General features: G+C 48.7%; 1 protein-coding gene across 1 annotated transcript; it reads right to left on the bottom strand.

The window, feature by feature from the left end:
• Positions 1–23551: 23551 nt before the first annotated feature.
• NMUR1 (neuromedin U receptor 1) lies at positions 23552–56657 on the bottom strand. Its single transcript, XM_081190460.1, has 3 exons — positions 56618–56657; positions 37307–38216; positions 23552–26088 (listed from the first exon to the last, which is right to left on the bottom strand). The coding sequence occupies exons 1-3, from the start codon at positions 56630–56632 to the stop codon at positions 25688–25690; spliced, it is 1326 nt and encodes a 441-aa protein (XP_081046586.1). The 5' UTR covers positions 56633–56657; the 3' UTR covers positions 23552–25687.
• Positions 56658–71772: the final 15115 nt, after the last annotated feature.

A 71772-nucleotide genomic window follows, 5' to 3' on the forward strand; every position in this document is an offset into this window, starting at 1 on the left:
CCACGACTGGACCTAATGGTCAGGAGTCCCTTTACCTTTACTTTTACAGTGGGAGAAATAGTCTCTCTAGAAGGGAAACACCTCCAGGATAATGGAGGCTGTGGAGAGAGAGAGAGAGAGACCTTTGGTTTTAGGTCTGTTTACAGTTATTTAAATTCACTAAGATGAGCCTATGCTTTGACAAGCATGTTTCTCATGGAATTATTTGTATGTGTTATTTATTTGTTTCTGTACCAGTTTTGAAGAAAGTTCTGTGAGTAAAGCTTTGAATCATATTTATGGGTCCGGACAATTTTTTATTCCAAGAGGAGTCAGTTTTTATGCATCCTATTGCTTCAGCCTGTGCAATATTAATACGTGCAATGTTCTCTGGCTCTGCTGCCTCCTCAGACTGCATGTCCAGCTTCTTTCTGCTCTGAGGGGGCTTGGACTGGGCCTCTCCCCGCCCCCCAAGCCTTTGAATCCTGGGTGCCACAATCGGGGAGAGTGCTGTTGTGCACAGGGTCCCTCTTGCAGGCTTCCCGTGGGCATCTGGTTGGCTACCGCAAGAACAGAATGCTGGACTTCATAGGTGACGGGCCCAAAGGGGATGGGAGAAGAAGGCCCAAATAAATTTAAGAGCATAAAGAGGGTCTGGATCTTCTCGGAGGCTTGACAATGCTTAAAGAGGTAGTTGCTTTAGGGGAAAGGTGAAAACCTGCCCTTTTCAAGCTATTAAGTTCTCCTCGCTAAGATGTGCTCGCATTAGCAGAGAGCTGTGAGCACCTAGATGCCTCCGTGTGTGCGCTTTATTTTATTTTTCCGTGGCCCTCTGCTTCTTCTGGAAAGCGATTCTCAAGGGGCATTAGCTCTGAGCGTTTCCCGGTAAACTGTCAAGCTTGGAAGCCACGCTTTCAGTTTTGCCCGGAAACTAATGCAATTTCCATCTAGTTAAGAGGAGAAATCGTAATAAGAGAGGGGGGCCCTCTCCCACGGCTGCCAACTTCCCCACTGGTTGCTTCTCACACATCTTTGCAAATGGCTCCTTGAATCTGAGATCAAATGGGGCTGGTAATTATTCTACATGCCTGGAAGGAAGTCTGCAGAATGACAAATTAAGAGAACCAAGGCAGCCCAATAGATTTTGATAAATGCTTCCATAGATTGCCACTGCTGGGACTTATCCTTTATCCTTCCTTACCTTCAGCCTCTGGGAGGCAAGGAGAATAATACTATGCCGGTGGTTCTGCAGCCATTTTGACATTGTTCCTAACGATCCTTGTTTTGACCAATAAAGCTTGACATTAATTAATTTGTTCAAAACAGACTTGCAGATCAGTCCACAGAAACCCCCAACCCCAGAGAGATGGTTTTACCACCTTTTTTCACCCCGCTCTCTTGCAGTTTAGCAGCCCTGATCGCTTGGAGGTGATTTCGCCTCACCCCAGGTGAACAACTGTTTGCAAGCATGATTTCAAGCCTTTGTGTCCCATTTAATTTGGATTTTTGAGTGAGTTTTTGAGCACTGCCTCCTCTGGTCACTTCTTTCCCCTGGATGAGCCCCCTACTCTAACCCCCAAGAGAGAAAGGAAAAGTACACGGGCATCATTTAACCAAGGGTTCTGAGCAAAAGGCGGATGCAGTAGAATTGACCTGAACCTTGAAACGCATGTACAGCTGAAGGAGCAATTTGGAAAAAGCATCCTTCTTCCAACCTCCTGCTTAATGAGTTTTCCAAGGGAGAAAAATGTGTTTGTTTGCAAAGCATTTATATGTCATCTTTTTTCCTCAAACGGGCTTCATGGCTGTGGGAGATTTGAACCCTGGTCTCCTAGGTCCTAGTCTGACACTCTAAGTATACCACCCTGGCTCCAGTGATTGCGCCATAGCTGTCAACTTACAGATTTGAAAATAAGGGACCAGCAGCCTCGGAAATAAGGGATCAGCAGCCAAAATAAGGGATTTTCTGGACACAGGTATGTTCGACATCTGAGCCCCTCCGAGCCAAAGGTAGAAAGCCCAGCCAGCAGCCAAACGAAGCTTCAAGCGGTGGTTCCCACAGCGCAGCAACCCGGCAAAGGGGATGCAGCAAGGGAAACCACCGTCACCTCTCCTCTGGGAAGCGCTGAGCAAAGGCGAGTCCCCAGGCAACGCGGCCGATTTGATCAGCACAATGCATGCAAGCTCCACCCCCCAGTCATTCTTAGACTCCTTATTGGGTGAGCAACGCAGCCAAGCAACACAGCTGGAGCCTCTCTCCTCCCTGGCCGGCAGGGAGGGAGGGAGGGAGAGGAGCTGCTTCGTTTGAAGGATAAGGGAGTGTCCCGCCAAATAAGGGACGGTTGACAGCTATGGATTGAGCCCCCCTCAAAAAAACCTAATGACCAGCGTAAGTCCTCAACCCTGGCTGAGCTGGAGATAAACTAGTGTATCTTTGTGATCCTGATACTAAGTCCCTCATTCTGGCTCAACCAGCCTTAGCCAGCTGAGCCAGTTGGATGTTAAGCCAGTGCAAGTCCTGAAAAGGGTGTTGTTATGTACTGAGCTGAATCCTAGAATAGGGTCCAGAATGCAGCAGTCTGATTGGTCCGCAGGAGCCACCCAATCCAGCTCCAGGTGGAAGTGAATCAGCGACCTGATTGGCCTGCAGGAGCAGCCAATCAGGCTTCTGGAGGAGGTGAATCCGCAACCTGATTGGCTTAAAGGAGCAGCCCGGAATTAGCCAATCATGCGGGGCCCATTGTGTAAATAATGTGTATATAGCTCAACGTTTTGGGTAAAGTTTCATTCATTGCTGCTATGAGCTGAATAAAGAGCATGAAATTCACACTCGACTCCGAGTCGTTCAGAATGGTCACATGATCTGTCAACCCACTCTGAATCAAGCTGGCGAAAAGGATGGTGTCACTCAAACTTTCCCTAAAAGGCTTGTTTTCCCTCGGCCAGGCTCAGGCTAGCTGTACCCTGCTCTGTAGAATTCAAATTGTAATGCAATATAAAAAGGAGAAATTAAAATACAATTAGAAATCATTATGGATATCTAACGCAGACACACCATGGGTGACTTGAGCGAAGCTTACAGGCCACTGGTGTCCTGAATGATATTCTTTTATTTTAAGAATTGTGGGTGCGAAGGATATAAATTTCCTAAAATAAATATGAGCACAAGCCTTGCTCCACAGACAAGTGCCATTTGCCCCCGATTGCAGCCTTTTCCCTTGGGTCAGTACAAGCAAACAGAGTACAAATTCCTTCCTTGGGGTTCATCAGTTCCTTCCTGCACTCCATCATGTTGCATGGAACAAGGGAAAGAAGGCGCAATCTGGAAAACCCACTAGGAAGAGACATAATTCCTCTCCTGGCTACATCCAAGAAGACTGAGGGGAAGAGGTGATTCACTAGTGATGCAATTCCTTTTTTTAAAAAATGGCTTCTTGAACCAAGGCAGAAGCACCGGGCTCTTTTTATATATATATATATTTATTAGGAATTACAACATACCATTTTATCAATAAAACATATCATCATTTTCCCCCTCCTATTTCCCACTCCCCCCAAAAAAACCCATCCTCCCTCCCCCCCCCTAGACTTCCCTCAGCTCCTCTCTCTGGTTTTTCCATACTTATAATTCGCTGCATATTATAAAATTGTAAAAATCCTTAACCTATCTGTCTATGTGTTATTAATAATAAATTTGTGAATGTTTAATCAAAACCTGCCAAGGAGTCCAATTCATTTTGTTGTTTCTTTAAGTACTTTGTAAAAGGTTCCCATTCTTCTTTAAGGTCACAGTTGTCCTTGTCCCGCAATTTGTGTGTCAATTTCACCAGTTCCACATAGTCCATCAGTTTCTCTTGCCACAGTTCTTTAGTCGGGGTTCCTTCATTCTTCCATCCTTGTGCTATTAAGACTCTTGCCGCCGTTGTCGCATACATAAAGATATTCTTAAATTTCCTTGGCAGGTCTTTCCCTACAATCCCTCACAAAAATGCTTCAGGTTTTTTAACAATTGTTAATTGGAACATTTTCTTCAGCTCATTATATATCATTTCCCCAAATTTTCTAATCTTACTGCAATCCCACCACATACGGTAAAAAGTCCCTTCTTTTTCCTTACATTTCCAACACGTATGAACCGGTTTTATACATTCTTCCTATTTGCACTGGTGTTATATACTATCTGTACATCATTTTCATGAGAAGCACTGGGCTCTTTAACCCGCTTCTCCACCTGGCAGGAATGATAATCAGGTTCCCCTTCCCTTGGCCACCTGAGCGGCTCTTTCCACGTAAATGTGTTTTGACCGGTGCACAAGAGGGAGTGACTGTCAGGGACTGGTTGGACGCAGAAGAATGGTGGGAAAAACCAGCCGGGGAACCACCAGGGGAAGAAGGTTCAGACCCCCGACAGTGGTGGTGGGACAACAATGAGGGAGAAGACTCGGAAGAGGAGGTGTCAGAAGCTGAGAAAGAACTGTACCGATTTAATCAGGACATCCCGCTTGGGGGGATGAACTCTCGCCCAAGTCACCTGACTCCCTTGGGATCACAGCCTCGAACAATGCGCCATTTCGGGCGCCGTGCTCTTGCACAGGTCATGAGACTCGTGCAGGAGCGTGGCATTGAAAGATGAGTTTCCCGGTTTCCCTCTGGGACATGTTGGAGGGCATGCGATCTTCTCCCCCCCCAACTCATCTCAACCGGCAGAGAGATGCCATTTTGTGGTTTGCCACAGGTGCCAAGATGTCTTGAGCAGGGCTCTGCACACTGGTGCTGTTAGCAACAGGGAGTATTCCTCAGTTGTTGTTGTTTAGTCGTTTAGTCGTGTCCGACTCTTCATGACCCCCTGGACCAGAGCACGCCAGGCACTCCTGTCTTCCACTGCCTCCCGCAGTTTGGTCAAACTCATGCTGGTAGCTTCGAGAACACTATCCAACCATCTCGTCCTCTGTCGTCCCCTTCTCCTTGAGTCCTCCATCTTTCCCAACATCAGGGTCCTTTCCAGGGAGTCTTCTCTTCTCATGAGGTGGCCAAAGTCTTGGAGCCTCAGCTTCAGGATCTGTCCTTCCAGTGAGCACTCAGGGCTGATTTCCTTCAGAATGGATCGGTTTGATCTTCTTGCAGTCCATGGGACTCTCAAGAGTCTCCTCCAGCACCATAATTCAAAAGCATCCATTCTTCGGCGATCAGCCTTCTTTATGGTCCAGCTCTCACTTCCATACATCACTACTGGGAAAACCATAGCTTTAACTATTCCTCAGTACTCGGAAAATAGGCAACTCTCGTTTCACAGAAACCACTGAAAAGGTACCTGCACATTTTGCTCCATAACTTTCATTCTAGGAGGGCTAGAAACTTACTTTTTAAAAATACTTTTAAAAAATAATGATAATGAGAGCTCAGGGTATGGGGTACCTGTCTGGTGGAGTTGGGTTTATAAACCCCTGGAGGGGGGGGGGAGAGAGGTGACTTTTTAAATTGGCTATTTGCCCTGATTTGTTTGTGGGGAGGCAAGACGATGTTGAATCAAAGCAAATGTTAGCCTACATTTTCTGCTGCATTTCCCCATCACTTTCTCTCCCCCCTCCCACCAAAGTCCAGATTTTTTGTGTTGGGGGAGAGGGGAGGGGGTTTGCTAATCAAGAACTCCAAATCACCTTTAATTGCTCAGCCTGCTCCATTGAAAAAAAGACTCTCCCACTTCCGGTTTGGATCGCCTGCAGTATGGATGCGCAGAGAAGTTGCTGAACAGCTTTTCCGGACTGCATAGGGGGTTCTGAGGGGGCAACGCAAAGGCACTGTGACCCCCGAAACCTCAAGGGGGGCCCCCTTGAGGGAAGCGCAACCGGCAGCGTCGGAGGGACCCGAAACCCCTTTGAGCTTTCTCTATTTTGGGATGACTCAGGAGTGACGGATCGAGAGACGCACTATGGTAAGCCCTGCGAACCCCATGCAGTAATGCCTCGAGCACCAGCTGAAAGTGGCGACAAATCTCCGTAACTTTAAGAACAACCGCCTCTGGGGCTATCTAACAAATGTCAGAATTGAAAATTTGAAGAATGGAGCCCCCCCCTGTCCTGTCTATTGTGTGCCACAATCTTCTCCCAGGGCCAACCGAGAGACCCACCCTCAATTTTGTCTCCATCTGTTGTAAAGCGAGCCCATAAATAATTCCGCTTTTCCTGCAGAGTGCCTGGAAGGAATCATTTTAATGGTGGCTACTTCCAAGCTTGGCCTTCCTTCATCTTTCCAGTGGCAAACTAGCCAGACCGCTTTTTTTTTTGCCTCCAACTAGGAAGAGGCAGCTCTGCTCCCCTTCAGCTCCAATGTTTTTCTTTTGTTTCACATCGCCGGGCTGATTTATTTGAGGATTCTGCAGGGCAAGGAGAAAACGAAGATAAACAAGCTGCTTTGCAAAATAGCGGGGGAAAGAAGAAGAAAGGCTAAAAATAAGAGAGAGAGAGAAATTATTTCTCTTTGGTATAATAATAATAATAATAATAATAATAATAATAATAATAATAATAATATCTTTATTGTCATTGCCCCCTTCGGGGACAACGAAACTACTTGACTGCTCCATAAAAACACTAATTAAACAATACAGTATAATACAGCAAGGGAGATTAGATGACTTTCAAAGTCCGGGCTTCCCATTCAGGGCCGAGATCGCTCTGGAGAAGAAGCTGTTCTTAAGACGGCTCGTTCTTGTCTTCATCGTCCTGTATCTCCGTCCCGACGGCAAGAGCTCGAAGAGACAGTGACCAGGATGCGATGGATCTTTTACTATGTCCAGTGCCTTCCTATGGCACCTTGTGGCATAAATCTGCTCTAAGGTGGAGAGTGGGCAGCCAACAATGCTCTCTGCTGCCTTAACAACCCTGCACAACCCCATCCTGTCCTGGGCAGTACAGCTTCCGTACCACACACATAAGCCGTACCACACGGTGAGGATGGCACACAAACCGAGATGCCTTCTGCTCGTGGTCCTCCTGAAAGGGCTGTGAAACCACTGCTGGCTCTTTCAAGCCCAAACCGTGACTGAGCAGCTGGAGGAGGAGGAGGAAGGGAATGAAAACCACAGGATAGTTTACTGCAAGGGTCTGTTCCTTCACTCAGCAGGCCTCAGGTTAATCTCCTTGCTCCATTCAGTTCCTTCCAGGTCAGGACTTTAATAGTGCAGCTGATGCCACTGAGCCCCCGCCATTGCAGAGGGTTCGACTAGATGATCCTTGGAAGGGACCCCCAGAGTCATCTAGTCCACCCCCCCTGCAATGCAGGAATCTCAGCTAAAACATCCCTGACAGACGGCCATCCAACCTCTGCTTAGAAACCTACGAGGAAGGAGACTCCACAACCTCCTGAGGGAGACCATTCCTCTGTCAAACAGCTCTTACTGTCAGAAAGTTCTTCCTGATGTTTAGCTGAAATCTCTGTCAGCATCGCCCTAGAGCCAGTGCGCCAACTGGACTCTTGCACCTCAACCCCGACTGGGCTAGGCGAGCTGGGTAGCACCGCCAGAGACCTCCTTTCTCACAGGAACAGGTCACAGTGCTGTGGACTCACAGCTTAGAGCTGAGAGCACCGGATTCACTGTCTCAATACTACAGTCGTTGCGCAGCAGAGTTTTGCAGAGTCTTGCAGAGTATAAACCACTCGGAGAGCAGCTCTGTAGAATATCTTCCTTTATTCCGTAACTACAACTATGATACAAAGCTATACAGAGCTGAATATTCTAAGCATAAATCAATGCTACACTGAGAGTCTGCAGCTGCACTTAGCAGCAATCTTATCTCTAGGATCTCTAACACTCTCACTCTCTCCGATACAGTGACTGACTGACTCTCTCTCACACAGAGACTGATATGTTGCTGGGCAGAATAAGTAGATAGGCAGGACACGCCTCCTTCTCTCTGGAGAGTCAGCAGAGACCATCAGGAGATGATCAGGAGATTCTTGGGTATGGGAGGGGTGAAATCTCCTCAATCTCCTTTCTTGTAACTTGAAGCCATTGGTTTGGGCCCTATCCTAGAGCAGAAGACAAGCCTCCTCCCTCCTCCATGGGATAGCCCTTCAGATATTTGAAGATGTCTGTCATATCTCCTCTTTTCCAGGCTAAACATACCCAGCTCCTTCAACCGTTCCTCATCAGGCTTGGTTTCATGACCCTTGATCATTCTGGTTGCCCTCCTCTGCACACCTTCCAGCTTGTCAATATCCAATATAAATTGTGGTGCCCAGAACTGGACACAGGACTCCAGGTGGGGTCTGATCCCCTCTGATCCAAAAAGCATTTCCAGGTGTCGCAGGAAGGCAGATATTGATCTGCTCTTCCACTGACTTGCATGGGAAGTTGTTCCTGCACGTTTGGCAAGAGAAACAGGGGGACGTCCTCTACGACCTGCATACAGAAACCTGCCCCTTTGTACCCCCCTCCACTATTTATTTATTTCACCTGTATCCCACCAATTCCTCCAAGGAGCTCAAGGTGGCGAACATGGTTCTCCCCCTCCTCATTTAATACCCACAACAGCCCTGTGAGGTAGGTTAGGCTGAGAGGCAATGACCGTCCCAAGATCACCCAGCGAGCTTTATATCCAGGTGGGGATTTGAACCCTGATCTCCCAGGTCCTAGTCAAAAAACCTAACCATTACACCACTCTAAACCAGAGAGCAACCCCGCCGTACCTGCTTTCTACGGCTGCAAGTGCTTCGCTATGACTGCCAGCTGTGCTAGACAGCTCTCCCCCTGCCACCCACCCAGGAGATGTTGCTGGATTCTCTCCCATGGCCTTCTGCGCCCAATTACCTGTCTGCCAGCTACCGGCCCTGGATGCACCCAATTTAATGCTAGATTTGTAGCGATACAAAATAACCCGCATTCATCCATTAATCGCCTCTCTCTCAAATTGCTCTCTCTGCCTCAAATGACATTTTACACAGAGTTCTGTGGTTCTTTCCAGTCCATTCTTCTGCTTGCGTCCTTATTTTTTTAAAACTTGAAGGGCAGCAGAGGAAAGGGGCAGGCAAAGGACCCTTTCCCTCTCTGCTCTCTTCCAGTTTCAGATTATCCTCCCCAAGCAGCTTTTTCACCCATAGACACTACAAACCGGCCACATTCACTCCAATCATTTAAAACACTTTGTTGGCATCTGTCTGTCTCGGGAGACAATGGAGTGTGCCTCTGGGGGTGAACTCAAACTGCAGCTGTGGCTGCAGAGACCGGTAACTTGTAATCGCTGCATCCTACGTTGTTTTCCTGCCCCGATCTGGCCACAGTGACCCATGCGACAGTCACCTCCAGGCTTGACTACTGTAATTCGCTCTACGCAGGGCTGCCCTTGAAACTGTCCCACAAACTCCAGCGGGTGCAGAATGCTGCAGCAAGGCTCCTCACGGGGTCCCTACCATGGAAGCATATTCACCCAGTGCTTTACCAGTTGCACTGGCTCCCGGTGGAGTATCGGGTCAGGTTTAAGGTGCCGGTTTTGACCTTTAAAGCCCTTTGTGGCTTAGGGCCCTCGTATTTACGGGACCGCCTCTCCTGGTATGCCCCGCAGAGGAGCTTAAAGTCCATGAATAATCATAGTTTAGAGGTCCCGGGCCCTAAGGAAGTCAGATTATCCTCCCCCAGGGCCAGGGCCTTCTCAGTGGTGGCTCCAACCTGGTGGAATGCTCTGTCCCATGAGACCAGGGCCCTGCAGGATTTAACTTCCTTCCGCAGGGCCTGTAAGACAGAGCTATTCCACCTGGCTTTCAATTTGAACTTAGTCTGATCTTTTATTCCCCTTCCTTCCCTCCCCCTCTCCTTTTTATGAAGATAACCCGCTCTGGGATCCCACAGCTAATTCTCCCCTGGTCTCCTCGCTGGCCCAAATAGGACTAATTTAGCCAGCTAGCCCTGGTGATCGTCTAATGTTTATTGGATGGATTCCCCCCCCCCAAATTGATTTTTGAATTCTGAATTTATTGTTATTCACATTTTATACAGCATGTTATGCTGTTTTTTGTTGCATCAATTAAGTGTTTTAAATTTGTCGTTAGCCGCCCTGAGCCTGGTTTTCTGAACCGGGAAGGGCGGGGTATAAATAAAAAATTATTATTATTAATTATTATTATTAGAAGCACTGACGTGATCTCTTTGGGGCCCAAGCCTGGTCTGTGTGCCTGGAGGTCCTTGGCTGCTTAAACAAGACCCCCCCCTCTCAGTCTTGCCAGTGTGATCCAAAGGAAAGCAGAGCAATGCGTTTGGCACCAACTTGGCTTCAGGCACCATGATACCACTGTAAGCAATCCCAACTTCCCCCAAATAATTCTGGGATCTGTTGTTTGTTAAAGAGGTGCTGAGAGTTGCTAGGAGATCTCCGTTCCCCACACAGAACTACAATTGCCGAAGCAGTTTAGCAGTCCATCCCTTTCCCCAGGGAATTCTAGGAATCACAGCTGATTTTCAGGCTGTGGAATGTGCTTTGCAATCCCTGTGAGCGACGCTCCTCCAAGCGCCAAGCACTGGGCTTGCAAAGCTCCTTCAACTGCACTTTCCAAGCACTCAATAATCAGGTGGCAGTTGGGCACTTGAGAAGCCCTGCCCAGAAGGCTCTGCAAGCACTGCCAGTTATGCATGGCATCAGGTGTACGGCAGGTAGAGTTGCCACCTTTGGTAAGGCAAAATAAAGGACAGGTGGGGGGGGAATTGGGAGGCTAAACATTACTTTAGCTGGTGCAGAAATGACTTCAAAGCACACACGGTTTGCAGTGGTTTATTCAATGAAGCAAACAATCAAAGCACTGTGATTTACAAATGTAAGGAAAATTTGTGTATTACATGCAAAGCCGGGCTTTGTAATGCTATTTGATTTGGCGGAAACAGAGACGAAATATAACATGGTCAACTGGAAGTCGTGAGTCACCATCCCTCCCCACCTAACTCTGCCTGCGATAACTCTCCCTCTCTGCTCTCTTCCTCATGGACTCACACAAACTCTCGCTTTGCTCCTTCCACCGGACGCAGTGTTTTGAGGATGATGGGAGGATGAGCTCGAATGAGTGAAAAAATGTAACCTGTTTGAAGTCCAGAAAAAAAGAGGACGATCACGTTGTCTAGGGATTGGTGGCAACAGCAGCTGGCCATGGCTTGGCTGAAATGGCCTCATGGGCGAAATGTGGAGACCAGGAGAGGCAAATCTGGTTTGTGGGCTGGAGTTTCCTCACCCCTGGCTAAGAGACTTTGACAATTAACTGGCATACAAACCCTGTTTAACAAATACTTCTGGGGCACCCCCCCCCCCGGAATATGAACAGCCAGCCAGTGCCACCACACCGTGACTCCATTTGAACGAGGAACGGCTTAAGATTTTTGCGATGGTTTTTACAGCAAAGAAGACCAAAGGAGAGAAGGGAATAATTAAGGAGAAAGCAAAGCTCAGGGGTAGGCAACCTAACACCCTGGGGCTGGATGTGGCCCGATCGCCTTCTCAATCCAGTCCGTGGACGGTCCAGGAATCTGTGTGTTTTGACATGAGTAGAATGTGTGCTTTTATTTTAAATGCATCTCTGGGTTATTTGTGGGGCATAGGAATTTGTTCATTCCCCCTCAAAAAAAAATATAGTCCAGCCCACCACATGGTCTGATGGACAGTGGACTGGCCCATGGCTGAAAAAGGTTGCTGACCCCTGGCAAAGCTGGACAGAGCCCTTGGGCTCCTGCGTGAACATCTGGAAACTCTCCTGCTGAACAGCAGCCTCTCCACACTGGGGAGAAATTTGCTGAACTCTCTTTATCTGAGAGCTGGACCATCAAGAAGGCTGATCGCCGAAGAATTGATGCTTTTGAATTCTGGTGCTGGAGGAGACTCTTGAGAGTCCCATGGACTGCAAGAAGATCAAACCTCTCCATTCTGAAGGAAATCAGCCCTGAGTGCTCACTGGAAGGACAGATCCTGAAGCTGAGGCTCCAAGACTTTGGCCACCTCCTGAGAAGAGAAGACTCCCTGGAAAAGACCCTGATGTTGGGAAAGATGGAGGGCACAAGGAGAAGGGGACGACAGAGGATGAGATGGTGGGACAGTGTTCTCGAAGCTACCAGCATGAGTTTGACCAAACTGCGGGAGGCAGTGGAAGACAGGAGGGCCTGGCGTGCTCTGGTCCAGGGGGTCACGAAGAGGCGGACACAACTAAACGACTAAACAACAACAACTTTATCTGGAAAAGTAGCTTCAGAAGATGAGGAGCAGCCCTGCCTGTGCCATTCATCCCGGCGATTAGAGATAACAAGCAGCAATGGCCTCTTGGGAGCCCCTGCAGAAGGAGGTAAAGGGACCCCTGACCATTAGGTCCAGTCGTGGCCGACTCTGGGGTTGTGGTGCTCATCTCACTTTATTGGCCAAAGGAGCCGGCGTGCAGCTTCCGGGTCATGTGGCCAGCACGACTAAGCCGCTTCTGGCGAACCAGAGCAGCACACGGAAACGCCGTTTACCTTCCAGCCAGAGCGGTACCTACCGTATTTTTCGCCCCATAAGACGCACTTTTTCCCCTCCAAAAATGAAGGGAAAATCTGGGTGCGTCTTATGGGGCGAATGCAGGCTTTCGCTGAAGCTTGAAGAGCGAGAGGGGTCGGTGCGCACCGACCCCTCTCGCTCTCCAGGCTTCAGGAAGATATCCGCCGCCCAGGCAGCCCTGTGGGAGGTCCCACAGGGTTGCCTAGGCTGCGGATAGCAGCCTGCTTCTCGCAGCGTCGAGCGCCCTGAAGGCAGAGCGCCCGACGCTTCGGGAACAATTCCGCCGCCCAGGCAGCCCTGTGGGAGGTCCCACAGGGTTGCCTAGGCTGCGGATAGCAGCCTGCTTCTCGCAGCGTCGAGCGCCCTGAAGGCAGAGCGCCCGACGCTTCGGGAACCATTCCGCCGCCCAGGCAGCCCTGTGGGAGGTCCCACAGGGTTGCCTAGGCTGCGGATAGCAGCCTGCTTCTCGGAGCGTCGGGCGCCCTGAAGGCAGGGTGCGCAAGGCTTGGGGCGGCAGCGGACTGCTTGCGCGCACCTAGAAGCTTGGGGCGTGCTGAGGTCAGCGCGCCCCAAGCTTCTGCATGCCGGCAAGCAGTCCGCTGCCGCCCCAAGCCTCCCGCACCCGGCAGGAGGTCCCGCCGGGTGCGCAAGGCTTGGGGCGGCAGCGGACTGCTTGCCGGCATGCAGAAGCTTGGGGCGCGCTGACCTCAGCACGCCCCAAGCTTCTGGATTAGCGCAGGGGTCCGCTAGCCCTGGGAGAGGCGCCGGCTCTCCCACGCTAGCGGAGACCTTGCCGGCACGCAGAAGCTTGGGGCGCGCTGAGCTCCGCACGCCCCAAGCTCCTGGTGTAGCGCAGCGCACCTGGGGGGGAAATAAAAATTTTTTCCTTCATTTCCCCCCCTAAAATCTAGGTGCGTCTTATGGGCCGGTGCGTCTTATGGGGCGAAAAATACGGTATTTATCTACTTGTACTTTGACGTGCTGCCAGGTTGGCAGGAGCAGAGACCGAGCAACTGGAGCTCACCCTGTCGCGGGGATTCAAACCGCCGACCTTCTGATCGGAAAGTCCTAGGCTCAGTGGTTTAACCCACAATTGGCGCTGGGATGTCAAGCACAGCTCTCATGACTTCCTCACTGCTTGGTTAAAGCACTGGTGGGCAGATGAGGCCGAAAAGCAGCTCCCAGCTCTCTGTTGCTCACGGCTGTGGAGCGGACAAGCCATCACTTCTGGAGCTGTCTCAAAATACTCCTTCCCAGTAATGAAATGGAACAGAATCCAGAAGGGACTTTGATGTTGCCATTCAGACATCGCAAGCCTGCGAGATCGCCTCACCCCATAGACACCCACTGGGCTGCTTCAATCAGTGGAACTGGCACTCTTACAGGTGCCACACAAACCCTGTTCTGCTTTTGTAAGAAATCACGTCTTTTAGTGTGGCAGCACCTAAACTCCTTGCCTCTTGACAGCAGGCCTTCACCGTACTCTTTTCGGCACCTGCTAAAAACATTTTTGTTTAGAAAAGCCCACCCAGGCATGTAAAATGTTGATGTATGTTTCAATCTGTTGTTAGTTAATTGCTGATTTTATCTTGAATGTTTTAAGGAGTTGTTCTTACTGTTTTTTACTGTTACCTTTATTGTTTTCTTGCTTTGAGGAAAGGGCATCATCTCCCAACTATATAAAATCGTCACACAATTGGCTGCCCTTCCTCTCACTTCATTAAGACTAAAATGGGGGAAAGATTTTGCAGAAGAACTAGAGGAACAAATTTGGAATAAAAACTACCTTTAGGCTCCATCTCAGTTAGAACTCTAGAAAACGCTTTTAAAATAGCACATTGCCCTGCCAGATTATATAGAATTAATCACAGCACTTCCCACCTTTGCTGGCATGAATGCAATTTACGGTACCTGGCTCTCTAGTACGCATGCGGTGGTTTTGCACCAAAGCTATTCCCTTTTGGGGGGAAAGTTTTTTTGAATAATCAAATGATAGGACAATGGCCACAACCAGACCAAAAATTAACCCCACTGTTTTGTGGGGTTTTGTTTTACTGCTCAGATTAAGAATGTAAACAATAAAGCGCTTTTAGGAACTCCACTCCAGATTTGTGTACGGTTTGCTCCTTCGTCTTTTACTCTCCCAAAGATGTCCCACAAGGCAGCGGATACAAAACTGCTTTTGAGTCATATACCCAGTGGTTTTTTTTTCCTGGGGGGATGCAGAGGAACACATGCCCCTAAACATTTTGTTAATTTAAGTCTGGCCTCATTGAGGGTAGCATTTCAATATGAGTAGGAAAATGAGAGTACCCCTAAACTCCCCCCCCCCCAGAAACAAGCACTGCTTATACCTGAATAGATGCTGAATTGAAGGTCCTGCCTTTACCCCACCCCTGAAAAGTCTCGCCAGCAGTTTCCCTGCCCCCTGCTAGTGAGATTTTACTGGGCATTGCCCACATTTCCGTCAGGCACAGCTTCAGAGTCTTAGGGTCTAGTAACTTGCTTCCCTTGCCACCCACACTTTTCAAAACAGAAGCTGAGAAGTTCCGATATCTTCATCCGACATCCAATTCTCATCTTGCACAAAGCAATTACAGAAGAGCGGAAGACACACGCTTCAGTCTCTCTGCGTAACCAGGGGCTATTAGCGAGGACAACGCGGCAAGTTGGTCCCTGGATTATTTCCCTTGTCGGTTATTGAGAACTCGGAATGAAATTTCCAGCTCAACGTGATCTTTATGAAAATGAAGACACCGGCGGCACTTTCCGAATTATTGAAATGCATCTGCGTTTGTTTTTTCTTTCTATTTTTTAAAAAAAATATTATTCCCAGTATGTTTCTGAAGGAAGACTCAAGGAGACTGAAGTGCCCTCCTCACTATTTGTTTCTCCTGAAATCCTGCGCAGTGGTTGTGCTTTCGATGAGACCAGCTCATTAAAACTGATAAGTTGGCGGCATCTGAGTCCAGATAAGGAGACTAATTTCCTGCTGCTGCCCTTTCCGCCTGCCAAGGGACGGTCGGGCTCATTGTGCCCTCTGCCCATTATTGATCTGATGGTGGCTGTGCTGGCAGAAACGCCACCAATTCAGACAGAAACGTTTTTTAATTTGTGGTGGCAGAGGCAGGAGACCTGCATTTTTCACCATCTTCTTTCATAGAATCGTAAAATTGCATACCCTCCGAGTGTCCCGATTTTTCAGCAGCAGTCCTGTAATTACAGGAGCCATCCCGGTTTTTGATTTGATCCCGGAATGTACTGGTTTCTGCAGCCACGGCAGGGGCCGTGATTCTCCAGTAGTTCACCACCGGAGGCATACTCCATTGTCCCTTATATATACCGTATTTTTCCGTGTACAAGACGACCCCTATTTTTTGGGACCGCAACAAAAAATGGGGGGGGGGATTGCCCAGAGTTGTTGAGCTATTTTTTTTTGGGGGGGGGATGGCCCAGAGTTTCTGAGCTTTTGGGCAGGGGGGTCACCACTGCTAATCACTCTACAGCCTGCCCACGAATCGCATGCATTGCCGAGGCCAGCCATCATCAGCACGCTCGCTACAAATCACACACCCAATCGCCGCTGGCTGCTGCCACCAATCGCTCTGCTATCTGTGTATAAGACGACCTGCAATTTTTGCCTATTATTTCTAAGGAAAAAATATTGTCTTATACACGGAAAAATATGTTATATATCTATAAATTTTATTTCTCAATTTTTCCGAAATACTTTGACACAAGTACAAGCCAGTATTTCCCAACAAAAATATGGATTTTGACTTCCCCTCACTCCTTTTGCGGTTTCTTACATTTTTAAAATTTGTAACATTGCATCTCCTTCATTACTCCAATTAATAATTTATCCCTAGTTATCTTCTCACATTAATTTTAACTGTTTGGTTTAAGTTAATCCTGCTAATAAAGTTATATGTGTACAATAACAATTCAAATAGCCACAATCCACACACACACACACACACACACACACACACACACAAGTCTTTTATTGTCTCTTGAGACAGACGGATGCCGACAAAATGGTTGGGAGATCCTGAAAAAGCTGTAGAGGGATGTGTGTTTTAGGGTGGGCAATCCTGAGAGACAGGATTTGCATGGTATGAATGCGGCCCTTAAAGCTGAACCAAAACGTTAGAACTTCTGTTTTGTAGATAAATGGGTTAGAGGGAGTTAGTAGGAGGCTCGTTTAACGACGTAACTTATCTATAGCTTTGCCAATGCAACTGTTAGTTCGTGCCATTATTAAACAAATGCAACTCCCTTTATTCATTTATGCCATTGCTTTGTTCTCCTCAAATTTCACAATGCCACTAAGCTTTGAACATCAATAAACAAACTGATTTGTCTCATGCTGCTTCCAGGCAACCTGTCTGTTGCTCATTTAATCCTCATTGGTTAAGATGAGCATGCATCAAAGCAAGTCTTATTCCACACTTTCCAGGTGTTTTCCTGCTGTTCTCTTTATCCCAAAAAGTATAATAATTTTAATTTTATTATTTGTATCCCACCCATCTGCTTGGCAGCTTCCAACATACTGTATATTAAAACGTAATAAAACATCTCGCATTAATGTTTTTTGGAGAAGCGGATCTATTGTATTTTAAGACTATTGTATTTTAATATTTTTTTGAAAGCCGCTCAGAGTGGCTGGGGAAACCCAGCCAGATGGGCGGGGTATAAATAAATAATAATAATAATAATAATAATAATAATAATAATAATAATAATAATAATTTAATTGTGCAACCCAAATTTGAGCCCAGGGTCACTGCCGAGCAAATTTAACCCCTGATTAAAGGACATACTGTACTTAGCATTGGCTCATTGGCATGGTACAAACTAGTGTAGACTGGAAACTGACACTGGATGATGGGAATTGTAGTCCACACAGAGGACACAACACCAGCTATTCCTGACGCAGAGCGACTGCAGCAGTTCTGTTTTCCTTCTCTGCCTCTATTTACGCAGGGAGTGTTTCTTGATGAGGGAGTAGGAAATAAGTGACCGGGGATCAGTTTCGGGAGTGTTTTGGTGTCTTGTTCATTTTCCCGGGGAAATAAGAACCGTTTATCTCCGGTGAGCATCTCTTTCCTGTCCAAAGCCAATTGCCACATGGCTGTTACAGTAATAGGCCTTGACATTTCAGTGGCATTTTCAAAACACGCTGTCCGAAAGCCATTTTCCACGGTGTGCGGATGAGCAATCTATGAGCTATTAAAGTAGTGAATTCAAGGTATCTGCTGCCTCCTAAGTACCTCTTCTAATATACTGTATTTTTCGCTCTATAGGACGCACCCGGCCATAGGACACACCTTGTTTTAGAGCTCTCCCTCTCTGCTGAAGCCAGGAGAGTCTTGCTCTCCCAGCTTCAGCAAAAGGAACCCGACGCCTGCGGAGCGCAATGGGAACTCGCGCTGCGCTCCGAAGGCTTCAGCGAAAGCTCCGGAGCGTGGAGGCAGCGCTCCCTCTGCGCTTTGGAGGCTTCGCGTTGCTATTGCTGAAGCCAAGGAGCCTGCATTCACTCCATAGGACGCACACACATTTCCCCTTAATTTTTGGAGGGGGAAAAGTGCGTCCTATAGAGCGAAAAATATGGTAGCTCTTCTGCCCACATAACTCTGAGCATCCCTTCAGTTGCTCCAAAAAAGACGTCTGCATATGGTGTTTTCTACGAATGGTTCACAGTTCACCAAGGGGCAGGGGCTAAGGGACTGTCTATAAAATATGGGCAACACAGAAGGCATTGGCCATTAGTTACCATGGAACAAAGTCTGGCACAGGGTGTGTGCGTGTTTATTTAAGAGCCCTTTAAAGTGACAATATCCCTCGCCTTGCCTAGTCTCTGCTGGGCTCTGTTTGCATCTGTATGCAAAGGGGTTTGGCAGACTGGCTTGTAATTATTATTATTATTATTATTATTATTATTATTATTATTATTATTATTATTATTTCTACCCTGCCCATCTGGCTGGGTTTCCCCAGCCACTCTGGGCGGCTTCCAACAGAAGGTTTAAAATGCATTAAAACTTGTAAACGTAGAAACATGAAAATAACTCATGGCTAATAACCAGTATTGCTGCTAGTTAGTTGTATTTATTGATTTGGGTTTTTCTCCCCCTCCCCCAGCTTCTCTAAATGCAACTCATAAAAGATTTTTGTGCTTAAAATACTGCAGTTTTGCGTGTTTCCTCTAATAACTTTGTACTTGACCAGGAGGAAATGCTCAAGCAGGGATACTGACAGAGAATAGAATGTCCCTATTTTCATTGGAGGAATGTTGGACAAGTTTGGTCAAGTTTGCATTTCAGAAAGTATTGATCTGATGTGTAGTGATCTTTTCTATTCTTATTAATTCAAGAGGCTTCTGGAAGCTTCCCTGTGTGAAAGAAACAAGCAGAAGCTCCGAAGGAGTTACCGTATTTTTGGCTCTGTAAGACTCACTTTTCCCTCCTAAAAAGTAAGGGGAAATGTGTGTGCATCTTATGGAGCGAATGCAGACTGCGCAGCTATCCCAGAAGCCAGAACAGCAAGAGGGATTGCTGCTTTCACTGCACAGCGATCCCTCTTGCTGTTCTGGCTTCTGAGATTCAGAATATTTTTTTTCTTGTTTTCCTCCTCCAAAAACTAGGTGCGCCTTGTGGTCTGGTGCATCTTAAAGAGCGAAAAATACGGTATTCCTTCAGAGAAGCTGCGTACATCTGGCTTAAAATGGTTATGTTATCTCTTCTGTCAAGGTCATGCTTGTCGGAAATCAAGCCTTTATCAGGAGAAACTGGCAACTCTCCCAGGCACCCGGCTTGGTCTCCTGTTGACCTCCCTGTCTGCTTTCCCGGCAAGATCCAGGAGAGGTCGCGATAGGCGATCCTTCTCAGTGTGAGAAGAACACATCCCTCTTTCCTGCCCCCCCTGGCAGGGGAAAGAGATAGACAGAAACGTATTTACATGCCTTTATTTCTGTCTTTGCAGCGTTACAGAAAACATGACTGCTTTCTTCAAACTCCAGCAGTCGAGAGTGAACAAACACTTCCTGTCCAGCTCATATTACACTCTGAGCTAATTCCGGTGCCCTCTGCACTGTGAATTGACTGTCCCTCTGTTTCCCACGGAACAGTCCCAACATTCCCATTATGTTTTGCTTTCAAGCTAGCAGTAGCTCGCGGCTGCATTGCTTCAATATCGTAACAATGCTGACTATAAAAGTAAGGCCAGAAGGAGCCTGGATTTTCACTTTCTTTTTCTATCTCTCTTCCTTCTGGTGTGGTGTTCTGTACACAGTATGCTTAGTGTTAAGGTTTACCGGTAATCTTATTATAAGTTATTGTAAGTTTAAGTTAAGTCTGCTGCAACTGGATTTCTTATGGACAGGGCCAATCCTGAATGTACTGGATTTGTGACCATTATGGTTTTCCCAGTAGTGATGCATGGAAGTGAGAGCTGGACCATAAAGAAGGCTGATCGCCGAAGAATTGATGCTTTTGAATTCTGGTGCTGGAGGAGACTCTGGAGAGTCCCATGGACTGCGAGAAGATCAAACCTCTCCATTCTGAAGGAAATCAGCCCTGAGTGCTCACTGGAAGGACAGATCCTGAACCTGAGGCTCCAATACTTTGGCCACCTCATGAGAAGAGAAGACTCCCTGGAAAAGACCCTGATGTTGGGAAAGATGGAGGGCACAAGGAGAAGGGGACGGCAGAGGACGAGATGGTTGGACAGTGTTCTCAAAGCTACCAGCATGAGTCTGACCAAACTGCGGGAGGCAGTGGAAGACAGGAGTGCCTGGCGTGCTCTGGTCCAGGGGGTCACAAAGAGGCGGACACGACTAAACAACAACAACAACAACAACAACAACAACAACAACAACAACAATATGCTCATTTGCCTTCAGTAGCAGCAAAGCTCTGCTGGATGAAATATCAATTGACTCTGGTCTATTTTTTTGGGAATCCCCACGAGGAACCAAGACTGGCCTCCAGGCAACAGACAGAAGTACTTACATGGAGGTTAGATGTCTTCATAGAATCATAGAATTGTACAGTTGGAAGGGACCCCCAGGGTCCTCTAGTCCAACCTCCCGCAGTTGTGTCAGTGTGAGTGACGTTTCACACTTTCCAGTGCATTTTCCTCTAGCTTTCCTTGTTGCAAAGAGTCTGATCTTTTGGGAAAGTTGGCTCGTTATGCACAACCTCCCAAATAACCTGAATTTGCCACTGTTTGATGGAATCATTTTGCCCCATTTCCACTTAATTCTGCTGTACATGTAAATCCAGTCTCAAACACACTTCTGGATAAAACAGTCTTATATATATATTTTTGTGGGCTGATCCCCTCCTTGGTCATTGTTCTTTGTTCTTTCTTTGCTTTCAAAACTATATTCCCACTTACAAATGCTGTTAGTTTTAGGGTTTTTAAGAAGGGGGAAAAAGTTTTAAATATCTATTCTCAACAGTAATAAAGAATCAGGAATAAGTAATACCCCCAGAGACCTCTTTCACTTAGATGTAGAATGATGGGCAGAAATGCTGGTGTTATTTTTATGTATTTAGATGAAACCAGAACATTCCCTGCTGGCAGGGTAATAAGTATTGCAGCAAATCTATTTATTTCTCATTTTTTGACAAAGAAAAGAGGCAGCAATAAAAATTCTGTGGCCTGCAGACTTGCCAGTCAAGTCTTCTCAACGCAGTTATAAAGATAAATGCCAAACACACGTTTTGAAATAAATATTTGCCTGAAGGGAAAAATAAGATTTCTTTGAATGACCCAGCTGGCTTTAGAGAACGCTCTTTAATATTTACAGAATCGCTTGACCCTGAAATCGCTTTGTATTCAACTCTGTTTCTTCCAAATAAAAAAGAAACAGCTGTAGGGTTTTATCCACAAGAAAGTAAGGTTCAGATTCAATTGGCAGAAATAAAGCCTGGTTTTCCAGCAGCTGGACTCTTAGACGACCACAAATTATCAGAGAGGGCTACCGATGAATGCTAGCCAGTTGGAGGCAGCAATCCGTCTGAATACCAGTTGCTGGAAACTGCAGAAGGGGAGAGGGGTCTTGAGTTCGAATCGTGCTTGCATCTGGTCAGCCCCTTTGAGAGCAGGATGCTGGACAAGATGGCCCTTGGCGTGACCAGGGGTGGACTTCGGCAATCTTTCATAACGTGGTATCCTGTAGGAGTGCAAATATCCAGAGTGTGGGGTCAGGTGGGATTACTATGAGGAATTATAAAATATGCATCAAGCCATTGTGTCCACGATGAATGCATTGTGTTGACTGGGTTTGATTTGAAAAGGATCTAGGAGTCTTGGTTGACCACAAACTTGACATGAGCCAACAGTGTGACACGGCAGCTAAAAAAGCCAATGCAATTCTGGGCTGCATCAATAGGAGTATAGCATCTAGATCAAGGGAAGTAATAGTGCCACTGTATTCTGCTCTGGTCAGACCTCACCTGGAGTACTGTGTCCAGTTCTGGGCACCACAATTCAAGAAGGACACTGACAAACTGGAACGTGTCCAGAGGAGGGCAACCAAAATGGTCCAAGGCCTGGAAACGATGCCTTATGAGGAACGGCTAAGGGAGCTGGGCATGTTTAGCCTGGAGAAGAGGAGGTTAAGGGGTGATATGATAGCCATGTTCAAATATATAAAAGGATGTCACATAGAGGAGGGAGAAAGGTTGTTTTCTGCTGCTCCAGAGAACCGGACACGGAGCAATGGATCCAAACTACAAGAAAGAAGATTCCACCTAAACATTAGGAAGAACTTCCTGACGGTAAGAGCTGTTTGACAGTGGAATTTGCTGCCAAGGAGTGTGGTGGAGTCTCCTACTTTGGAGGTCTTTAAGCAGAGGCTTGACAACCATATGTCAGGAGTGCTCTGATGGTGTTTCCTGCTTGGCAGGGGGTTGGACTCGATGGCCCTTGTGGTCTCTTCCAACTCTATGATTCTATGATACATAGACAATAATTTCTGATCAAATCCCACAACCCTCAGCATCTCTGGCCATTTCCTCTACTGCCCAGTTCTCTCGCTTCAAAAGTCACATACACAGCCCAGTTGCTTTGCCATGCATGAGTCCTGGGCCATAAAGATAGTGGGCAAGTTTCTTTGATGTAGCTTTTCTGATATGTTAATCTTAGGGCCAGGAAACAGGTTTCACATAAAGGTGATAATGATCGCTGTCCTCCTGGCCACGCTTCTTATCATGTGTATTGATAGTTTACCAAAAGTATGCATGCCTAACTAGTGCTTGTAGTTTAACTTTTCCCCACCTGGGGTTTGTTGAAATGCTCAGAAGAAATCTGATTGGTTCTTACGAACACTCTGTAAAAATAAAAAAAAATCCTTCCAGTAGCACCTTAAAGACCAACTCTGTAAAAAGATCTGACCTTAAAGATCTGACTCTGTAAAAAGTTCTTTTGTGAATAAAACAACCTGGGACGGAGGGTGGAGGGAGAGACTATTATACGCACCCTTCCCAGAGTCTTGCTGGTTCAAGCCTCTGTGTGTATTCTTATTAATCAGAGTTCACTCCTTCCATTACTTTGAGAACGCCTCAGTATCCCCTGCGAGGCCAAAATTGGGCACTCCCGAATGGATATACTCAATCTAATTTGCACATTTTATTTGAGAATTACTTTTTATTCTGTGTAAGAAGGAATTTTGGTGGATCTGACCATGGTTTTACTGCCTACGTAAAGACTGCTGTTTTGTTTTGTTTTGTTTTCTCCCCTCTTCTTGGGATGTTGCCATGGTCTTTGGCTAGTGAAATAAAAAATGTTTTAACTCGTTTGTGGGAACAACTCAGAGGCCGTGAAAGAAGGAAGGTGAACAACAGAAAGAGAATTAGAGGAACCATTGGAAGTGACTATGAAAAGCAGTAGCAATGTGAGATGATCAGAACCCTCGAAACTTGAAGCATGGGAAGTCCTATTTATAATCTGGCAGAATATTCAGATTATTTGATATGTATATGTATAATTTGGATTGTTTAATGTGATGTGATTGGATTGTTAAAGTGGAAAATTGAATAAAAAGGAATTTAAAAAAAAGAAATAAAAAATGTTAGATTTAAATTTAATTATGGATCTTCTCGATTTTGCACCCCCTCAGCTCAGCGCCCTGCGGGGGAACCTCTCGCATCGCCCTAAATCTCTTACCTTCTTACGATCACAGTGGCCAGCCAAAATAGCTCTGAGAAGCCCACAAGTGGCACCAGAAGACCCCAACTCCAACCTATGACTCCCAGAACCTGGAATTCAGGGACCTCCTGACTGCTAGTAGCCACTGACAGCCTTTATCCTTCCTGGATGTGTCCCAGTCCTCATTCTACTTGGTGGCCATTGCTCCATTCTGGTGGGAGGGAGTTCCACAGTTAAACTATGCATTGTGTGACAAATTTCTTTTGCCTGTCCTGAATTGTCCAACATTCCTTGCCCCTGAGTTCTCATATGGTGAGACAGGGAGAAAAAAATTATCAATATCCATCTTCTCCAAGCAATTCCCCCCCCCCACAATCTTTTCCACCTCAGTCATGCCCCTAGCATCGCATTTGCCTATGATGATTAAAAAAAAAACTGGCTGATAACAAAATACAAAAGATATATGTTGCATTCAGGTCCTTCTTGGGGCCTGGTCTCTTCTGGAGTAATTTGCCATATTTCAAAAAGTGAAAATCAAATGTTGGGCTTTATTTTTATTTTTTTTAGTTTTGTCCAAAGTTGCTCAGTTTTTTTGCTTCTTGCAAAATCTCGAAAAACACACACACACAGTTTTTGAGCTGTTTTTAAGGGAACAACGACAGTGCCGACATGGGTTGCCATACATTTGGATTTCCCCAGAAGTTTAAAGCGATTTCCGCCCGGACTCTGTTTCCGACGGCCAATTGCTGGCTGTGTCTGGGAAACTCCGGACGTATGGCAAACCCGAGTTATGCTTACTTTTTTAAAAACTGAAAAATACTTTCTTTTGGGTTAAGCCACGTGAAACATCGTGAGGGAAAGGCAGGGTGCCGAAGCCTAGAAAAATAAAGAAATAAACGTACAGTTATGCAGATGTAGAGCAGCAGCATGCCAACACGAACGCGTATGAATTTGGAGACGAGGGTTCAAGTCTCTACTCCTCCGTGAAGCTCACTGGGTGATCTTCTGAAAGGGATGAAGGACGGATGCAGCGTCCAGTATCTTGTTTCCTCACCACCCCTCAGACTGGCCTACCTCGCAGGGGTGTTGTGCAGGGGATAAACCAGGAGGGAAGGGGGAGAACCACACATGCTGCCTGTTATGTACTGAAGTTCTCACCCTGGGCCAGCAGGAGGATACTGTAGATCGTTTTCACTCAGGTCCACATATGCAAATAGGGGATTGAAAGTGACATTCAGTGATTGGATAGTTACAGAAAGTGGTTACAGTTGCGTTGTAGTGGAGCTCTATATAAGCAGGCTGGCTGAACCCTTCAGTTCAGTTCTGTTCTGGCCTGTGAATAAACAAGAGCTGTTGAAGAATCGCTGTGTCGTCTGATATGTTCACCCACAACTTAACACTGCCTTTGGAGAAAAAGGTGGGAATATCACTGCAACAAAATAAATAAATAAATAGGTTCAAACCAAGCACATGGCAGCCGCGGGGCCACCACAGTTAGAAAAACAGGGACGATGAGAGGGACATGAACCGCCAAGGGCAAACTCCCCTCCCCTAATCTCTTTTAGATTGAATCCGAAATCGGAAAGGGGAAAGGGTGTTGAAATCCCACAGAACTTTCTAGAACATCCCGCCATGTGTCTCACCGCGCATGGATTTGGGAGCAGCCTCACGCCCCGCCCTATTTGCGGCCGCCATTTTGAAGGCGGCGTCAGAAGCGGCCGTTTTTAAAAGCGCAAGCCGGATTAGGGAACCCAGAAACGAGGGTCCCCTTCGCACTCACATCCACACACCCTTTGTGACGGTGACGATTTGACAACGAGGGGCCGAGAAAGACATTCATGTGCGGCCCCTTACAAAAGAAAGCCCTCTGTTCGTAATGCGGTTGAGTTCCTGAGGGCGAAGCAGCCGGGAATGGACGCGGGTCCAGGCAGGTCCAGGCCCCCATCCCAACGCATTATTTTACACAACGCCGCCAAGTGCTGGCAGTGCCTCACAGCCCAAGCAGAAAGCTCCGTCGTCCTAAGACATGTGCGGCTGGACTCACGGCTTCCTCCTCAGAGGAAAGGGCCCTCGCACTCCTCCGCCTCGTCCCTCTCCGGGTCGGCCTCGTAGTCCTCCAGGTCGGACAGCGGCTGGCCGTCGCCTCCTCCGACGTGCTCGGAGACGGTGCTGCGCATGGTGACGCGAGTGCTGCTGGGCGAGTGCTTGCGCGAGCCCAGCTTCTGGAAGCGCCGGCGGCACATCACGTCCTTGAACATCTCCCGGAAGCGGGTGGACATCAGGTTGTAGAGGATGGGGTTGGCGGCCGAGCTCAGGTAGAAGAAGACGCCCGAGATGATGTGCACGTACTGGAACATCCCCAGCATCCGGTCGGTCCAGTGGGTCACGAAGCTCCAGACCAGGCGGTCAGTGTGGAAGGGAGCCCAGCAGATCCCAAAGACGACCACCAGCGCGACTGAGGGGCAGAGAGAAGAAAGTGAGAGAGGAGAACACCTGCCCTCGCAGTGGCCGACCTGGTGCCTCCTATGGGAAACCCCAAGCGGGATTCGAACACAAGACCTCTCCCCCATGCTTTTCAACATCTACATGCAGCCTCTGGGAGAGATCATCAGGGGGTTTGGGCTGGGTGTTCATCAGTATGCAGATGATACCCAGATCTACCTCTCTTTCAAATCAGAACCAGTGAAGGTGGTGAAGGTCCTGTGTGAGTGTCTGGAGGTGGCTGGAGGATGGATGGCGGCTAACAGATTGAGGTTGAATCCTGACAAGACAGAAGTACTGTTTTTGGGGGACAGGGGGTGGGCAGGTGTGGAGGATTCCCTGGTCCTGAACGGGGTAACTGTGCCCCTGAAGGACCAGGAGTGCAGCCTGGGAGTCATTTTGGACTTACAGCTGTCCATGGAGTTGCAGGTCAATTCTGTGTCCAGGGCAGCTGTTTATCAGCTCCATCTGGTACACAGGATGAGACCCTCCCTGCCCACAGACTGTCTCGCCAGAGTGGTGCATGCTCTGATTATCTCCCGCTTTGACTACTGCAATGCGGTCTACTTGGGGCTGCCTTTGAAGGTGACCCAGAAACTGTAATTAATCCAGAATGCGGCAGCTAGACTGGTGACTGGGAGCGGCCGCCGAGACCACATAACACCGGTCCTGAAAGACCTACATTGGCTCCCAGTCCGTTTCCAATCACAATTCAAAGTGTTGGTGTTGACCTTTAAAGCCCTAAACGGCCTCGGTCCAGTATACCTGAAGGAGCATCTCCACCCCCATCGTTCTGCCTGGACACTGAGGTCCAGTGCTGAGGGCCTTCTGGCAGTTCCCTCGCTACAAGAAGCCAAGTTACAGGGAACCAGACAGAGGGCCTTCTCGGTAGTGGCACCTGCCCTGTGGAACACCCTCCCACCAGATGTCAAAGAGAAAAACAACTACCAGACTTTTAGAAGACGTCTGAAGGCAGCCCTGTTTAGGGAAGCTTTTAATGTTTAATAGTTTATTGTATTTTAGTGTTCTGTTGGAAGCCGCCCAGAGTGGCTGGGGAAACCCAGCCGGATGGGCGGGGTATAAATAATAATAATAATAATAATAATAATAATAATAATAATAATAATAATAATAATAATAATAATAATTATTATTATTATTATTATTATTATTATTATTATTATTATTATTATTTATTAGACTGCTCTTTCCCTGCGGAGCATCACCATCATGGCGGGAATTTGTCTTAATCCTCTTTTAAAGCCGTGGAAATGGCAGTTAGGAACCCAAGGCCTCTTGGTGGTAGTAGCAAAGTATTGGAAAGTTCTGGAAGGAACGTGGTGTAAGAGAGCATGGCAGTTAGCTGTGACAGGAAACCTAACAAATTAAAGCTTATAGATAGGTAGCCGTGTTGGTCTGCCATAGTTAAAATAAAAAAAATTCCTTCCAGTAGCACCTTAAAGACCAACTAAGTTAGTTCTTGGTATGAGCTTTCGTGTGCATGCACACTTCTTCAGATAAACTGGATCTGGCAACTTCTGTTTCAGTGTATCTGAAGAAGTGTGCATGCACACGAAAGCTCATACCAAGAACTAACTTAGTTGGTCTTTAAGGTGCTACTGGAAGGAATTTTTTTAAATTAAAGCTTGTGAGGGGTTTGAAGCGAAAGGGCACATTTACAGCAGATTGGTATACCTTTACTGTGTATTTAGCGAAGGAGAACATGGAACAACCTTCCCTCACACCGGGAAATATTCTGGCGTATATAATTTTAAACTCGAATCTGTTTATTCATTTGGATTGGGCTGGAATCGCGTTGCTCCAAGGGGTGTTCGCCTCCGCTGTGACAGGGGGAAATTTAATGACAAAATCAGAGAGAGGCAGAGAATTCTCTACGATGATCAGCAACCGGGGGGGGGGGGAATGAACAGGAAAAGCTCTCCGCCTCCCCCCCCCAAGCAATGGAGGTGAGGTGAGGTGGGGGAAGAAGGAAAGTATTCTGTTTTAAATCGAGGACTTGGTTTCTCGCCAGCTTTCCTACAGAAAGTCCCCTCCCATGTCGTCCTCCCCACAAATCCCACTGTTTCGCCTATGCTGAAATTAATGTTTAATTTAAACTACGGACCCAGGGCTTTTTTTCAGCCAGAACTCCGTTCCGACCTCACTGGCGGAGGAAGAGGAGTGCGGGGGGAGTGCACCATCCCCGGCAGTGCGATCCCAGTGGGGTGGCATTGCGGCTGCCCCCCCCCACTGGACGCCATGCCCCCTCAGGCAGTGTGGCGCACACCCAGGGTGTGTGCCACACCCCTGTGGGTGGCGCGCGATGCCCCCAGGATGCGCTCCTGCCCCGCCCTCACCTGCTCTCCGCCCCCACCCCATGCCAGAGCATGAAACTCTGCCACTGTCTGAACCTTCTCAGGTAGGTGCCATTGTTGCTTTAAGAGAACAAGGGTGGCATTCATGCTGAGTTCCAGAACCACGCATGCATGCGTTTGTTTTAGCTGAAATATAGTGGTACCTTGGTTCTCAAACGCCTTAATAAATGTGTTTTCCAGCACTTTTTTCAGTTCATTATAAATCCTTTCCCAGAAGTCTTTTACCTTGTCCACCACATGTGGTAAAAGGTTCCTTTTCTCCCCTTACATTTCCAGCATTTATTATCATGAGTATCCAGAGGAGGGCAACCAAAATGGTCAAAGGCCTGGAAACGATGCCTTATGAGGAACGGCTAAGGGAGCTGGGCATGTTTAGCCTGGAGAAGAGGAGGTTAAGGGGTGATATGATAGCCATGTTCAAATATATAAAAGGATGTCACATAGAGGAGGGAGAAAGGTTGTTTTCTGCTGCTCCAGAGAAGCGGACAAGGAGCAATGGATCCAAACTACAAGAAAGAAGATTCCACCTAAACATTAGGAAGAACTTCCTGACAGTAAGAGCTGTTCGACAGTGGAATTTGCTGCCAAGGAGTGTGGTGGAGTCTCCTACTTTGGAGGTCTTTAAGCAGAGGCTTGACAACCATATGTCAGGAGTGCTCTGATGGGGTTTCCTGCTTGGCAGGGGGTTGGACTCGATGATTCTATGATTCTATGATTCTATGATTCTATGACTATGACTATGATACATTTTTGCTAGCTTCACTGGTGTTAAGTACCATCTATACATCATTTTCATCAATTTTTCTCTTAATACACTACATGCTGTAAATTTAATTCCTTTTTTCCACAACTTCTCCCAGTCTTCCATCATAATATTGTGCCAATTCTCAAACACCTTGGTACTCAAAACGCCTTTCTTCTCAAACGCTGAAAACCCGGAAATAAGTGTTCCAGTTTTTGAACATTTTTCGGAAGCCGAACGACCAATGCGGCTGTCAGCTATTGTTTCCAGGGCGCCTGCACCAATCAGAAGCTGCGCCTTGGTTTTCAAACATTTCAGAAGTCAAACGGACCTCCGGAACAGATTACGTTTGGCGCTGTCAGGGGTTCAGGAGCAGAGGCGAGGGCAAGGGAGGAAACAGAGAGCGAGGGGGAGGAATCCGAAGGAAAGATGAGCGATGACGACGACCCGAGATCTCCGAGTCTTTCCAGTGAATCGGAAGATTCACAGAAAGGAGCGCCAGTGGCCAGAGCGAGGGGGGAGATTAAGGGGACACCCCAGGAAAAAGGGACAAAAGGGGGTTCAGAGAGCAGCAGTTGGAAATCGGGGCCAACGTCCCCAACAGAGCGCAGTGGGGAGGAAGGGCGCCAGGTATCGGGATCCGGCGGCTCGCCGCAGGGGGGAGGGCATGAGTCAGGAGTGGCCACACCTCCATCGGGGAGCGAAGGAACGGTCAAGCGGAAAGTGAGAGGTTGGGCGCGCGCGCCAAGTTCAAATGCACAGGAAGGCGGCAGAGTAAGCAGCCCGGAAAGGGAGCCAGGTCCTAAAGCCCGCCGCAAGGAGACAGAAGGGTCCGGAGGGTCAGCGTCAGAAGAGTCCAGGAAGGAAGAGACCACGGGGGGCAGAGGGACCCAGAGAAGGAGGGGAAGGCGGAAAAGGTGGAGTAAGGCGAGGTTATTAAGTTGGTGTACAGGAGGCGGGGACTCAGACGGAGCTTCGCCGGTCTAGCTGATAAGACGTAGGGCTGCATGCGGCTGTTTGAAATTGGAAACTGTAACTCAATAAAGACCTTTATAAAGTGAACGCTGGCTAGCGTGATCCTCTGTGAGCTAGGATCTGGAAGCAGCCCTGACAGTAAGCTCCGTCTCCAAGTTTTGGCACCTAAAGCCTCAGAGAAAGGGGTGAAGACTGGTGCCTACTCGCGAGCTCACGAACGGCAGACAAGATGACTGCCGAACAGCAGATAGCGGATCTGCGAGAAGCAGTGACACAACTGAATGCCGAGATACTCGCATCCAGGAAGAGAGAGGGGGAAGCAGCCGCCCCTACAAGGATCTCCAGATCATGTTGGAAATGCTTACGAAGCAAGGGCAACTGACACCCAAACCGGAGGGAATTGGGTTGGGGAGAAGAGCAGGCGGTCTAGTATCTCACTTCGATGGGAATTTACAACAGTACCCCAACTTCCGAGCAGATGTACAGTGTGCGCTGCAACTGCTGGACAAGGACTTTAGAGATGAGCAAGAGAAGGTGGGGTTTATCCTGTCCCATTTGCATGGAGATGCTAAAGCATGGCTGCGCAATTTGTGGAGAGATAAGGATCCGGCGCTCCGAAGTGCGGATGCCTTCATTAAAGCGATGGATGCGTGCTTTTTATCAAGCATAGACGTGGATCTTGCCCGGAAAGAGATACACGGACTGAAGCAGGGGAGGGCCAGTGTAAGGCAGTATCATGCCCGCTTTTTTGCACTGGTCAGTGCCCTGGAATGGGACAGAGATTCGGCTCCAGTCAGAGACCTTTTTTGGGAAGGCTTGAGCGGCGCGGTTAAAGACGAATTTGCGAGGGGGGAGAGACCCCGGAGCACGCAGGAGGTCGTTCAGAGGGCGCTGACAGTTGGGGTGCGTCTGGAAGAACGTCCGTGGAGCAGGGACGAAGGGCGCGGAGGGCGCGAACCAGCGAGAGGGTTTTCCTTCGTTCCCAGGGAAGCAGCGCGTGCGCAATCTACGCCTCCGCCAGGAGGGGGAGCGGAACCTATGGAGGTTGGAGGTGCCAGGGCTCAGTCAGCTACCAGAGCCCTAGCGCCGGGAGCAGTCAAGGCGAAGCCTCCTAGAGGGAACCGGAAGTGCTACATCTGCGATAGTCCTCAGCACATGGCGAAAGAGTGTCCCCAGAGGATCCACAAACACACTGCAGCCTCTGCAACGGTAACTGCAGCTACTCAGCACAGAGAACCACAGCAGGGAAACGACGGAGTCTGGCTGGAGACAGAGGCACTGGGGCCCAGCCAGACGAGTCAGTGAAGCAGTCCCCAGAGATTTTGCAGCCCACAGACCCCCTCCCGCCCAAACCAGTAGTGCAGCTCACTGCATCGCTCCAGCTACCCAATGAACTCACAATGGACGTGCCAATCACCGTGGACTCTGGCAGCAACGCGGACTTTATAGGGCAAGACTTCGTCGATCAGCACGCTATACAGTTGCTGCCTGCCACGCTGCCCCTGCAGGTCGTCACGGTGGATGGCAGGGAGCTGCTCGGGGGGCAGGTGGTGAAGCAAACGCCGCCAATGGTGATGCGGCTGGGAAATCACAGGGAAATCATCAGTTTTAATGTCACCCAACTGTCGGACACGCCTATTGTATTGGGCATGAGTTGGCTGGACAGGCACAGCCCGACGCTGGCTTGGTACCAGCGGCAGCTGGTCTTCAGCTCTTCCTATTGTGCTGAACACTGCATCCTGCCCCGGCAGGAGGGAGAGGAAGAGGAGTCACAGCTGCAGCTGGGGACGCTGCAGGCGGTCCCCCACAAATACGCAGGATTTTTGGAGGTTTTCTGCGAGAAGGAGGCGGACAAGCTGCCCCCCACAGGCCATATGACTGCAAGATTGACCTCCTGCCAGGGGCGGCGCTGCCAAAAGGGAAACTGTATTCTATGTCTGAGGACGAACTACAGGAACTCAAGGAGTTCATAGGTCATAATTTGGAGCGCGGCTTCATCCGGGAGTCCAGGGCAGTGGGGGGCAGTCCTGTATTCTTTGTAAAGAAGAAAGACACGCCCCAAAAAAGGCTCGTAGTGGACTATCGGACCTTAAACAGCATGACCAAGCCATGGGATTTCCCCATGCCCAGAATCGACGACCTCCTCGCGACGGTGCGCAAAGGACGCGTGTTCACAAAGTTGGACCTGCGCGGGGCGTACAACCTCATTCGCGTGCGGGAAGGCGATGAGTGGAAGACAGCCATGTTCACGCCCCTGGGCACCTACGAATACAGAGTTATGCCGTTTGGACTGCAAAATGGCTCCCACTGTTTTCAAGCTTTCATGCATCACATGTTAGCGGGGCTCCTCTACAAGAAGTGTGTCTGCTTCCTGGATGACATCCTGATATTTTCTGAATCGCAGCAGGCCCACGACAGAGACGTCAAGGAAGTGCTGAGCAGACTACAGCAGCATAGGCTGTACGCCAAGCTGGAGAAGTGCCAGTTCGACGTGTCGGAGGTGGATTTCCTGGGCTACAAGTTGTCAGACAAGGGGCTCGCCATGGACAGCGCCAAGGTTCGCGCCGTGTTGGATTGGAAAAGCCCGCGCAACCGAAAGGAGGTCCAGCGGTTTATCGGCTTTGCGAACTTCTATCGCAAGTTTATCAAGGGATTTGCAATGCAGACGGCGGCCATCACAGACACGCTCAGCTCCAAGAAAAAGAAGTTCATCTGGACGGAGCAGGCGGAGCAGTCCTTTCAGGCACTCAAGCGTCTCTTCGCGTCGGAAGAGCAACTACTACATGTCGACCCCAGCAGACCGCTGAGGGTGGAGACGGACGCCTCAGACAGAGCAGTCGGAGCAGTCCTGTTGCAGCAAGACCCGCAGGGGGCTTGGAGGCCGGGAGCGTTCTACTCCAGGAAGCTCAGCAAGTCGGAACAGAACTACACCATCTGGGACAGGGAATTGCTCGCCATTCATGCAGCATTCAAGGCGTGGAGGCACTTCCTGATCGGCGCCAAGCACACAGTGCAGGTCTGCACGGACCACAAGAATCTAGAGCACTGGCGCACAGCGCAGTTCCTGAACCAGAGGCAGATACATTGGGCAGAGTTCTTTGCGGACTTCGACTTCCGGATAGAGTATGTCCCAGGAGACACCAACGTCATGGCGGATGCCCTATCCCGTAAACCGCAATACCTGGAGGAGGCAAAGCCAGCGACGGCCATGCACATCTTCGCACCGACGGCGTGGGCGTGCGCTTCGGCAACGGTTGACCTGGATGCGGTACGGTGAGCGTTGCAGGATGACTCCTTCGCGCAAGCAAAATTGGCAGAGGTGCACAGGGGCACGGCGGCGACCAACGAGTTCCAGGAGCGCGATGGATTGCTCATCCGTAAAGGGGCCATCTACGTGCCGGGAGACGAACTTCGCGCCAAGGTACTGCAGCAGTTGCACGACGCGCCCACGGCCGGGCACTTTGGCACGGAGAAGACGATGGAATTAGTCGCTAGAGATTTCTGGTGTCCCAGAATGAGAGGGGAAGTCGCAGACTACGTGGCGAGGTGCGACACCTGCCAGAGGGCCAAGCCAGTGCACAGACCGCCGGCGGGACTGCTGGAACCGCTGCAAACCCTGTTCGAACCATGGGAGAGAGTGGCCCTGGACTTTGTCACGGATCTACCCAGCTCGAGGGGCAAGACAGCAGTGCTAGTGGTGGTGGACTTGTTCACCAAGATGGCGCATTTCATTCCGTGTGCGAAGGTGGCCACGGCGGAACAAACCGCCAAACTGTTCATAGATCACGTGTTCAAGGTTCACGGTCTGCCGCGGTCTATACTGTCCGACAGGGGGCGACAGTTCATCTCGAACTTCTGGCAGAAGCTGATGGGCTTCCTGAACGTCAAGATCAACCTGGCGTCGGCGAGACACCCGCAGACCAACGGGCAAGCGGAGCGAGTCAATGCCATTATGCAGCAGTACCTGAGATGTTATGCAAATCAACAGCCCGCAACGTGGGTGGATTACCTGCCACTCGTGGAGTTCGCCTACAACAACACGAAGCACGTGTCCACAGGAGTGACGCCGTTTTTCGCCAACAATGGGAGGCACCCCAGAACCTTCCCGGGACTGGAAAGAATGGGGGAGGGGGAGCCGCAAGCAGCGGACGCATTCGCGTCGGAGTTGCAGGAGGTCCACGATCAGCTCCGGCGGCAGCTGGAGCTAGCTAAACACGCCTACAAGGTGCAGGCGGACAAACACAGGAGGGTTGGCGAAGAGATCCAAGTGGGCGACTGGGTCTGGTTGGCGGCCCACGCAGTGCCGGCCAGATCGTTAGCAAAGAAGAAGCTAGGGCATAAACAACTGGGGCCCTACCGAGTCGAGGCACAGGTCAACCCGGTGGCCTTCCGGCTGACACTTCCGGAGGGATCCAGGATGCATCCGGTGTTCCACCGATCGGTGCTAACTCCCTACAAGGCACCTCACAGATTTCAGGAGCCAGGAACGGCACCCAGTCCGCTTCGGGAGGGGACCGAGCCACGGGGAGTGCCACAGGAGGAGCCCATCAACGAGGTCACAGAGATTTTGGACTCTAGATGGGGGGAAGAGGGAGTGGAATACCTTCTCGCCAGAGAGGGCACCCCAGCCAGTGCCAACAGCTGGGTGCCGGGCTACGCTTTGGACGAACCGCTACTTAAAGACGAGTTTCATGCCCTCTTTCCACACAGGCCCATGCCAGCCGAGTTTTTCGACGACTGGCTTTTCACACCCACGCTTTCGGACAGCACGTTCCAGGGGTTCGACTCGGACGAGGAACCCACACTGAACACACGTTCCCTGGAGGGGTCACCCTCGGGATCTGCCTCAGAACCCTCGTATTGGTGGGATGATCAACCAGAGGAGCAGTGGCGCAGGAAGTGGCTGGAGGGTCCCGGGCGAGCAACGCCCCCAGGAGGGACCGATGAAGAGACGGACATGGACGTGTTCGGGGAGGACCTTGGGTTCGAGCACGGCGGCACAGAGATGGAAGAGGAGGCGACCGTCGGCGACGAGCGCAGGGAGGAAGAACCGGAAGTCTTCAGTTGGATGCCAGCCACGGGAAACGAACTGTATCCGGCATTCGTCCCCATGACAATGGAGCAACCAGCACCCACACCTGAAGGAGGGGAGGGGGGAAGGGGGGGCTTCGAGGGGGGGATGGATGTCAGGGGTTCAGGAGCAGAGGCGAGGGCAAGGGAGGAAACAGAGAGCGAGGGGGAGGAGTCCGAAGGAAAGATGAGCGATGACGACGACCCGAGATCTCCGAGTCTTTCCAGTGAATCGGAAGATTCACAGAAAGGAGCGCCAGTGGCCAGAGCGAGGGGGGAGATTAAGGGGACACCCCAGGAAAAAGGGACAAAAGGGGGTTCAGAGAGCAGCAGTTGGAAATCGGGGCCAACGTCCCCAACAGAGCGCAGTGGGGAGGAAGGGCGCCAGGTATCGGGATCCGGCGGCTCGCCGCAGGGGGGAGGGCATGAGTCGGGAGTGGCCACACCTCCATCGGGGAGCGAAGGAACGGTCAAGCGGAAAGTGAGAGGTTGGGCGCGTGCGCCAAGTTCAAATGCACAGGAAGGCGGCAGAGTAAGCAGCCCGGAAAGGGAGCCAGGTCCTAAAGCCCGCCGCAAGGAGACAGAAGGGTCCGGGGGGTCAGCGTCAGAAGAGTCCAGGAAGGAAGAGACCACGGGGGGCAGAGGGACCCAGAGAAGGAGGGGAAGGCGGAAAAGGTGGAGTAAGGCGAGGTTATTAAGTTGGTGTACAGGAGGCGGGGACTCAGACGGAGCTTCGCCGGTCTAGCTGATAAGACGTAGGGCTGCATGCGGCTGTTTGAAATTGGAAACTGTAACTCAATAAAGACCTTTATAAAGTGAACGCTGGCTAGCGTGATCCTCTGTGAGCTAGGATCTGGAAGCAGCCCTGACAGGCGCTTTTGTTTTTGCCGTTTGTTTTGCTATTTGTTTTTGAGGCTTTTTCGGTTAATTTGTTTTCCTGACTGTGTGGAACCCAGTTTGGCTACTGATTGATTGAGTGACTGCGGAAATGGATAAAAAACAATGACTATCATCAGTGCAGGTAAGGGAAAAAAATTAATTTTAATTTTTTATCATCTACAATACTATCTTATTTATTTTATAGTGCAGGACATTGATTGTTGCTTTCATTTTATGGATCAATGGTCTCGTTAGATAGTAAAATCCATGTTAAATTGCTGTTTTAGGGGTTGTTTTTTAAAGTCTGGAATGGATGAATCTGTTTTGCATTACTTTCTAAGGGAAAGCGCGCCTTGGTTTTGGAATGGAATTCTGGAATGGATTAAGGCTGCATTTTAATGTTTAAATTGTTTTAATGTTGTATTTTAATCTTGTTTTTTAAGTTGTATTTCAATCAACTTGTTTTTATTATTGGTTGTTAGCCGCCCTGAGCGACTGGGGAGGGTGGGGTATAAATAAAATTTATTATTATTATTATTATTATTATTATTATTATTATTATTATTATTATTAGAGAACCATGCTACCGCTGTACAGAGAAGGTACATCACCAGCTTCTGACAGTATGACAGCTAATAATAATAATAATAATAATAATAATAATAATAATAATAATAATTTTAATTTATATCCCGCCCTCCCCAACCGAAGCCGGGCTCAGGGCAGCTAACAACAATAAAATAATACAGTGGTACCTTGGGTTAAGTACTTAATTCGTTCCGGAGGTCCGTTCTTAACCTGAAACTGTTCTTAGCCTGAAGCACCACTTTAGCTAATGGGGCCTCCTGCTGCTGCCGCGCCGCCGGAGCACGATTTCTGTTCTCATCCTGAAGCAAAGTTCTTAACCTGAAGCACTATTTCTGGGTTAGCGGAGTCTGTAACCTGAAGCGTATGTGACCTGAAGCGTATGTAACCCGAGGTACCACTGTATATGCCTTTTCTGACACCACATTCACTGGTGAAAGTAATGAATGGGAACACAACGGCAAAGACTGTAGCCCTAGTTCTGGGAATAAGAAGAAAGCAAGTAACCCCCCCCCCCAATATTTTCCCCACAATCCCACGCAGCTCCTGGGCTCCCCTCAACTCACACAGCATGTTGGTCACCTGCCTCCTGCGGACTTTCTTCTGCTGGAGGCGGATGTTGTGGTAGTCGCAGTTGCTGGCCGACTTGGCCTCCAGAGCCTCCAGCATCTTCTCCTTCCTGAGCTGCAGGCCGATGAGCAGGTACAAGACGCTGATGACGCCCATGGGCACGAAGAAGAAGATGATGGTGGTCACCTGGATGATGAGGTTGTACATCAAGCGGGACTTGACCAGGGTGCAAGTGGCCGAGTCGGGGACCACCCCCCGGGCGGGGACGTGGAGGGTCTGGATGCCGTGCAAGCTGGTGTTGGGGATGGAACAGATGATGGACAGGACCCAGACGGTGATGATGACCCTCTTGGCGTGGTTCTTGGTCACCACGTACTTGGCCTTGAGAGGGTGCACCACGGCGATGTAGCGCTCCACGCTGAGGGCCGTCACGTTGAGGATGGAGGCGAAGCAGACGGCCTCGAAGAGCAGGGTCTTAAAGCAGCAGCCGCCTGCGCCCAGAAGGAAGGGGTAGTTGCTCCACATCTCGTAGATCTCCAGCGGCATGCCCAGGAGGAGGACCAACAGGTCCGAGATGGCCAGGCTGAAGAGGTAATAGTTGGTGGGCGTCCTCATGAATCGGTGCTGGATGATGACCAGGCAGGTCAAGGCGTTGCCCACGGCGCCCACCACGAAAATCAGGAGGTACGTGGTGCAGATGGGGACGAAGAACCCCGACCGGCGAGGCCCCAAGTACTTCAGGCGGAGCTCCTCTATGGTCATGTTCAGGTCTTCGGGGTCAAAGTAAGGGTCTTCTCGACTGCTGTCGTTGCACAGGTCCTTGTAGGCTGCCTTCTCCAACAGCTCCAGGGTGGATAGCTTTAATTCCAAGTGGGAGCAGTTGACAGAGGAATACATGGCCCCGAGCTGGAAAAAGAGAGAGGAGAGGAGTTAAGAAGAGCCTGGCTGCCGGATGAGGCCACAGACCATCTGACCCTGCCTCCTTATGAGGAACAGTTGAGTCTGGTGGCTATGTTTAACCTGCAAAAGAGGAGACAGACAGGAAATAAGGCAGACCCCTTCAAATATCTCAAGGGCTGTCACAGGGAAGATGGAGCATGCTTGTTTTCTCCTGCTCTGGAGGGTAGGACTCGAACCCATAGCTTCAAGTTAGAAGAAAGGAGATCCCAACTGTTATGTATTCAGTGGTCAGTGTTTGCCTGAGCTGGAGTCTGGACTAAGGATTCTGAGCTCCTGTGTTCTGATTCGATACATGATGTCCAATCACAGAACATTTCAGGATTTGGGCCTCCGCCATTGGCCCTTGAACTCTTGAGTCGTGATTCGCAGCTTGGAAGTTTAGATAGCCAATCACGTTGGGAGTGGGAGTGGCCCAGGCTTCCAGGAATGTATATAAGCAGTTGCTTTGCCCCTGCTTCCCAGTTATGTAGTTCAATAAAGGTTCCTGCTGTTATTGCTGTGTCTTGCCTTGTAGGAACCCACCAACTAAACATACGGAAAAAGTTTCTGATGGCAAAAGCTGTTTGACAGTGAAAGAGTCTCCCTCGGAGGTGGATTCTTCTTCCATGGAGGTTTTTAAGCAGAGGTTGGATGATAATTTGCCATGGATGCTTCAGTTGAGATTTCTGCATTGCAGGGGGTTGGACTAGATGACCCTGGGTGTCCCTTCCAACTCTATGATTCTTTACCTGTTCTCACGGTGGCCGGCCGGATGTCTTTGGTATTCCCACAAGCAGGACCTTAAGTGCGACGGCGCATTCTCCACCTGTGATTCCCACTACCATTGGGCCATTGAAAGCCTAATCCACAGATTCATCTAATCCTCTTCTGCAGCTGTCTAAGTTGGCAAACTGCTAGTGAAGCCTCTGCCGGTGGGGATCCTATGGGGCTTAACCGGAATAAAATTTGCAAATGCTTAAGCCGAACAGTTGGAAGCATAATTACAGCAAACAATACAGTCGGCGCTCACAAAGAGATGAATGCGCAAGTAGTTTGTCTGAACATGAGCGACGCCACTGATAAGTCCCTCAGAACCCAAAGGGAAGACAACTAGGCAACGCATGCCTGCAAAAGCAGCCGTCAGCCAGTCCAAAGGACCCTGTAATCCATCACGGTGCTGGACAAAGCTCCTTCTCTGCAAACGGCCCGAGTCCCAGAGCCATGGGATAAACACGCAGCGAGCGGCAAACTTTCTCAGTTGCAGCTTGCACAGGACGCAGCCCTGCAATTGTAACTCAGTTGTATGGAATAATGACGGGTGATAAAGGACGAAGATTCCCCACCCCCTTACTAATCAACCGTGCATTAATTAATTTGCATTATCCAAGATGGTTGTTGTTGTTTAGTCGTTTAGTCGTGTCCGCCTCTTCGTGACCCCATGGACCAGAGCACGCCAGGCACTCCTGTCTTCCACTACCCCCCGCAGTTTGGTCAAACTCATGCTGGTAGCTTCAAGAACACTATCCAACCATCTCGTCCTCTGTCGTCCCCTTCTCCTTGTGCCCTCCATTTTTCCCAACACCAGGGGCTTTTCCAGGGAGTCTTCTTTTCTCATGAGGTGGCCAAAGTATTGGAGCCTCAGGTTCAGGATCTGTCCTTCCAGTGAGCACTCAGGGCTGATTTCCTTCAGAATGGAGAGGTTGGATCTTCTTGCAGTCCATGGGACTCTCAAGAGTCTCCTCCAGCACCATAATTCAAAAGCATCAATTCTTCGGCGATCAGCCTTCTTGATGGTCCTGCTCTCACTTCCATACATCACTACTGGGAAAACCATAGCTTTAACTATACGGACCTTTGTTGGCAAGGTGATGTCTCTGCTTTTTAAGATGCTCTCTAGGTTATACAAGCTGGTTAGAGACCATAAATATTATTCAGCTCTGCTGTAGAACAAGCTCCAGCCCCCATCCTTCTCGTCCTCCACTGAATGATTTTGCCCCTGCAGGGCTAACCCAGAATGTGTGCAGGGGCTGACATGAGCAAGAGCACAGAGCAGGATAAAGCCCCTGCCTTCACAACGTGTTTGGCAGATAGGATGATTCAGTCATCAGCCCTGCTCCTGGCCTCCGCCCCTCCATGCTCCAGGCAGACTGTCTGCCCTTTTTATTAGTAAAATGCCGCACACACATTACTGAATTAAATTTACATTTGTTCCTCTCCTTTCTTTTTCCAAAAGCAGAATCAGTTTTCAGAAACATTGGGAGGTGGGTTAGTGACGTTATTGGGTTTTTGCCAGTCGGAGCTGTACACAGCTGACTTTGGCCACAGATGCACAGAACGTCTTTTCTTCTTCTTCTTCCTGCAAGAGAAGAGTCACATCTAAACAACGCAGTGAGCATAATCAGGCTCACTACTCCGATTGCACCCATCCATTTACACTCTTAGTCCTCGGAGAGCTGCTTGATGGTATACCGACAGACTAATGGTTTATCTAGCTGAGCACAGCCCATGATGACTCGGAGGCATAAGGAATTGAACCCGGGGCTTTGCATTGCAGAGGGTTGGACTAGATGACCCCTGGGAACGCTCCCAACTCTACAATTCTATGATTCTGCATGGAGATCTTGTGCCCCACCCTCCAGGAACATGGGGAGCTGTTGCATGCAGGGAAGGGACTCTGTCATGAAACTAGTCCAAAATACCTGCAGGGCAGCAGGTTCAAGAAGGGAAGGATAAGCAGCAGCAGAGAAACAGAAAAACTGGCTAGTTGTTTCTGTGTGTGTGTGTGTGTGTGCTTGAGGACAGTGTGACGGCCTGGGAATCGGATTCAGAGGCTGAACCTGAGGAATCCCAGCCTGCACAGGAGTCCCTGCCTCCAAGGCCGGCTGAGCAGGGGCTGGGGCTTGAACCTGAAGGGTCCTCACCTGTGCCGGATCCTCAGGAGCAGACACCAGCTGAGTCTGCTCTGGCTCCTGAGGTGATGGAGGACCCATTGCCTGCAGGTGCTCCACTCTCAGCCCCGTCAGGGGAAGCTGAGGTTGCCTCTGGGTCCAGTAACCCTCCAGCCTCTCCTGAGCTGCAGAGGCTCAGGGCAGAGAGGCGGAGGGAACTAAGTTCCCGCAGGAGGAGGGCTCGCCTCCAGGCCAGGAGAGGCGAGTCACCTGTGGACCGTGGCCGCCCTATGCCTCAAAGGAGATAAAAGCCAGCCAGCCCCAGTCCCAGGTTGCGGGACCAACATTGTTGGTAGCCTATTCCTGCCAGCACCCTGTCCTGCTCTTCTGCCAGAGTTCCTGACCACACCCGACTCCTTGCCTTGGACCCCACTTCAGCCTTGACGGACAGCCTTCATACCTCACCATCGACCTCAGACTGGACTCGGACCACGCCGCACAGTAACCCCCCGGGACCAGCACAGACAGGCTTTTATCACCAATTGCATTTCCAGTTGTTGGCATTTGATTTAATCGCTATACCGAAATAGGTGGGCAACCGCTGATATCAGAGATATTTCTCTCTGTCTGTTAAAATGGTGGAGATGGGGGGGGGGTAAAATCCCAAAAAAGAACTTTTTTCCCCTGTATGCCACAACAGCTGCGAGAATATTACTAGCGAAGAGTTGGAAGAAACAAGATTTACCAACTATCGGAGAATGGCAGATGAAGCCGATGGACTACATGGAACTTGCCGAACTGACAGGGAGACTCCAAGACCAGAGAGAAGAGATGGTAGAAGAAGATTGGAAGAAGTTTAAAGAATATTTGAAAAAAATATGTTAATATTTAAATCTTAGAATAGCTTTGGAAGTGGATATAGGCTGTAGGGTTAGAAGTAGAAGATAGTCTATTTTAAAATGGTATTATTTGTAAGTGATAAAATACGAAGATTTTTATGGTAAAAGTAAGCGTGATTAAAAAATGGTTAAAAATTATGATATATGTAAACTGCTAAAGATGAGGTAAAATGAAAATCAGATAGGGGGGACTTGGGGAAGCTCACCTAACAATGTTTAGAAAAAATAAGGATAAGACAATAATTTGTTTTTATTGTTTGTTTTTCTGTTTGTGTTGTTTAGTTGTGTTATAAAATAAATAAAAACTTTTGGGGAAAAATAAAATAAAATGGTGGAGAAGCATGTAAGCTTTCGAGCTGCGCGGACTGCTCGTTGTGTTGAAGCAAACGAAAGCTGCTCGGAAGGTGGCGAGCTCTCCTTCCTTGGAGATTTTAAAACAGAGGTTGGATTCTTCAGTTGTGATTCCCGCATTGCAGGGGGTTGGGCTGGATGACCCTTGGGTCCCATCCAATTCCACGATTCTACGAATGCAGCCGAAGAGCAGCTGAGACAATAGCTTAAGAAAGATCACAACTGGCCTTAGATGCAGTTGATGGGGAGGGAGGGGGAAGCAAACTGAATAGCCCCCCTCAAAAGGCTTAAGAAAGGAGGTACCAGAGGCTCAACTTTAGAAATAAAACCAAGGTATCACACAAGCTGGGATGCAGGTGGGGCTGTGGTGTAAACCACAGAGCCTAGGGCTTGCTGATCAGAAGGTCGGTGGTTCGAATCCCCACGACAGGGTGAGCTCCCGTTGCTCGGTCCCTGCTCCTGCCAACCTGGCAGTTCAAAAGCATGTCAAAGTGCAAGCAGATAAATAGGTACTGCTCCGGAGGGAAGGTAAACGGTGTTTCCGTGCGCTGCTCTGGTTCGCCAGAAGCGGCTTAGTCATGCTGGCCACATGACCCGGAAGCTGTATGCTGGCTCCCTTGGCCAATAAAGCGAGATGAGTGCCGCAACCCCAGAGTTGGCCACGACTGGACCTAATGGTCAGGGGTCCCTTTACCTTTACCTTATCACACAAGCTAAAAATTGACGAGTTGGCCCGTGATGGTGGAAAAGGACATTGTGCTTTCTCTTCTTTATTTCTGCCTTCGGGAGAGTGATGTGTGTACAGTGGTGCCTCGCAAGACGAAAATAATCCGTTCCGCGAGTCACTTCGTCTAGCGGTTTTTTCGTCTTGCGAAGCAACCCTATTAGCGGCCTAGCGGATTAGCGCTATTAGCGGTTTGGCGGTTTAGCGGCTATTAAAGGATTAGCGGATTAGCGGCTAAAAGGCTATTAGCGGCTTAGCGGCTTAGAAAAAGGGCGGGCGGAAAAAAATCAGAACACTCGCAAGACGTTTTCGTCTTGCAAAGCAAGCCCATAGGGAAATTCGTCTTGCGAAGCAGCTCAAAAATGGAAAACCCTTTCATCTAGCGGGTTTTCCGTCTTGCGAGGCACCACTGTATATAGTTATGAGTTTGTGGGTGCCAAACACTAATTAATCCCTAGATCCAGCAAGTGTTAAAATCTATCCAATCAGGCCAAATTAGCTTCTTCTTCAAATATAGTTTTATTAAAACTTTTCAACATACAACAAAAAAACAGAAACAGAACAAGAAATAAGAAAGAAAGAAACCGAAGGAGATAGCAAATAAGCAAAGAGATACGAGTAAGAACAGTAAAGAGACAGAGAAAGATAAGTAAAAGCGACTTTCCGCTATCCATTTGTCAGTTGTGCCTGCAAGAATTCCTCATAATGGAAAGAAGATAGCCATACCTTTTTAGAGAAACACACCGTGCTGAAAATAAATATCACCAAAATCGAGCAGCTACAAAGAAGCTCAAGCTTCCCTGGGGAAGTTTGAAAACTGCCACTTGAATTTTTTAATTAACCTCACTTTGGCATTCGTCCAAACCCAACAGACTGCGGTTACTTGAGAAAAGTCATCTGCAAACTATAGCTTATGAATGAAACTGGCTGCTATCAAGCAAGCCGTAGTTAAGACTAATAGGCAGGGTCTCTTGGTCACACGCCAGCATGACCAAAGGCTGCAAACTAAGAGCAATGCATAGGAGAGCTTTCTCCCACGCCTCAGATTTCTATTCTAAGTGCTGGAGGCTCATCTTTATTGCTGACTTCAACCCAAAGACATTTAATTAGAGTGTTGATAGACAGCATAAGGCAGTGAGAGATTTTACTTTCTTGGGTTCCATGATCACTGCAGATGGTGACAGCAGCCACGAAATTAAAAAAAACACGCCTGCTTCTTGGGAGAAAAGCAATGACAAACCTAGACAGCATCTTAAAAAGTAGAGACATCACCTTGCCAACAAAGGTCCGTATAGTAAAAGCTCTGGTTTTCCCAGTAGTGATGTATGGAAGTGAGAGCTGGACCATCAAGAAGGCTGATCGCCGAAGAATGGATGCTTTTGAATTCTGGTGCTGGAGGAGACTCTTGAGAGTCCCATGGACTGCAAGAAGATCAAACCTCTCCATTCTGAAGGAAATCAGCCCTGAGTGCTCCCTGGAAGGACAGATCCTGAAGCTGAGGCTCCAAGACTTTGGCCACCTCATGAGAAGAGAAGACTCCCTGGAAAAGACCCTGATGTTGGGAAAGATGGAGGGCACAAGGAGAAGGGGACGCCAGAGGACGAGATGGTTGGACAGTGTTCTCCAAGCTACCAGCATGAGTTTGACCAAACTGCGGGAGGCAGTGGAAGACAAGAGTGCCTGGCGTGCTCTGGTCCGTGGGGTCATGAAGAGTCGGACATAACTAAACAACAACAAGACAGCAGGAGGAGGCTGATGCTATTAGTTTTGCCTGCACCAAGCTGGCACCCTGGTTTTGGACTGTGATGGTTGGGGTGGATGGGAACTATAGTCCACATCTGGAGGGCGCCCGGTGGGTGAAGGACGTGACAGCTCACTGAAAGCCCTGGCACTTTTCTTTCAATTTGGCAAGTGATCCTGGCTGCCTTCGTCTGCGTGCCTACCTAGGAGCAAGCCCCGCTGAAAGCAGCCTGGCTTCTCTGCAAGCAATCTCACGCACTCCCTGGCTGGGCAGAATCCAGGGAGACAGCAATAGACAGAGAAGTGTTAAATCATTTTCATGGCAGAGAGTGGACAGGCCAGAGGCCGCGGGGAAGACTGAACAAGCACCTGTCCGACAACTGAGATACCAGACTGGCTTAACTGATGGATTCACGAATGTGCCATTATCTGATTAAACAGGTTAAATGAAAATTCAAAATGGAGATGTAATGAATCGCAGCCGGTTGATTATAATCTCTCCAGAGCCTTGGCAGGTTGTCATTTTTTTCCATACTGACTTCTCAGTGTCTTTCCCCCAGGCGAGAGATATATACATTTGGTGAAAAGGAGAGGTGGGGCTCGCACAATGGGTGGGTTTTCTGTGTCTTTGCCCCAAGGTGAACTGGCACTCTGAAAACATTTCCTGTTTGCATGGTGGGCATTTTTGCGATTTTTGGCATTCTGCACTCTTTTTCTTGCATTGATTGATTGATTGATTGAATCCATTGATTGATTGAGTCCACTGCTATCTCTTTCCTTTGTAGTCATACGCAGTTCTTCATTTTGGAACGGGGAGCAGTATTTCTAAGCAAACATAGCACACCCAAACCTTGCTTCAAAGTATACTTTTAGCCGGGTCTCCGTCATCAGGGAACTGGTTTATTAAAATGTATAACAAAAAAACAGAAACAGAACAAGAAATAAGAAAGAAAATGAAGAAGACAGCAAATAAGCAAAGGGATAAAAATAAGAAAGAGACAGAGAAAGATCAGTTTCTTATCTTCAGGGCTGTCTTTAGCAGATGCGGCGCCGGGGTGCAAATATCTGTCCAGCGCCCCCAAATGACCACGGCTAGTTGGGGGCGGGGGGCGAAGCTGCACACTGCCAGCCATGGGGGGGGGGGTGCAACTCTTCCCCATGCCGCTGCAGGAGAGCAATCCCCGCGGAGGCTTGGGAAGGAAGCTGCGTGCCCACCAGACATATACCGTATTTTTTGCTCTATAAGACTAACTTTTTCCCTCCTAAAAAGTAAGGGGAACTGTGTGTGCGTCTTATGGAGCAAATGCAGGCTGCGCAGCTATCCCAGAAGCCAGAACAGCAAGAGGGATTGCTGCTTTCACTGCGCAGCGATCCCTCTTGCTGTTCTGGCTTCTGAGATTCAGAATATTTTTTTTCTTGTTTTCCTCCTCCAAAAACTAGGTGCGTCTTGTGGTCTGGTGCGTCTTATAGAGCGAAAAACACGGTAGTTGACGGGGCGCAGCTGGCGGGTGTACAGGGAAAGGGGAGGCCGCCGGCAAAGCCATGCAGCTCCCCCAATCGCTGGGGCGCCCCTGAGAGGCCAGCGCCCTGGCGCAACACACCACTAAGCCCTATGGGAAAGACGACTCCGCTTATCTTTCCCGGAAAGATCTAGTCCCGGAACTCAACCCTGTTATTTATGCAGCAGTAAAATGATCTCTGCGGCTGCAGGGCAGACAAAACTTTGCAAGCAGATGTCATGGATGATAGGAGTTGTAGTCAGAAATACCTGGAGGACAGGTGGATTGGGAGAAGGCTGACTTAGTAGTGGAACATTTGCTTTGAATACAGGTGGCAAGTTGTAACCCCAGGTAAGGCTGGAAGGATCTGCAAATTTAATTTCTCTCCATTTCTCAATTTTTCCAGCCTTAAATTCAGTTCTCCAGAGTTTTCATTCTGCAGCAATTTGCAATTTTTGTTTATTTTTAAAAACCTCATGGATATTATTCCGAATTCTCGGAATAGCCGAATTCTCCTCAATAGACACATTTTTGCTTGCAGTCTTAACCAGCGTCCACACTCTTGCCAGCAATTTCTCCCAATACGATGATTCTTGTATGCTGCTTTCATATTGATTTTTTTGGACATTTTCCTCTGCTTACTGTTGATTTATTAATTTTATTATCTGCTGCCCTTCATCCGAGGACCACAGGGTGACATAGAGTATAAAAACACAAAAATACATATCATAATAACATTTTTGTAAATGTTTGCTTGGCTGGAGAACAGTGTTGTAGATTTGGATAATTGTGAACTTGGAGGAGGGTGGGGCTTCAGTTCTCATATTGTTTCAGAACCTGGGAATTTAATAAATTCAACTTAAAATGTGAATTGAATTCAATTCCCCACCCCCACAAAGACCGTTGTCTGAACCCTGGTATTTATATAGCACACTCTCAAACCACCAGGGCAGCGTAAAGCACTTAAGAAGCCCTCAATAACTGCAGTTCTGGTTGGGCAATGACAGTCAAAGCAACAGACCCCCATTTCAGGCAGACATAAGCCTCAAATCATCCTTTTTCTTCAACAGATATCACTGCTTGCAAGTCTTGAGAAGCTGCTCTGCCTGGGAAGGGAAGTTCCCGTGTTTAACTTGCGAAGTAGCATAGGGAAATGTTCCCTGAGACCAAGATGAGGGATTCTATGGAATGCAGATACAGAGAATTGATAAGAATAATGATCTGTTGTGACCTTGATGGAAGTGTAGACGAGCCTTCTTGTGTTTTGGCTCATTCTTCTCCTTTTTTTCTTTTTTTATCTTTTCTTTTCTATCCCCCCCTTCTTTCCTTTTCCTTTTCTTTCCCATAATAGCTTATGTTTTATGCCATGTACTTTGATGTTTTTTGTAGTGTTTTTCTTAGCTTTTTCCATTATTACTATTAAGGATTTTTCTTTTGTAATTTTGGTTGTTTATACTTATCTGTATTTGTTTAAAGCAAAATAAAAGTGTGTGTGTGTGTGTGTGTGTACACTGTGTGTGTGTACACAGTGGCACCTCGGGATGCGAACGGGATCTGCCCTGTTTGCATCCCGAATGGAACGCAAGATGCGACGGCGCGTCTGCGCGTGTCGTGTTTTACCGCTTCCGCGCATGCGCGTGATGTCATTTTGAGTGTCTGCACATGCGCTAGTGGCGAAACTCGGAAGTAACACACTCCATTACTTTCGGGTTGCTGCAGAGCGCAACTTGAATGCGCTCAACCCGAAGCACATTCAACTCGAGGTATGACTGTGTATATATGTATATGTATATGTATGTGTGTGTGTGTGTGTGTGTGTATATATATATATATATATATATATATATATATATATATGTAGCGAAGTAGCAAAGCAAAGGGTTTCTGGGCGTCTGCAGGATGCCTCTCCCAGTAAGCTGTTGCTCTCATTGGTGATGCTGGGAGGGGATTAATACTGGTGTGGGGCAGGCCCCAGAAAGCAGCAAGCTCAAACATTTGCTGGGAGTCCAAGACATGAAACGAGGCGTTTTTAGGAACATAGGAAGCTGAATTTGACTGCCTTATGCAGAATATCAGACCATTGGGCCCATCTAGCTCAATAGTGCCTGCACAGACTGGCAGCAGCTCCCCAGGGTTTCCGGCAGGCGTCTCTCCCAGCCCTGCCCGGAGATGCTGGCAGGGTCTGAACATGGGACCTTCTTCAATCAAAGCACTGCTCTGCCACCAAGCTTTTATGCAAGGGTTATAGGAAGAAGCAGGACAGACCAGACCAGTTCCCTGGGTCTGCCCCTTGTATATGAAGGGGGCCAACTGAGAGTATACAGACATACATATTGGAGCCAGCAGAGGTTTGGGTTTGTTTACAGATTTCTCAGTGCTCCATATCCTCCTTCTGTAAAACATCCCTATTTAAAACAAGTCCTTCAACGCACCTGACAACCTCATCCATCAAAAGCCCAGCAGATTGCTTACCTGTTTCCCCATATCTGGCCAAACCACCCGTCTTCCTCCAATTGACAATTTAGCTTTGATATTAATCACGCTTGTGTACATACCCAAAGCGCAAAGTGAGTTACAGTCTTTCCATCCATCTGAGGAAATCTACCCTGTCAGAGAGCTGACAGATTGTCTCGTGGCAGAGAATTGCTTTCGTTTGCCTGTCCACAAGCATTTATCAAGGCCTGGGTGGGGGGCGGAGGGGGGGGCTATATCTTGGGTACCTAACTGCCTCCCCACCTGCACTGGCTGTGCAAAATTCCAGCCGGTCATCAAGGAAAGTGCAGGGAGAGAGGGAGAGAGAGAGAAAGAGAGAGAGAGAGAGAGAGAGAGAGAGAGAGAGAGAGAGAGAGCGGTCTGTCTTGACCGGCATCTACTGGCTAAAGTCTTCCCAACCAACCTTCCTCTGCAATTGCGGGAGCAGAGATGCCATACTTAAGGGGGAAGAAAAGAAGTTCCAGGTATATTCCTCCTCCTTTTCACGTAAGAACATCAAAAAAGCATGCAGGATCAGGCCCAGGGACCCATCTAGTTCAGCATACTATCCTCACAGTGGCCAACCACATTAAGGTTACCAGATTTTTTTCAAAGAATCCGGGGACACTTTTTTTTTTTTTGAAAAGAGAGAAAAAAAGTTATTTTTTTAAAAGTTATTTTTTAAAAAAATAAGAAGTAATATCTTCTCTTCTGTGGTCTCCTCTGTCACACGGCCTTCCTCTGGGCTCTCTTGGAGCGCTAGCCGCTGTGGAGTAGGCTTGGGTCGGGCCTGGGCTCAGCCACATGTCCTTACCCTCCCGGTGCTCTCCCACCTCTCCTCCTCAGCGGCAGTGGCGCGGCAAGGTTGGGGCTCCCCTCTTTTTCCTTCTTACTCTTTCTCTCTCCTCCTTCTCCTCTCCTCCTTTTCCCTGCATCGGCTCCGGGGTTTTCCTGGCCCCGGAGCGCCACTGGGCAGCCAGCTGAGCGCCGGGCGCTCTCGGTCCTGGCTCAATTTGGGTCATGGGGGGTGTCAGCGGTTCCCCCAGTTGACGCGCCGGGCGTCCCTGGTTCCCCCTCGGCAGTGACAGTGGCAGTCTCAGCAGCCCAGAGCCAGCCTGGTAGCGCAGTTGGCTCTGGCTGGCTTCAGGAGCTGCTCACTGCCATGGTACCCACCATTTTGCCTCGCCGGAAGTCCCCATATGATGTATCTTGTGCCGTTGAACCAATCACGCAACCTTCATTCCCTACTAATAAATCTACACTTTTAAAAAAAGTTTCAAATGCTTTACTTACAAAGTTCTAAAGGTCAGGTTCATACATTTATCTATGCAACAGCAAGTAAACATAGGCAGAAATATTGGGATACAATATAGATTGAAATAGCTCTAAGCATGCGGTTCAAGCTTATAGCGAACAACTTCAGGCACACCTTATCTTGGTGAGTTATAAATCTACACTTAAAATATAAATTCCGGGGATGGATTTTGTCCGGGGACAGATTTGTAAATCTGGGGACCGTCCCTGGGAAACGGGGACGTCTGGTAACCATAAACCAGATGCCCAAATGGGAAACCTTGCAATCAGGATTCGAACACAGGAGCAACTGTCCCCTCCCAGAGGGGAAGGGTTAAAGTCTCACTAACATATAGCTTTTCCTTTTGGGGTTTTGAAACAACACCCACCCACCCAGAAAAAAATAAAAATGGCTCAGATGTTGTTTTGGTTTAAAAGAACCGAATGTCTGGACTGGCTGCCAAAATGTATGCACAAAAGACAGAATCCTGGAGAAGCTGCCAGAACTTTTCAGAGCAAAAGCATCACGGTGGCTTAGCGAGTCAGCTGGAGCTGCAGAAATATTTTACAAGATATAAAATGCTGTACGTAAATAAATGAAATCAAACTGTGCCGCTTGTGCCTTTGCAGGCGCAGAGGAGCCGGGTTGCGAGCTTAGCCGGAGAGCGCCCCGTTTTCCCTGTTGCCGCCTAGAGAGATGATGGGGTGCCCTGGATGTCCCCCCAAAACAGGACCTCCTGACTCCCCACCCAGCCTGGGCTCAACTCAGTGACGGAAGAGGAGAGAGATTTCCTTATTTGCCCCTGTTCCACCAGCCTTTGGCTCCGGGTGCACCCAGTGCTCTGAGTCAGAGCTAGCGTAGCTCAGCACTGCTGACATCAGGTGAGGGGACATGTCTTTGGCCCTCCAGATATTGCTGAACTACAAGTCCCATCAGCTCCAGCCAGCAGAGCCATCGGTCAAGGCCAACGACATTCAGAATCAAGAAATTGTAGAGTTGGAAGGGGCCCCGAGGGTCATCTAGTCCAACCCCCTGATTTGCAGGAATCATAGCTGAGGTATCCCTGACAGGTGGCCACCCAACCTCTGTTTAAAAGCCTCCAGTGAAGGAGAGTCCACCACCTCCAAGGGAATCCTTCCGAGCACAATTCAAAGTGTTGGTGCTGACCTTTCAAGCCCTAAACGGCCTCGGTCCGGTATACCTGAAGGAGCATCTCCACCCCCATCGTTCTGCCCGGACACTGAGGTCCAGCTCTGAGGGTCTTCTGGCAGTTCCCTCCCTGCGAGAAGTGAGGTTACAGGGAACCAGGCAGAGGGACTTCTTGGTGGTGGCGCCTGCCCTGTGGAACACCCTCCCTGTAGATGTCAAGGAAATAAACAACTATTTTACTTTTAAAAGACAACTGAAGGCTTTTAAAACTTTTAGGGAAGTTTTTTATGTTTGATGTTGTGTTGTTTTTAATATTCAGTTGGAAGCCGCCCAGAGTGGCTGTGGAATCCCAGCCACTGGTCAGGGTATAAATTATTATTATTATTATTATTATTATTATTATTATTATTATTATTATTATGTGGTGTCCAGAACTGGACCCTGGGCTCCAGGTGTGGTCTGACCAAGGCAGAAGAGAGCAACACTCTTGCCTCCCTCATTTGAACCCTATACTTCTGTTGATGCTGCCTAGGATCACATTAGCCTTATTTGCTGCTGCATCACACTGTTGACCGTTCTCTCTGCGCTTTCCCTGGAGATGCCAGGCATGGAACTAGTCCTGAGGTTTCTGCATACACAGCCTCTGCCCTGACTCTGAGATGCTAAGACCTTTTGAAGGCAGAAATGGGCAAGTCCAACCTCCCCTGCGGTTCTGCTTCTCTTCCCCATTTTGCAGCAATCTGCTCCTCGCGGAGAGTGTCAGCAAACAGAGCAATGGTTTGGCTTTGCCCTCCTTCACTCCGACAAGCCACCTCTCTCCCGTTACTCTCCCTTTACTTGCAAGCATGCAATTGCTCTAAACTTGCCTCAATTCCAACAGCAGGGGACACAGAGACTCCACAAAACACATTGTTTATTAAAAAGACACACACACACAGAGAGAGAGAGAGAGAGAGAACACAAGTGTTGGAAAGGAGGGGAGAGCAGCAGATAACTTTCTGAGATTTTCTTCGTATTCTAAAATTAAGCGTGGTTTGAAGGCAGGACATTACTACTGGCCTAGGAAAATGGTGATGGGGAGAAATAGTTATGCAGAATCGGCATGGACTTTTTTCAGTTAAAGGGCTCCACAAGCACACACACACACACACACACACACACACACACACACCAAGTTTAAGCAGCAGAGCAGGTGAGACCTCAGCTTCTGAAAAAATAATGACCGATTACAGGCAAAAGGGCACCATAGCCCTACACATGGACATGCATTTTATAGCATACATACATGACCATATTGGAAAAAAGATGCTATGCTAGATGGGCCTGTTAAACAGCCTTGCACATTTTCCTCTCGCTGCTCCCTCTTCCCAAACATTTCGGTTCTTCCTCCTGCTGCTCCGGAGGGCAGGACCAGAACCAGTGGATTCAAATGAGATTCCACTTAAGATCAGGAAGAACTTTCTGGCACAGTGGCGTAGCGTGGGGGGTGCGGGGGGGCCGGCCACACCGGGCGCAACATCTGGGGGTTAGGTTTAGGGGGCGCAAATCCACGGGTTAGGGGGCACAAATCCACGGGTTAGGGGGCGCAAATCCACGGGTTGGGGGCGCAAATTACTTGCCTTGCCCCGGGTGCTGACAACCCACGCTACGCCACTGTTCTGGCAGTAAGAGCTGTTCAGCAGTGGAACAGACTCCCAGAAGAGGCGTTGGGCTCTCCTTCCTTGGAGGTTTCTAAGCAGAGGTCGAGTGGCCGCCTGCCAGGGACTCCTCTAGCTGTGATTTCTGCATTGCAGAGGGTTGGGCTGGATGACCCGTGGGGTCCCTTCCAACTCTGCAATTCTATGATTCTAGGAAAGCAATCTTTCCCCAGCTCTGCCTTCCTCTCCCTGCATCCCGATACAGCCAACGAGATCTGCACATAAGCCTTTGTCCACTTCCCGGGCAAGGAACTAACTGTGCACTGCATTGCTTTCGATGGGCTGTGCATTTTGGATCGCATTTGCATGTCCCTGACCACATTTTCGGCACAACACGTCGCTAATAAATACATTTTTACAGCACGGATTGAGAAATATACGTGGTCCCCCTCCTCTCTTTCCTCTGATGCTCTGTTAAAGCTTACTTAGACAAACCTATTCTGTTAAACCAAACTAAGCCAAGTCTCCCATTATCTGCATAATGCTAAGCCTACCATAAGAACACAAGGATTTCCCTGCTGGGTCAGAGAAGAGATCGCCCTCTTCTCACGGGGGCAAAAAATATGCTTTTGGGAAGCCCCTTTCCCTCCATCGAAAAAGCAGGGCAAGAAAGGCAAGAGCCCAGCAATATCTCCCCCTGCAGGTATCCTGCACCTGAACTGGAGGCTCCATAGAGCCATCATGACAAATATACAGGAAGAGACCCGTTTCCCTCCATGAATTTGCCACATCCCTCTTTCAAACCCCAGCTTTAAGCCCTTTAAAACTCTCACCCCTTTGTCGAGTGTTTTACTCTAAGCGTATTAGATATGAGTGGTCGTTAAATATTCTTATTAAGCAACGGAAAGCTACGGACCGCTTTCTCTCGTACTGTTCCGTTATCAGCGTTGCAACATCACCGGCGGAGCGCTCAGAGCAGGAGTGCAGGACTCCACTTTGCAGAAGCAACAGGAGGTCTGCGAACGCAGCACCCACATTCCAGAGCAAGTGAAATAACACAAAAGACCATTTAAAGGGGGGGGCCACGTTTACCGTAAGACCATTAAGTCCAAATGTCCCTATGTTCACTGCGGAGCATTGCACACACCTAAATCGCATTTTGAGCCCTGTGCTGATTTTCTATGAAAAGGGATGTTGTGTTTGTAGCCCCCCACCCTCCTGCTTGCAAATTATTTCCCCGGCCATTGATCTGTGCCAGCTGCTTCCAACTTACCGAGTATTGAAGGAAAGGGACTCTGCACACGCTCAGGGGCGCTGTCTTCTATTCCCAATTCACACATGTCCCAGCAATCCCCCCTCCCGTATCGGAAGCAGATTCCAATGGCACCATATCAAAGCCTTACCTGTGTGTCCTGTTGCAGGTGGTCAAGAGCTCAGGAGATGTCCAGAGAACACACAAGGGGGGGGGGTTCCTTTCCCCCCAGCCCAGACACACACCCCTGGGATGGGAAACCAGCTCTTCAAGCAGCCCGCACTCTCCCCACAGCTCTGGGGCTGGCATGGGCAGGAGCACTCAGCGCAACTGAAGTGCAATTCCATGCACGCAGACTCAGAAGCGAAGCCAGCTCAGCTTTCACGCGGATTATGTGGGTGGCGGGTGCTCAGGGCTTCCCCCGCCTCCCCGAAGGCGTTTTGTCACGCTGCAGGCGGAGGGGGGGAGTGCCCCACCCAACACCCCTCGCAATGTTGGAGAGGCTGCGCTGGTTGCAAGGGGGGGCGCCTCTAAACATCACCCTCCCAACACTGCCATGCCATCCGGAATCAGGCACCCCAAGGAGATATTTCCAGGGCACGGAGCCGAGTCAGAGGACCGGTGCAACGTAGTGGGGGAGACCCAGGTTCGAATCTCCCCACAGCCACGGAGCTCGCTTTTGTGACCTGGCTCCAGCCTCTCTCCCTGAGCCCTGCCTCGCAAGGTTGTGGGGAAGGTACAGCGGCAAGTCACAAACACCGCCTCTTTGGAGAGAAGGTGCGCTATAAATACCTAGGCAGTGGACTCCCCCTTCCTTGGAGGTTTTTATGCAGAGATTGGGCAGCCATCTGCTAGGGATTTTTCAGTTGTGATCCCTGCATCGAAGGGGGTTGGGCTAGATGACCTCTGGTATCCTTGCTGGTCTCCTTAGTCACTTGGTGCATTTTGGATATAAATTTTCAGGCTTTCTGAACAGCCAAGGCAAAACTGATCTGCGCTCAGGCTGTGAGCCGGCTGTTTGAGAACAAGACAGGCAGAGGCATCGTCGCCTCATCCTTCCTAAGTCCTCTGGTTACAATTCCCTCCATCCCACCAACCATGGCTAAAAGACGAGGCCAAGGCAGAAATTTGCAGGGCATTTTCCTATCTCCATCCGTACGGATAAACGGCAGATTTCGGATGGCTTTCAGAGGGACCCTGTGAGCAGCAGCAGGAAGAGGGGAAATGGCGCAGAAGAACCCTGTACGTTATTTTCAGCCAGATCCACTGAGCCACCCAGCCCAATGCTGTCAACTCTGGCTGGCAGCAGCTCTGAAGAGTTTCAGACGGGGGAGTCTCCTAACCCTACTGGAAGGTGCTGCCTTGGGACTGAACCTGGGACCTTCTGCATGCCGAGCAGGTGTTCTGCTCCTGAGCCACGACCCTTCTGTAGCCCAAAGCCTATTTTAGGAAGCTAGAAAGCTGAGCATCGGGTCCATCTAGATCAATACTGTCTACACGGACTGGCAGCAGCTCCCCAGAGTTTCAAGCAGGCGACGCTCCCTGCCCAATTTATTGCCTTGATTTCAAACCTTTCACTCCAAGGAGCTCAAGGTAGCCTACAAAGCTCTCCCCCTCCTCATTTCATCCCCCACAACAGCCCTGCGAGGTGAGTGAAGCTGAGGTGCAGTGACTAACCAGTGAGTTGGGAATTTGAATTTAATCCAACACTCTCTAACCACTGCACCACACAGCCCTACCTGGAGATGCTGCCAGGGATCGAACATGGGACCTTCTGGATGCAAAGCAGGTGTGCTACCTCTGAGTCCCTGACCACCCTAAGAAGAAATCCGTTTCTGACCATTTGCACCTATTTAGTATTGCAACAATCAGTCTTTTGCTGCCACCAGTGTCCAAAGGCAGCTCCCAGGAATCGACTTTATCACCCTCTCTGTCTGCCTACTAGATCTCTACCGGTCCTCCTTCCTTTCAGCCACCACCCCCATCTCCCTCCCAACTGTCGATCCGCTCACCAATTTGCTCCCTAACCCCTCATCACCTCCACTTGCAGCCGGGGTTGGACTAGATGACCCGTGGTGACCCTTCCGCTTTCTTCATCGGATGAACAGGCTTTTGCGCCTCCACCGGGCTTACTCATCCCGCGCCCAAAAACCACTGTGCAAAGATGAAAGAGAAGCGCCTCTAAGCATGTGCAAAGCGCATGCCGCCTTGCTCTTGGCAATTCCAGAATAACCACCATTTAGTATTCACGGGCAGGGCTTTCGAGAGCGCACGTCGGGTCCCCAGAGCCCAAACCCACTCGCCCGACTCTCTCTCTCCTAACAGCCTGTCGCCCCGATCCCTCCCCGCTGTCCCCGCGCCCCTTCCCGCGAGCAAGGCAGGCTGGCAGGCACGTCCGTCCGTCCGCTTCGACGGCTGCCGGGGCGCTTCCCCTGCAGCCAGCCCAAGAGGGACCGCGCTCACCTCGGCTCCGTCCATCGCCCAGTCCGCCCGCCCGTCTCCTGTCGCCGCCGCCGCCGCTGCATCTTCGCCCGGTGTCCCGGCCGTCGGAAGCGCCTGCCTGCCGCTCGCTCCGCCGCTTGCAGGGCTTTTAAAGCGCCGCCAGAGGGCGTGCCCGCGCCGCCAGACGCCCGACGGGACGGCGAGGCGGAGCAGGATCGCGCCGGGTCCGTCTCTGCTGCGGAAAGCTCCTCCCTCGGATGGGAGGGAAGGAGGGGGCAGTGGCTGTGCCATAGCCTGGGGGAGGGAGTCGCGCTCTGCACATGCCCAGGGGCACTCTGCTGTTTCCCCCCTTTTTCAGGTTGTTGTTTTTTTTTAAGTGCAAACATGACAGAAGGCAAGCGAGCAGAACAAAAAACAATTGACCCCCAAAGCGTCCCAGACTGGAAGGACGAAATTGCAAAGAATAATAGAGTTGGGAGGGAAACCCCAGGGTCATCTACCAACCGTCCGCAATGCAGGAGTATGCAATCATCCCTTACAGGGATCGAACCTGCAACCGTAGCATTATCAGCACCATGCTCTAACCAACTGAGTCATCCAGGCTAATGGTATGTTACTGCTTTGACCGGGTATCGAATTCAGACCTACCACTTGGCAGGTGAGAATTCTACCACTGTATACAAGATCTAGGTTTCAAACGGAAGCGATCAAAGGGAAAGTGAAACTACTGAAGGCTGCATACAGCATATTATTAGAATGGGAGATGAAAGATGAAGAGGTAAAATCAGTTATGATTAAATGGACACAAGATGTAGGTCACAATATTATGATGGAAGATTGGGAAAGGTTATGGAAAACTGATTTAAAATTTACAGATTGTTCCCTATTGAAGGAGAATTACATGAAGATGATGTGTAGATGGTACACAACACCAGTGCAGTTAGGGAAAACGTACAAAAGTAATTCAAATATATGTTGGAAGTGTAAAGAAAAGGAAGGGGCATTTTATCATATGTGGTGGGATTGTAATGAAATTAAGAAATGTTGGGAAATGATATACAATGAATTGAAGAAAATGTTCCCTTTAACACTTGTTTAAAAATCCGAGGCATTTTTGTTGGGGATTGTAGGGAAAGACCTGCCAAAAAAGCTGAAAAACATCTTTATGTATGTGACAACGGCCGCGAGAGTTCTGGTAGCACAAGGATGGAAGACTGAAGAAACCCCAACTAAAGAATCAGGGCAAGAAAAATTGATGGATTATGCAGAACTGGTAAAATTGACATACAAGCTATGGGACAAGGATAACGGTGACTTTAAAGACGAATGGGAACCCTTTACAAAGTATCTGAAGAGGCAACAAAGCGAACTGGACTCTTTGGCAGGTTTTGAATAAACATTCACAAACTTTTTATTGATAATAATCACCTAAATAGTTTGAGGATCTATACAACATTGTAACATGCAGAAAACAGCATTCTTAGAGAAACCAAAGACTGGAACTGAGGGAAGTCGGGGGGGGGGGGCGGATGGGTTTTGTGGGGCGGGGAGGGAGGAAAAATGGGGGGGGGGCGGACAAGGATGATATGTTTTTTGGATAATATGTCTTGTTTTAATTTTGAATAATTTTTTAAAAGAGAATTCTACCACTGAACCACCAATGATGTGGAAAAGGGAATAGAAAGGGGGGGGGAATATTTGTGGTCCCACTGGCCCTCGAACCCATGGCCTGCAACATACACACCATACATTTAAAGCACATCTCCACTGCCCCGCCAATCATTCTGGTTCCTTCTCACAGAACTACAGTTCCAAGCACCCTCGAACTCCAATTCCCAGGAATCTTGGGACCGTGCTTTAAATGTGTGGTGTGCATGCGGCCTTCGTTCCCAAAGCAATAGACCTATTACTGCACACACACACCCCACTCCGACAGGCATCGTTCCGGTCACGCAATCCAATTTTCCGTTTGCAATCCTCCTGACTACACTTATTACTCTGAGTAGCTGCTGCTGCAGGAAGGTGCAAGGGGCTTGCACAGCAGGGGACCCGCTACCAGGATAAGCACAATGCACGCCTTGGTCACGGGGCAATGTGCAGAGCCTGCCCAGGTGGGTGGCGACAAGAGTGCTAGCAGCAGCTCCCACGGTTTCTGCGGCCCCTGCAGGCAACAGATATGCGCAGGCAAAGAGATGCGCATCCGTACCTGACTGGGTTGGTGCTTCACCAGTTACTACTACTACTAATACTACTAATTTATTATTTATACCCCGTTCATCTGGCTGAGCTTCCCCAGCCACTCTGGGCGGCTTCCAACAAGATATTAAAATACAGTAATGCACCAAACATTAAAAGCTTCCCTAAGCAGGGCTGCCTTCAGATGTCTTCTAAAAGTCTGGTAGTTGTTCTTCTCTTTGACATCTGGTGGGAGGGCGTTCCACAGGGCAGGCGCCACCACCGAGAAGGCCCTCTGCCTGGTTCCCTGTAACTTGGTTTCTCGCAGTGAGGGAACTGCCAGAAGGCCCTCTGCACTGGACCTCAGTGTCCGGCAGAATGATGGGGGTTGTTAAATTGTGGGTGAACATATCAGACGACACAGCGATTCTTCAAACAGCTCTTGTTTATTCACAGGCCAGAACAGAACTGGGCTGAAGGGTTCAGCCAACCTGCTTACATAGAGCTCAACTACAAAGCAACAGTAACCACTTTCTGTAACTATCTAATCACTGAACGTCACTTTCAATTCCTTATTTGCATATGTGGACCTGAGTGAAAACAATCTACAGTATCCCCCTGCTGGCCCAGGGTGAGAACTTCAGTACATAACAGGGGTGCAGACACTCCTTCAGGTATATTGGACTGAGGCCATTTAGGGTTTTAAAGGTCAGCACCAACACTTTGAATTGTGCTCAGAAACGTACTGGGAGCCAATGTAGGTCTTTCAAGACCGGTGTTACATGGTCTCAGTGGCCGTTCCCAGTCACCAGTCTAGCTGCCGCATTCTGGATTAGTAGTAGTTTCTGGATCACCTTCAAAGGTAGCCCCACGTAGAGCGCAATGCAGTAGTCCAAGCGAGAGATAACCAGAGCATGCACCACTCTGGCGAGACAGTCTGCGGGCAGGGAGGGTCTCAGCCTGCGTACCAGATGGAGCTGGGAGACAGCTGCCCTGGACACAGAATTGAGCTGCGCCTCCATGGACAGCTGTGAGTCCAGAATGACTCCCAGGCTGCACACCTGGTCCTTCAGGGGCACAGTTACCCCATTCAGGACCACACCTGCCCACCTCCTGTCCCCCAAAAACAGTACTTCTGTCTTGTCAGGATTCAACCTTAATCCGTTGGTCGCCATCCATCCTCCAACCGCCTCCAGACACTCACACAGGACCTTCACCGCCTTCACTGGTTCTGATTTGAAAGAGAGGTAGAGCCTCTCTCACATAGGCATAGAGACATAGAATCATCCAGTTGGAAGGGACACCCCAGGGCCATCTAGTCCAACCCCCTGCAATGCAGGAATGTCAACTAAAGCATCCCCGACAGATGTCCCTCCAACCTCTGCTTGAAAACTCCAAGGAAGGAGAATCCATCACCTTCTAAGGTAGCTTGTTCCAATGTCAAACAGCTCTTACCCCCAGAAAGTTCTCCTTACAGTTAGTCAGAATCTCCTTGCTTGTCCTCCGATTCCATTTGTTTTAGGTCTGGAGCAGGAGGGAACAAGCCAGCTCCGACTTCCATGTGACAGCCCTTGAGATATTTGTCACCTGTCCGTCTTCCCTTCTGCAGGCTAAACACCCTCAACCGTTCCTCAGAAGGCGTCTCACCCTCCTCTGCACACATGGGCCAGAAAATTTTGTGGAAGACCAACGCAGACCTCGCCCGTGAAGGATCCAGACTTTTCTGGGACTCTTCGGACAGCACACATGCCAATAATTTCAGCAAAGAGAAACAAGGCTCCTTGAGGGCAGGAATCCAAGGCAAATATTTGTCGTGCCACATGGAGGCAACAGGTAAATCTCCTTGAGTCTCCTTGGGTGGTGTTATGTACTGAAGTTCTCACCCTGGGCCAGCAGGGGGATACTGTAGATAGTTTTCACTCAGGTCCACATATGCAAATAAGGGATTGAAAGTGACATTCAGTGATTGGATAGTTACAGAAAGTGGTTACTGTTGCGTTGTAGTGGAGCTCTATATAAGCAGGCTGCCTGAACCCTTCAATTCAGTTCTGTTCTGTGAATAAACAAGAGCTGTTTGAAGAATCGCTGTGTCGTCTGATATGTTCACCCACAACTTAACTGGTGGGATCTGGTTTGTGGGCAGAGAATTCTAGGATCAGAGAGCAGGGTTTTTCTTTTTCTTTTTAAAAGGGCCTCTCTCTCTTCGCGTTTCAGAGGCTGAAATTTGCTCAGGTGCAGGAGGCAGAAGACATGCAAGCCTCCAGCCCCAGGGACATTCTTCCAAGTGAAAAGCCCGGCTAGTAATTGTCTAGATCCTCATTTATCACATGTGCAGTATACATTGCAAATTCCCTTTTTTCACCCTCTGCTCGGAGAGCCAAAAGGCTCTCCCAGCCAGCTTTTACAGCCTGAAAAGGGAAGCAAATGATGAAGTCCTGTGGTTTCAGATACAGACGCGCAAGGGGATGCTCCTAGATGACCTGTTTACTGACCAATGCAGAGTTAAACTATGGAACTCATTTCCGCAGGAAGAGGCAGTGATGGCTGGCAACTGGGATGGCTTTAAAAGAAGGACAAATTACCAGAGGAGGATAAAACTACAAATGGCGATTAGCCAGGATGACTCTGCTCTGCCTCCACAGTCGGAGGCAGCAATATTAATTATTATTATTATTATTATTATTATTTACTTGTACCCCGCCCATCTGGCTGGGTTTCCCCAGCCACTCTGGGCGGCTTCCAACAAACATTAAAAATACATTAAAATGTCACACATTAAAAACTTCCCCAAACAGGGCTGCCTTCAGATATCTTCTAAATGTCAGGTAGTTGTTGCTCTCTTTGACTTCTGGTGGGAGGGTGTTCCACAGGGCGGGTGCCACTACCAAGAAGGCCCTTTGCCTGCTTCCCTGTAACCTCACTTCTCGCAATGAGGGAACTGCCAGAAGGCCCTCGGAGCTGGACCTCAGTGTCCGGGCTGAGCGATGGGGGTGGAGACGCTCCTTCAGGTATACTGGGCCAAGGCCATTTAGGGCTTTAAAGGTCAGCACCAACACTTTGAATTGTGCTTGGAAACGTACTGGGAGCCAGTGTAGGTATTTCAAGACTGGTGTTATGTGGTCTCGGTGGCCTTTCCCAGTCACCAGTCTAGCTGCCGCATTCTGGATTAATTGCAGTTTCCAGGTCACCTTCAAAGGCAGCCCCTCGTAGAGTGCATTGCAGTAGTCCAAGCGGGAGATAACCAGAGCATGCACCACTCTGGTGAGACAGTCCGTGGGCAGGGAGGGTCTCATCCTGCGTACCAGATGGATCTGCTAGACAGCTGCCCTGGATACAGGGAATACCAGTTGCAGGAAACCGCAGGAGGGGAAAGGGCTCTTGCACTCGGCTCTTGCTTGCAGGTTTCTGACAGGCATCTGGCCCCTGTGAGAACAGAATGCTGATTTGGGAGGAAGGCGGTTATATACTCTGTTGCACCCTGAAATTCAAGCATTGTAAGCTTTGTATGAGAAATCGAGTTGGCAGAAACGGAAGTCCACAGCGCCACCTGGTGCCACAGTGTTATAATGCACAGGCAATGCCTATAAAGTGATTTTTCTTTGCCGATGTAGCTGAGTCCAGAAGGTGGTATAGAGATTTTAACAACAACAACAACAACACTGGGAAACAAAATTTTTGTTGCATTGACACCTGCAGTTCTAACCTAATTTCGACGTGCTGATTTCATCTGAAGTTGGTTTTGTTCTGTAAACTCTAGGGATTTTTTTGCAATTCCTGTTTTTCACTTTTCACCATTGATACGGAAGGGGGGGCATGTCTTCACCTCCTTCTTCGCTACAATATATCTATTTATTTCCAATTGTCAATGTCAAAAGGGACTAAAATCTATAAAATTCATAGAAAATCAACATGCCAATTTGCTCAATTTCTCTTGGACTCCAGGACACCTCCCCTGTCCTCCATAATCCCTCATCCAAGGTGTCAAGACCCTAATCCTGTCAAATCACTCTGCCAAGCCTTTCCTCCGGGCAATGCCAGGTGACAGAATATGCATACATGGACCATTGACTTCTCATCACCGGTACTCAGGAAGTGCTTATCTGCGCATATCTCCAGCTCTGCATATTCCCCCCTCCCTCCTCCATATGTTAATCTGTGTAACCCAACCTCTCCTTAATGTATTCATGATGTAACTGTGATGTATTTTGTACTGTATTCTGGGACATGGAGGGAAGTTTCAAAAGTTCATGTCACCCCTTTCTCGCGGTTCAATCTCGTCTTGAACCTGTTGCACAATAAACTTGGATCTTCTGCAGTTTGCTCCTGTCTCCGGCTGAGCTCATTTTCTTCCGCAGGGACCCGCGGACTTAGTCCGACGAGCTGGGTGGGAGAGTAGCCCCGCACCCAGATTTTACCGTAACACCATAATATTTGTTTTTCACAATGCAAGAATTCAATATTTTATTAAACACAAAGCCATAGTAGTACAATATGAGTATAAATGTGACTTATATAGCATTGAACATGACATGTTTATCTATGTACAGTTGGAGGTATGCAAAAAAAATGTATTCCCTTGGGATACACAGTACACTGGGGAACACCCCCCCCCCATTTTCTGTTGCATGAGATTTTTCAACTGTTCTTATATGTTCTTTCAATGCTGATTTTAAATCTTACCCATTTTTGTCTACTTGAAGAAGCCATGGTCCAATATGAAAAATACAAATATTTAGGTTACAAAACTATAAAAATAAAGAAAAATTAAGTTTGCAAAACAATAATTACCATGTGGTTAGGGTAGATCAACGTGTCAGTGTCCACTTATCCCCAGTGTAAATATGACATATAGGGAAAAGTCAGAAATTGAAAGATAACTATAGCACATACACGAAAATCGATTTCAGATTTGAAATCAGCATTGAAAGCACATGTAAGAGCAGTTGAAAAATCTCATGCAACAGAAAATGGAAAAAAGAATTGTTTCCCAGTGTAATATAATGTGGCTGCCCCCACTTCAAAGGCCCGGTGTTGGAGCAAATTAAAAGTTCTGTCAGTAGCTATAAGGAACAACATCACATATTCTGCAGCAAAATGCCTCTCTAATTTGCTTATCCTAAGTTCAGAGTCCCCCGCCTGGGTTATAATGAGGCAATAAGGGATTTAATTGCAGATGCAACGTGAGGGTAATGAGTTACATGACAACTTAAGATGAAAACCAAAATAAAGGCCAAAAACAGACCATTGCTCAGAGATTCCAAATGCCAAGCGTTCCACAACCACAAAGGGAGAAAAGTCAGAAGGAATGTTTCAACCATCTTTGATCTATAAAATATCCAGAATTAGATGAGTTTGAAACTTGCTGAGCTTCGACAACAAGAGAAAATGAAAACACAGCCCATTTTGCAAGGGGGCAATTTGCCTCATCATGCAGCCAGGTAATTGCATCCTGTATTATTATTTTTACTATTTCCCCTTTCGTTCTCTTATCCTCCAGGTTAGATATTTCAAAACATACTCATTTGCAATAAAAACTGTGTTTTCATTTAGCTAGGGGACTCTCTGGTTATGGGTGGAATTATTTCCTTTGGCCACAGAGCAATGATTTGCAGGCCCCTCTAAAGACAATCACATGTGCGGGTTTTTATTTTATTTTTATAGGCAGCGCTTGAAAGCCGCTGGGAGATCTTGGCATCGGGCTGAGTTTTACCCCAAGGCTGTGATCTTGGAAGAGCACGAATGTAGACCCTGGGTGGCCCCAAGGGAGCCACGGAGGCAAAGGAAGGAAATTTGGGAGCCGCTTGTCCTGGCGAAATCTGGAGCTTGCAGCTGGAGCAACAGAGAGAGTAAAATCCATCTTGTAATCCGAGTTCCCAGGAAGGCGAAACAGTCGATGGATCTCTTCACCTCCTTGCATTCGATAGAGGGAAACAAATATGCACCTGTTTTACATTTTTAAAAATACTCCTATATTCTTTTAATATAGCGGCTTTCGAGCTGCATTTCAGAACTCCTTTATTCCGAGGCCTCATCCTCACTTCCGCTTGACTCATGCCTAGGAAATATGGGTCCAAGTGGGAAGCTTGCACACACACACACCCCATTCTCCACCCCCACCGTTCTGCCTGGACACTGAGGTCCAGCTCCGAGGGCCTTCTGGCAGTTCCCTCACTGTGAGAAGTGAGGTTACAGGGAACCAGGCAGAGGCCTTCTCGGTGGTGGCACCCGCCCTGTGGAATGCCCTCCCGTCAGATGTCAAGGAAATAAACAACCACCTGACTTTTAGAAGACATCTGAAGGCGGCCCTGTACAGGGAAGCTTGTAATGTTTCATGTTTTGTTCTGTTTTTAGTGTTCTGTTGGAAGCCGCCCAGAGTGGGTGGGGAAACCCAGCTAGATGGGTGGGGTAATAATTTATTTATGCCCCGCCCATCTGGCTGGGTTTCCTCAGCCACTCTGGGCGGCTTCCAACAGAACACTAAAATACAATAACCTATTAAACATTAAAAGCTTCCCTAAACAGGCCTGCCTTCAGATGTCTTCTAAAAGTTTGTTACAGTGGTACCACGGGTTACAGACGCTTCAGGTTACAAACTCCGCTAAACCAGAAATAGTACCTTGGGTTAAGAACTTTGTTTCAGGATGAGAACAGAAATTGTCCTCCGGCGGCGCGGCAGCAGCCATTAGCTAAAGTGGTGCTTCAGGTTAAGAACCGTTTCAGGTTAAGAACGAACCTCTGGAACGAATTAAGTAGTTAACCGAAGGTACCACTGTAGTTGTTTTTCACTTTGACATCTGGTGGGAGGGCGTTCCACAGGGCGGGTGCCACTACCGAGAAGGCTCTCTACCTGGTTCCCTGTAACTTGGCTTTTCACAGCGAGGGAAACACCAGAAGGCCCTTGGTGCTGACCTCAGTGTCCGGGCAGAACGGGCATTAATAATAATAATAATTAGAGCTGAGGTGCTGGGTCTGCTCAGTTGCCCATGTTGATGGACCTCAGCTTGGATGCTCCGAGTCCTGGACAGCTACGGGACTGTGCTTCCGGTTGGGCTCTGGACTGTGTTTTCCTGACTGTTGAACTTTGGACTTGACACACTTTATATGCCTGCAGGAATTGCTGCCAGGTTCAGGGGCACCAATTGGGCAGCAAGAGTTCTTCGACACCGAACCCGTAGGCCACACGCTGAATCCATATTCCGCATCATAAATCACAGTGTTCGCAATGTATTTAATATTACTTAATATATGCAATTAATACATTTAGTTACATATAGAGACAATTAAATGCACAAATAATAGATTTAATTATTAAACGATTTTAATGAACAAACCGAGCCATGTGCTTTTGTTTAAATATGCACAACACAAAAGCTTTAAGCTGTTTTTTTCCCCTTTGAATATTGCCTCCAAAAAAGGCCTTGTGGGCCACACGTTGGAGAACCTTGCTCCACATCATAAAAGAGTCCTCTTGCCTGGGATTCCATTATCACAGTGGGCAACCCAATCCCTGTGGCAAGTTTGCTGTCTCGCCACTTGCGAATCCTAGCAACTGGGATTTTATTTATCTGTTTATTCAATTCCGTTTGTTTGTTTCCATCATTTCCCATCCCACTTCATGTAATTTTTTTTTATAAAAAAAAAACAATAACCTCAGAGCAATTTAGAACCTGGCTTTGAGCTCCAAATTGAACATTGCAAAATATCAGACTGAAACATTATAAATAAAAGGTCAAAACACGAAACACGCATTTAAGGCAGCGTGATTAACAGGCTGCAAAATATTCTCTTAAAACACAGAAACGTTGCAGGAGTCCTTTCCCCTGTCGAACAGCTTTCTCTGACTGTCAGAAAGTCCTTCCAAATGTTTAGTCGGAATCTCCTGTCTTGCAATCTGAAGCTAGGGAGCTTGAAAACCACAGATTTAACCAGGAGAGGAAGGAGAAGTTAGTTCAAAGAGCCTTTTCCAAAAATTGCATCCCTTCCCCAGGGAAGGGAAATAAAAAAATTCCTTCCAGTAGCACCTTAAAGACCAACTAAGTTAGTTCTTGGTATGAGCTTTCGTGTGCATGCACACTTCTTCAGATACACTGAAACAGAAGTTGCCAGATCCTTCTATATAGTGAGAAGGTGGGGAGGGGTATTACTCAGAAGGGTGGTGGGAAGACCTATTACAGTCGTTAAGAGTCGTCAACAGGCTCATCTCAGCTATCTGCCAATCTCCCATTCCCACCACCCTTCTGAGTAATACCCCTCCCCACCTTCTCACTATATAGAAGGATCTGGCAACTTCTGTTTCAGTGTATCTGAAGAAGTGTGCATGCACACGAAAGCTCATACCAAGAACTAACTTAGTTGGTCTTTAAGGAGCTACTGGAAGGAATTTTTTTATTTTGACTATGGCAGACCAACACGGCTACCTATCTGCACCAGGGAAGGGAGTTATTTACTGTATTTTTTGCTCCATAGGGTGCACCAGACTAAAGGGTGCACCTAGTTTTTAGGGGGGGAAATAAAGAAAAAAATTTATTTCCCCCACCAGCCCCAAAGAGCAAAGAAGCCAAGACAGCGAGCGGGATCCATCCCACTGGTCGTCCTGGCTTCCTCTTTAGCCACACGCAACCTCTCCAGCCGGGAGATGCTGCGGTGGCTTCGGCAGAAGCCAGGACAACGAGCGGGATGGATCTTGACTTCGTTTTTAGCTGCGGGGCTGGGGAGGGGGAAGCCCGAGCTTCCCCCAACCCCAGCCCCCAGAACAGGTCCGGGAGCGGCAGCAAGGTTCCGCGCAGCCTTGCCGCCACTCCCAGAGCTTGCGGGGCTGGGGGCACAAGCTCCCAAGGCTTGAGGATAGCTGCCTGAAGCCCGGGGAGCGCAGCGGGAGTTGGTGCTGCGCTCCCCGGGCTTCAGGTTGCATTCTGCTATCCGCAAGCCTTCGGAGCACGGGGGGAACTCCTGCTGCGCTCCGAAGGCTTGCGGATAGCTGCCTGAAGCCTGGAGAGCGAGAGGGGTCGGTGCACACCGACCCCTCTCGCTCTCCAGGCTTCAGCGAAAGCAACGCAAAGCCTCCAGAGCGCGGAGGGAGCGCTCCCTCTGCGCTTTGGAGGCTTCCTGTTGCTCTCGCTGAAGCCAAGGAGCCTGCATTCGCTCCATAGGACGCACACAAATTTCCCCTTCATTTTTGGAGGGGGAAAAGTGCGTCCTATAGAGCGAAAAATACGGTAGTTAAAGGGCGCGTTGCCTATATTTTCCCACAGTGGCCCACTTTAATTTTATTGTTTTGCTCTTCCTTTGCCAGATAGCACAAGATACCTTGATCCTGGTGTCACTTAAATTTCTCTGCTATCTTCTGGTGGGCTGTGATCTCCACGTGCTATTCTGCCAGAGTTTTTGATACGCCCCCTCCTTCTCTTTGATCTCAGTGCTGGGGTTTGCATCTAGAATCCCATTCACAACAAAGCTGACTTCAGCACCAAGCCAGGTCCGCTGCATAAAGTGGATTAGCTATTCCCAAGCGATCCCATGGCACTGCTGAATCAGGAAGAAAATGTTAATTAGCAGTGGTCCAATTGAATAACCATGTTGTTGTTTTTTGGGGGGGATGCATAATTAGTTGCATAGTCGAAGGAACAGTTTGATTTGATTCACCCCCGGCTCACATAATGCAAACTGATGGTTTGCAGCACCGTCTAAGCTAAGGCATGCATTCTCAGGAGCAAACCCAGAAACTAGAACTAATCCAGAATGCGGCAGCTGGGAGTAGCTGCTGAGACCATATACCCCCGGTCCTGAAAGACCTACATTGGCTCCCAGTAAGTTTCCGAGCACTGCTCAAAGTGTTGGTGCTGACCTATAAAGCCCTAAAGGGCCTTGGCCCAGTATACCTGAAGGAGCGTCTCCACCCCCATCATTCAGCCTGGACACTGAGGTCCAGCTCGGAGGGCCTTCTGGCAGTTCCCTCCCTGTGAGAAGTGTGGTTACAGGGAACCAGGCAGAGGGCCTTCTAAGTGGTGGCGCCCTCCCTGTGGAACGCCCTCCTGTCAGATGTCAAGGAAATAAACAACTACAGTGGTACATCTGGATGCGAACGGTATCCGTTCCAGAGCCCCATTCGCATCCAGAAGCGAACGCAACCCGCTTCTGCGCATGCGCGGGTCGCGACTCGCCGCTTCTGCGCATGCACTTGACGTCATTTTGACTGCGCATGTGCGAGCGGTGAAACCCGGAAGTAACGTGCTCCGTTACTTCCGGGTCGCTGCAGCGCACAACCCAAAAATACTTATCCCGAAGCTACTTCAACCCGAGGTATGACTGTATCTGACTTTTAGAAGACATCTGAAGGCAGCCCTCTACAGGGAAGTTTTTAATGTTTGATGTTTTATTCTGTTTTTAATCAGTTGGGAGCCACCCAGAGTGGCTGGGGAAACCCAGCCGGATGGGTGAGGTATAAATAAGAAATTATTATCATCATTATTATTATAAATTATTATAAGAGGGCAGCTGCCCAAATGATGGGTTGCCTGCACCCCGGAACACAAACCACAATTACAGCAGGTGCAAACCATAAGTCTTGGCCTTCTGATTTCAACTCCCATCGCAAAAGAATCCCTTTTTTAATCCAGGTTCTCTGACCGTTTTAAAGGCAAGCATGAGTTCTTGGTTTAATGAGCCGTTTATTAAGAAATCCAGATTTCTCCCAAAGGCGCTCTTTAGCTCTCGACAGAGGATGACGTCTGGTCTTTAGATGTTATTTTAAATCACGTGGAATCTACTTGAAAGAGCCTTTGATACGGGCATTTAGCCGATTCTTTGCTGCTCCCCTGGGTCTCTTTCTGGGTGGAGATGAAAGGTCACAGGAGTCTTTTTGAAAGCCTGGCTTTATTACGTGATTAAATCGCCACAGCAGGGTGGCCGGTGTGAAGGTTCTGCCGTTTTTATTCCTGTCAAGTAGGAAAAGAATGCTTTATATATATCTTGGGAGTCATGGACGAGGAAGTGGGAGCAACACAACAAGCCAAACACAGCTCAAACAGCCGCCACCCTGCAAAGCTGAAATCTACAGTGAAGAAACTTTGAGGAAACTTTACTGAGACTAACAGAAGGAACTTGCCTTTTCACTGGGTAATGGACCCCAGCAGGCAGAACGTCTTGGCTTCAAATCCTGGTTTTATTTTGGGAGTAGGGAATGGGGTCCGTGGTTCAAAATCCTCAAATGGAACAAGATCTCATGTACCAGGACAGCAAAGGGCTTGTCTTCTGCTCCAGCTGTTGGAGAGATGCTCTTGGAGAGAGCACAGAGAGCTCACAGGTGTGTAGATCAATGGGGAATGAGGGTGTGCATTAGTTATAAAAATATTTGTAGACTTCTGTATCATTTAAAAAATATCAAAGTGGTTTACAGTAATAAGAGGGCAGCAGTTGAAGAAGGAGCAAAAAGGGTTTGCTTGTGTGTGTGTTTCTTGTGGCTGATTAGCTCTTTTCCCTGTGTAAAGGTCAGAGGGGGCAGGGTTTCTGTTGAGGCAGGGGATTAGCTGTGGGAGGAGCTTCTCAGAGTTTGTAGGGCAGCAGTTGAAGAAGGAGCAAAAAGGGTTTTCTTGTGTGTGTGTGTTTCTTGTGGCTGATTAGCTGTTTTCCCTGTGTAAAGGTCAGAGGGGGCAGGGTTTCTGTTGAGGCAGGGGATTAGCTGTGGGAGGAGCTTATCAGAGTTATCAGATTAGCTGTGGGAGGAGCTTATCAGAGTTTGTAGGGCAGCAGTTGAAGAAGGAGCAAAAAGGGTTTGCTTGTGTGTGTGTTTCTTGTGGCTGATTAGCACTTTTCCCTGTGTAAAGGTCAGAGGGGGCAGGGTTTCTGTTGAGGCAGGGGATTAGCTGTGGGAGGAGCTTCTCAGAGTTTGTAGGGCAGCGGCGCGCGCCTAGCGGCGCGCGCTGTTATATCCATCTTTTAGATTTAGGGGAGCTAGTCTCAAACGTTTGTTGGGGGAGACCTAGGTTTTTTTTTTTTTTGTGGGCGAAGTTATTTGTCCTGTCTTCAAGCTTTTTATGATGGAGGACCTCTGTAGCCACCCCCAACAACACGATCTCAAGATGGAAGGGGAGGGAACAGCTGCAGTCGCCTGCGATTCCTGCGCAATGTTTGCCATCTTGCCAAAGGTTGCAGGCAGCTTCACCTGCAGCAATTGCATGTTGATTGCCCTTTTAAAAGACAAAGTCCAGCAACTGGAGGAACGTGTAGCTACGCTCCAAAGAATTAGAGAGCTGGAGCTCTTCTTGGAAGCAACAGAGCACACCGTCCCCACCAAGGAGGAGACAGGGGACTCCCCTGAGAAGGAGGCTAGTTCATCAACACAGGAGCCAGATATATGGAGAAACGTGACTCAAAGAAGTAGGAGGCCCAGGGTTCACTCTGATTGTTTAGAAATACACAATCGCTTTGAGGTCCTCTCCCCTAGCATGGAAGACGAAGAGCAGACTCCATTTGAGGATCTCTCCCTCATTACAGTCGATCAGGTATATGAAGACAAGCAGCAAAGTCAGTCCTCAGGGAATGTGCAGGCGACCTTGGAACGGACAGCTCACGGAAGAACCCCGACCAAACCCAAGAGGAGGCGTGTAGTGGTGATAGGGGATTCCCTACTGAGGGGAACAGAAGCAGTGATCTGTGGGCCTGACAAGATGTCTCGGGAAGTGTGCTGTCTCCCCGGGGCTAAGATCCAAGATGTAACTGAACGACTGCAAGGAATCATAAAACCCACTGACAAATACCCCTTCCTCTTGGTTCATGTGGGAACCAATGACACTGCAAGCAATAGCCTCCAGAAGATCAAAAGAGACTACGAGGCTCTCGGCAGGAAATTGAAGCAACTAAATGCACAAATTGTCATCTCGTCTGTCCTCCCAGTTGTACGACGTGGCCCAGGGAGAGAGGGGAAAATAGTGGAAGTGAACAGCTGGCTTCGCAAATGGTGTAAACAGGAACGGTTTGGATTCTTAGATCACGGACTGCAGTTT

The sequence above is a fragment of the Podarcis bocagei genome, assembly GCF_964188305.1.
Source record: "Podarcis bocagei genome assembly, chromosome: 4".
NCBI lineage: Eukaryota > Metazoa > Chordata > Lepidosauria > Squamata > Lacertidae > Podarcis > Podarcis bocagei.

Coding starts and splice junctions, on each gene's coding strand:
- NMUR1 (XM_081190460.1), bottom strand. Junction 26,089..37,306: donor GCAGGTGACCAACATGCTGT/GTGAGTTGAGGG, acceptor TCTGCCCCTCAG/TCGCGCTGGTGGTCGTCTTT.